At 51.3% G+C, this 68950-nt stretch overlaps 2 protein-coding genes, 1 long non-coding RNA gene and 1 other non-coding gene across 6 annotated transcripts; 3 read left to right on the top strand and 1 right to left on the bottom strand.

Moving 5' to 3' along the window:
* Positions 1–1054: 1054 nt before the first annotated feature.
* Positions 1055–13065, top strand: LOC135993575 (uncharacterized). Its single transcript, XR_010606892.1, has 4 exons — positions 1055–1176; positions 6227–6323; positions 7373–7463; positions 12797–13065. It is a non-coding gene; the product is annotated as an uncharacterized LOC135993575 (long non-coding RNA).
* Positions 13066–32818: 19753 nt separating this feature from the next.
* On the bottom strand, positions 32819–32890 carry TRNAE-UUC (transfer RNA glutamic acid (anticodon UUC)). The gene has a single exon. It is a non-coding gene; the product is annotated as a tRNA-Glu (tRNA).
* Positions 32891–33216: 326 nt separating this feature from the next.
* On the top strand, positions 33217–47731 carry LOC135993592 (ras-related GTP-binding protein A). Its single transcript, XM_065643544.1, has 10 exons — positions 33217–33471; positions 34007–34040; positions 36147–36246; positions 37237–37303; positions 38285–38507; positions 40561–40656; positions 42196–42318; positions 44517–44608; positions 45568–45683; positions 46658–47731. The coding sequence occupies exons 2-10, from the start codon at positions 34014–34016 to the stop codon at positions 46753–46755; spliced, it is 942 nt and encodes a 313-aa protein (XP_065499616.1). The 5' UTR covers positions 33217–33471; positions 34007–34013; the 3' UTR covers positions 46756–47731.
* A 5366-nt stretch (positions 47732–53097) lies between these two features.
* KLF8 (KLF transcription factor 8) lies at positions 53098–59662 on the top strand. 3 transcript variants are annotated; one of them, XM_065643220.1, is made up of 5 exons: positions 53098–53170; positions 56244–56793; positions 57377–57503; positions 57620–57753; positions 58761–59662. In XM_065643220.1, exons 1-5 carry the CDS (start codon positions 53144–53146, stop codon positions 58940–58942), a joined length of 1020 nt encoding a protein of 339 aa, XP_065499292.1. In that variant the 5' UTR covers positions 53098–53143; the 3' UTR covers positions 58943–59662. The 3 variants fall into 3 exon arrangements, with proteins under 3 accessions (XP_065499292.1, XP_065499291.1, XP_065499290.1); XM_065643219.1 differs by lacking the exon at positions 53098–53170 and adding an exon at positions 55615–55778 and having other exon boundaries at positions 57401–57503; XM_065643218.1 differs by lacking the exon at positions 53098–53170 and adding an exon at positions 55615–55778.
* Positions 59663–68950: the final 9288 nt, after the last annotated feature.

The raw sequence follows: 68950 nt of genomic DNA, 5'->3' as shown, positions 1-68950 counted from the left end.
CTGGGCAAAACGTGACACCGCGCGAGGGGACAACAGGAGGAAGGTGGCAGAGCATGGAGGGGAAAAACTGCAGAACAGCAGGAAGAGAGACAGAGGGAGCAGTGGATTTGTAGAGGCGAAGGAAAAGCAGAAGCCAAGTGTCTATGGAAGGAAATGAAATATTGGGTATGATAAAGCCAGAAAAGGCTGGGAGAGCCAGATCGGTACCGGGGGAAGACAGAGTCCACAGCACTTGCTGCAGCACTTACTCTGCTGTTGGTCTCTCGTGTGCCCCCCGTGCCGCTGCTTCGTCCATCTCAGTCTTCAAAATTTGCAGAGAATATTCTAGTTCAGCCTCCAGCGATTTAGTCTGTTGCCCTGTGTCTTGGCTTCTGGCTCTGAATTCTCCAGGGGGACTAGAGGCCGGCAAAGGGCTTAAACAACAACCACTTTTGTTTTGTTTGGTTTTTAAACTCTCCACTGAAATACATGGTCTCTTCCAGCATTAGTCTGAAGCCTCATTTAGTAGAGGAAATTTTGCATTTAATCCAGAGGCCTATTAGGGAAACAGCACAGTGGGAAACTAGTTAAGACTGTTGAGTTGAAAATAGACTTGCTAATAAACCTCTTGTTCTCATTACAGTCCCAAGGTGCTGAACATTTTTTGTTTTAATAAACAGACGGTGATTTTGGATGACTTTTTTTTCCCCCTTAAAGTAATACCTTGCAGTCTGGTTCAAAGGCAACAAAATGGGGTATTTCAGACAATTACACATTTCTTGTATATGACTCATCCCTTTGCTTGACATATATAATCACAAAGAAAACAAAAACTTGGCTTTTTTGTCTCAGTGTAACTTTTTTGTCTAGTATGTCTTGGTATGGCATAAATAAAAGGAGGACAAGGCCCCGGAGGTTCTGTTTCACTCATCGTTTTGTCCTTTCATTTCACCAGTCCTTGTTTTAGTTTATGCCTGTCTAGAGCCAAATTTCAGTTTGTTCTTTATGCCCGTTGTTTTTTGGAGACCTGTGTTTATGAGTGTTTCTGTGACGATTTGTGCTTTCCTTAGGAGCTGAGAAATACCAGCTTGGTGGTGCCTCTTTCAGAGCTGTCACAAAAGGGCTGAAGTGCGGCGAGACATACAGCTAAGAAAATCACATGGAGCTTTTTCTTAGATGCAATATCAAGGCAAAGAGGTAAAAAAAAAAAGATTAAAAAATTGTTATTTCATCTGGGCAGTGTTGTGAACTGGTATCTGTGGGAGCGAAAGGAGCTGGGGATAGAAGCTGTTTGCAGTGTTAGTAAAGCCTGACAAACATCTATTCGTGAAGGTTTGAAATTCCTCCAGTTTTTTTCCTCCCCCAAGGATGTGGCAAAGTCTGTGTCCAGTTTGGGTTTGGAACTTGGATATCCTGATCCCTGGATCTCAGCTTACATCATTTCTTTTCATTCTTCCCCAATACATTTCGGATGTAGCTACAATAAGCGGGAAAATTCTTCACAAACGTTCAAAAATGAGGCTGCTGAATTTAGAAATAATCCCTCAGACCTGTTTTGGGGCACTGGTCACCCAGAGTGGTCTCACCTGGGACCCCCATGTGTGGGGGTTTGTTTTCTCATGCAAACCTGTCTCTGTTGTAGCTGTGTTTTGGGCATCACATCAAAGAACCTGTGAGGGTTATATTTCATTTTAACTAAGAAGAAGGAGCTTGTAAGTTCCCATCAATGTAAAAAAAAGCAATGGATCTGTTTTGGAAGAGGCAGGACAGTTACAGACACACAGAATAATAATATAAATGTTACCAATGCACAGGCATATGGGACAAGGGCACCTGCCATCAGACCAGCACAGGGACAGAAGGCATATGTAGAAATCGCCTGTATTCCCTTAAGTAGTATCTTATGGAAATTCAGTGGTTTCTTTTGACTCTAATCAGTGTTTATTAGTCTTAGTAATAGTAGTACTGATTTTGGTAGTAATCACTGTCATGGTTCTCACATGAACCATTCCAGATTTTTATTAATTTTGTGTCATAAACTGAATACTTCATAAACATGCTATCAAAGGATGTTCTGCTTTCTTCACAGAGACCTTACATTAGGTAACTGAAAGTCAAATCTAGCATAAGGACAAAGACCTCACATGCTTTTATAGCACTTCTGAGGGTAAATCTTGGTTTGGCTGGAATAGATGGGAGCTTCTTTTGATTTCACAGCTCTAAAAAGGAATTTCATATTTTCCTATTCCATTCACAGAATTAAAAGAGGGATAGCACTGGCAAAAATGTAGCCCTTCTGCTGGATAGGAGGTTAATTTGCTGACCAGTTTTGCATGTTCATGTAAAGTGTGGGACTGGCAGGCAGCAGCAGTAGCCACGTATAGAGTGTGAAATCCTACAGTTATGTTTTCTTCGGGCAGTTTTGGCTGTAGGAGGATGGGAACTGCTGCAGGGGTTATAGCAAGAGCCTTATCTCATCCTTTCTCCAGCCTCGAAGAGCAGCCACCTGCCTTTTAAAGAGTCTTGTAGAGAACAATTACAGAGGTACTTGTCTAAAGAGCAAGGGTGAGTGTCTGACACAGACCACATTTATGCATATTTTCTGTTCATATAACTATGGATAATGTCTCTGAGGCAAATTGTCAGTGAGTTGTCATTGCTCCAGTGGCTCTGAATCCCTCCGAGCCTGCTCTGCTCTCTCTGCAGCAGCCTGTTTGTGAAACTCACTCCCCTTTCTAGTTGTGTTCGCTTTTCAGTCCATCAAAGTACAGGGCTCTCATCTCCTGACCTCACATGCCAAGATTCAGACAACTTGTTTTAGGCATCAGAACCATCTTAAGAAGGAATTTCTTCTCCATTCTGTGCTCGGAATCAGCGCCAGCACAAGATCCAGAGACAACTGACTGACTGTAAGGTCTTTCCAGACAGAGGGGTGCACAGAGCATCAGTTTTCTGAATCCTCTGTGGGACCCGACCGCCGCTATGGCGTCAAATGCAAACCTGAGGGATGTTTAGATAGTCTTAATCTCATCCTAAAACAATTAGGAGGAGTTTTTCAGTTTCTCGAAACCCTTACGAGGTAGATCTCATCAAATGCAAACCTGAGGGATATTTAGATAGTCTTAATGTCATCCTAAAACAATTAGGAGGAGTTTTTCAGTTTCTCAAAACCGTTTCAAGGTAGATCTCACCCTGTTTGTAACAGACGATTTTGTTGATATGTTCAGATGAGGTGGCTGCTATTTCCTATGGGGAAAACAGTGTATGAAATTCCCTTATCATCTGATACAAGTAAAGGGTCTGTAACTTCTTTCTCATTAATTTTCAGGCAGTTGATCTGTTTGAGTTGCAACTCGAATAATTTTCTTAGGACTAGGGCTTCTTTAAGGCCCCCTTCTTCTTGCCATCCTTCTGCTAAAAGCTGTTGATTTTCTGGAGAACAGCAATGACACCACTTAATTCATAACTGTTTTCAGAAGCCTTAGCCATTCTATGAGGTTGTTTACTCTGCGTTTATTTTCATTGCCAATTTGATTAGCTCAGTCTTTCATATTTCTCTTTACTGGAAGATACATTTCTGAAGTGCGTATCTCCACAATGCGAGCTCTGAGACAAATAAATCAGTTGGCTTTGCTGTATCTCTGCTTGGATTAGTTGCTCTCCATCCTTTATACAAGGACTTGTAGCATCAGCCCCAGATTAGCTTTACTTGATTGGATCATCTATCTTGTAAAAGACATTTTCTTCTCTTTTTTGCTGCTCTGAGCTGGTGTTCATGGAGATGACTATGAGAGCCTTAGCTTCAATCCTTAGGAGAATTTTATCTTGAACAGTATGAGCAGCCAAAACTTTCTTTTGAAGCCCAAGGATAACGTCTGTTTAGGTTAGAGAATGTGAAACTCTTGAGAGAAAATTAGCACTCTTTTGCGCTATTAAAATTAACTTAATCACGGGTGATCAGTAATAAACTGTGCCATTTGTTGGGCAAGTTCTCTCTTAGAGGGCACTGGAATGAAGACTTTAGCAACAGAAAGACAGAGACAACTACATTTATATAATTTAGGAAAGAGATTTCTCTGAGGACTCATAACCAGAGGCTCTAACTGTCTTCAAGGTAACCCAGTATATTTCCCTTACTTTGTTAATTCCGTTCCTATGGGACAGCGTAATCCATTTCACATGGTGATAGGACAGAGAATGATGACCTGAAGCTAAGGCAGCAAAAATTTAAGTTAAACATCAGTCAAATTATTCAGGAGCTCTGAAAGCACCAAGAAAAGGCACAAATGGTGGAGGGCCTAAGTACCATTTCTTGAGGGAATCGAAACTGGCAACAATTAAGCGTGACACACTAACACAACAAGGTTATTTAGAACACGTTTAGCATATTCAAGAGAACATCAGTGTTCTAGAGAGCCAAAGCACTCTGTACAGTTGTTGGTGTGAAAAAGTATTACCTTCCTTAGCACGGTACATTTTTATCAGTGCAGCAAATGTTGCCAGGATTAGCATTATTTTTTTGTTATTAGGTGGCCAGGGAACATGTTGGATGGGAGCAAAATTCCCAAAAGCATGAGGGAGCACTGATTGGTTTTGTTTCTGGAAACAAATAAAACCAGGAACAGACCAAATTTTACTTTCTGAAGTAAATTAACCTATGAATGAGTTTAGCTAATTACCATCCAACGAAGCAACCTATCAGACTAAAGTTATTTACAGGTCAGTAACAAGGTGGGTGCAAGGAACTGAAAAGAAATGCTAATATTTTAAGGCAAAGAACTCAGAAATTAGGAGACAGTAGAATTACTATTTCTCAGAAATGTTAATTTGTTGAATATGTGTGCTCGGGTCCGAGACTGCCGGCTCAGTTTTGGTCTGTTTCAGTCTTGGTCGATCACATTTAGGATCAGGAGATGGCCAACACTTTTCCTTCTGTACAGTTTTCTTCTTTGGTGTACTTGCTGAGCTGAGCAGAAGCATCTACATAACATTGTTAAGGTTGTGTTTGTGCATATCCTGTGTATCTCCATCTCTCGGATTGAAGGGTTTATTTTCCTTGCTGCTTTTTGCTGCTTCCGTTTCTGAGTTCGGTTTTGCTAATTCAGCCTTCTGGGGTTAAATTTAATTGTTGGCGGTGCTCATGTTTTTAAAAGGCTTCAGAAACCACTGTCTGTGGCATCTTCTGAAACTCTTCTGTAGTGTTAGGTTTATTTTCCAAAGACCTAAATATTCCAGTGTTGCTATTTTAAACGATACAGAATTACATGTATCACTGACAGCAAGAATTAAACCAGGAGAGTTCAGGCTGGTCTGTCTTCATAGTGAAAGAGTGACTACAGGATCCTGGAGCAGCTGAGAGGGCTGTTCCTGTGGGTGACTGCAGACAAACTGGTCTCTAACACCTATTTACGGCTCTATTTACCAATGAGAATTCTGCTGTTGTCAAGATGCAAAGCTAAAAAGAGGTTGGGTCTGTCTGAAGCTACTTTGCACTCAGGAAATCCTGTATCTTACAATCTACCAAACTAAAAACAACCCAATAAATCAAACCAGAGGAAAGGACTTAAGTTTATTCTTCACTTAGGTGGGAGGTTAATGTTGTCCAGGTAAATCTAGCTCTTGTGAAGCTAAGAAAATGTCTTATGAAACAACCTTAAATCAGAAGTTCTGTCCTGAAGGTTGTACTTAACACATGTATCACGTATAATTATTTTTTTTTTCCGCGGGACACAGTTCAACTCCCTGATTAAAGATCATACTGGAAGTGCGCCAGGCTTAAATCTATTTTGGCAGACAAAAATGGGTTGAAAGGGAAGGGAAAGGTTAAAATGTTCCATTATTTATGTGGAAAACATGAACCGAACCAGGTCATACTGGACCAGTGCCTGAAAAGCCAAGAAGTGAGAAAAACTACAAATGCAAAGGGAAACTAAACCAATATATCAGTATGTGACCAAGAGAAACGAAGTGGCTTAGCAAATGATTTCCTGTCAGCTGAGCTGCAGAAACAGTTCATACGCGTGTTTCCAGTGTACGCCAGTGGGGAGATCACATCCGTTTCACACCCGCAGTGGGCTAAGAGCGAACGTGCACTTCGTTGTACAGGTTAGCAGCCTGGTGGCGATTTGCAGTAATGCGTTCATTTTCAGCCTGTGCTTTAAGATGATGAATGACTATAAAATGCAGATAAACCACTATATGTGACAGCGAGAAGAATCATGTAACTGATTTATTTTTTTTCCCTTAGGTTTTACGTGGGTCAGCTTAAGTTGGTCCGGACTCCTGGTTTACCATGCAGCAACAAAAGCAGAGAAGAAGCAGAAATCTTTCTCAGCACGCTCTAGGTACGTACTGTTATTAAAGCGACCGGTGGTACGTGACCATCTTTCCCTGCCAAGATCCCCAAAGCCTGGCTCTGCCTCTGAAGACCTCGACCAGCGGTTTGTCACCAGCTCTTTGCTGTCCTTTGTCACTTGTGCAGATCCATTTCTGACTCAGCTTTACTGTTTTCCACTCGAGCACTGTTAGCAAGTTGAGTCCCACTGGGTGCTTGGGGGTTTTTATTTTTTGCACCCCCACCCTGCATAGTTATGAATTTAATGGCTACATTATAGAAGGTGGCAGCTGTTGTTTTTTATTTTGAATACAGTGTTGATTTCTCTCAAGAAGTCTTAGTCCCCGTATTAGGAAGGAACAGAAAGAATACTGTACTGGAACCATCTCATCATATTTTTACTACATCCTACTCATCTTTTTTTTCCTTAATTATCTTTTGGCAAATTGTTATTTTTTACAGTTTATCATTTCATGTGTTCGAAACTGAAGCTATTTATAGCCTTCACTTTTATTTGCTTCCGTCTAAATATATTTTAGGGTTGCTTGCAAAGGTTAAGAACAAATACAGACGTCCCCTTTTAAGAAAAAGGGGCAAACATATCACAGACTCGTCTTTCTTTCTTTCCTCTCAGACAGAGTCACATGCATTCTACTATTAATTATCTGTTCATTGTGGAGAAACAGATTGAAAATAAGTGAAAAGAGATAAATGTACTCCAAACCCACTTTTTTCTAACTAGGTTACTTACTATGGCCACATGAGGTGGCAGTTGTATGCTAGTAAGGTATAAGATATACAGGGCATCATTGCTGGACAAAAGCAAACCTGCATTCCAGCGTGCTTAGAGCACTTATCTAGGAACCTGCTTCCCACTCTGCTTCAAACCGTTCCCTGGACAATTAAATCTGCAGTTATATTACCTTCCTCAGTTCCTCATTCATGTCTCATTCAGTGATGATTTTTGTCACCCTATGAAACAACTGGAGGCTTTGCTTTCCTGGTGAACAAAGCTAACAGACTATCTGAATTTGTCATGGTTTCTCCATGTTAACCAAGGGAATCTCCATGTCAAGACTGCACGAGAGCGGCTGCGTTTGAGATCCTGGTGCGAGGTGCTGTGGGAGCGAGCTGCAGCACCGTCACCCAGGTGAGTGAACCGCTGAGGGATGGAAGTCTGTTCCCACCCACTTAAATCTATGTTCCCTTCGTCTCCATGCCATGGAAACACCAAAATTGCAGTCATTTCTTTTGGCCAGGCCTCTGAGTCCCTTCGGAGTTCACTCCTGTCAATGAAAGAGTTTTAGAAGAATGCAGAAGATGGTAAATCCATTAGTGTGCAGCATCGGGGAGCAGGAGAGACCTTCATGGTACAAGTTAAAAGTCACTGTATTTGTAGGAGGCGCAGCAGCCCTGGTGAAAGGAGGCACCGCTTTTTGTGCCCCTTCCTCTCCCACCACCTTTATTTCAAACCCAGAATTTTCCTGGAAAGGGCTAAAAGGAGACAGATTCCTTCATTTGGTTACTGCTGGTTGTTTAATAACGCCTTCAGTCATTGTTAGCCAGCCTTCTGGCTCAGAGCTGTTAAAGAAAAACTCTGCAGTACCAGCCGTCAGGTCAGTGCTGTCTGACTTGGGAAGAAGAAAGAGACCTGCAGTTTCTAGAAGTGACACGGCCAGTTTATTTTGTGATGTTCTTGAGACATTTTGTGAGCCAGCTAGCGAGGGCTTGGACGAGTCCCGCTGAATCTCCAAATTAACGATAAAAGAATAACGTAAACGCAAATTCTTCAGCAAAGGCTAACAGCCAGATTCTGCTCCCTGCTTCGTTAGACTAAAACGTAGGGATTTCAGTGTAATTAGCAGGCTCATCCCAGATTTACACTCAGGTAGTAGAATTTGGCCTAAAGAGACTGGAAAGAACTGATGTATCGCTTTTATTTAGTTGAATATAGCTGTCGTGCTCCGTTCAGGAGAATATTTTAATCAGGCCCCATATAATATTGCCTCTATGACTAATTTCAACAGCAATACTAATTTAATTCTGGAGCAATTTATTGACTAAGAAAGAACTAAATTGCTTGGCAGGATAATGGAGAGAAGAAAGAACCTGGCAGGAGGGTTAAGTATGGCAGATTACATTGACTACAAGAGTACTAGCTATAATACAATCAAACAAAGTTCCTGTAAGAACAATAAATAAGGAGCTTAATATATCACTATCAGGTACGAGCTGCACGATTGCTGGAAGACATCGTGCTTTTGCCTGCTTGGAAGCCAAGCTCTCTCTTGCCCGACATCAAAATGGTTTCAGAGCCTCAAGCCATTAGCTCATGAAGAACACAGGAAATAATGTTGTTATTGTAGTACTTCTGCTAATTGCATCTTCATATCATTGCCTTGCAGAAAAAAAAAATGTTAAAAGATGTAAATTGTTCTTAAAATCAAGGGGGAGAGTGTTTGTGTGGTTTTATTGGTGTTTCGTTTTTTTTTTAAATATTGTAGATGATGTTGGTAAACTCAGTATGTGCAAAGTGGTTTTACTTCTTCCCCTGCAGGTTTTACAATTATTAAAATACAGAGGTTACAATGTAATTTATTTAAATCTGTTCTGAGGAATGTAGAACAGAATATTCAAAATGACTTGGACCTGCTGAGTTTTTGAGGATCCTTTCAGAAAGATTTCTAAGATTTCTTTCAGGAAGATTAAGCAGCAGAAATACACTGTTTAAATAATGACCTTGTAATTGCAGCTTTTATGTACTAGGAAGAGGCGTTTTGGTCATTTGCTCTCTTCTCAGCTGGGATGGAACCTGGCTCCCCGTAATTCACTTCTGCTCTCCTGTGGAAGATGGTTTACCCAGAGCACTGAGGCTCCACTTGCCTCAATGGTGAGGCTATAACAGCAAACTGGATCAACAAACATCGTGTTTTTCGTTTGAGTAGCTCTGATTCCAGAGTCCGAATTTGCCAAACCAGAGACCAAGATCAACAGTTATTGCTGGTGTAAGCAGATGGAAATCCATTGGTCTGAAAAGGTTCAAGATCCTTGGAAATTATCCCACTACAATCTTGAAATAACAGAACTCCTGCATCACGCATTTCATTTAAATCCAACCCTCCCTCTCCACCCCCTAAAAAAAAGCAGTGGTTGTGCAGCCCTTCAAATGGACACATTCTCAGAGCTGGGTCAGGAGAGGATTTTGGGATGTTGAAGAAAAATAAGGGGGTTTCCCTCTCTCCACACAGCTGCTCCCTTCGCAGAGCAGAGCCAGCTGCCTTCCAGCCCCTGGGGCCCAGGTGTCGAAGCAGCAAGAGCAGCTCAAAGCAGCTCTGTAAGATGGTGCCACCTCTGCCCGACCTTTTTTCCACACAGGTAGAAGAGTACAGAGCACTGAAAGAGGAGACTTTTGCATGATTAGGTCTATGTGGTGCTACACGGGGTAGATAGGTTAATACACACCCTTTGGCTAATTAGTGGTTGTGCATTTGTGGTGATGGCATGTGCATCTTTCAGCCACAGTTTTGTATCTAAACATTCAAAACATTATGTCTAAGTCTGCTGTTTGAAAAAGCAGCATAGCCATGGCTTTGCTAAAGACAGGCTGTGAGTCCTGCCCCAAAAAGCAACATATCGGACTTAAATCCTGCCTAGTTTTTGAATCTGTACCCAACATGTGATGGTTCTCATGTAATCTATTTATTTTTCCTCCTGCTCCCCTGCCTGTGAACAGGCTGAACCTGTTGCAGTGTAGGAAGGTCCAGCCGCTGGGTGCAGGTCAGTTCTGCGTTACCGAACGCGGCTTCCGTGCAGGGTGAAACCCGTCACCTCCTCGGGAGGCTGGAAATTATTCAAGAGTTGAGTGGTGAGAAATGTATTAATGAGATCCTTTCCAAACCTGAAGGCTTGAATCCAGTTTTGATTAGAAGCTGGTGAGCGAATTTCTTGGAAAGATCAATCTGGGTCCAGTCCTCCCTCCTCAATACCCTTCAGTGGCTGCTGGCCCCAGGTGGCTCCTTAGTCACATCCAGCTGAATGTCACCCAGCGTCTGTCCCTCTCCACCAGAAGCTGAAAACGTGTTTTGATGTAGATTAAAATTGTGTTTCCATTTCATCTGCGGGCTCCAGTCTGGCGTGCCTGTGACTGGAATCGAGAAGAAGGATTTTCAGAGCCACGATTGCTTGCCTGGCTGTTCGAGGGGACAAACAGCTATCAGCTCATTACCTGGCCATAAAAATACATTTCCTGTATAGAATGTGTCAAATCCTTTTCCTGGGATGACTGTAAATGCTAAGAGGATTGTCAGTCTGGGACAGATAAACTTGAAATGGTGCTGGAGTGTAGTGTTCAGCTTATGTTTTTGCCTTTTTTTTTTTTTTTAAAAAAAAGGGGTGGAATATAATGCCGGAAAACTGAACCAGCTTTGCAGTTTTTGGGATATATTAATTCCATTAATCAATGGGGCAGGTTCACCCATAGCTTCAGGAAGTCAAACTTTCTTCTGTGATTTCTTCTCAGTGTAGCTCAGCCGTCAGTTGGGGAGAAATCTGCTCATGCGAAGAATCAGAAAGTGACTTTGAAGCTGTTCCACACCCTCAGTCCTTGACATCCCCAAAAATAATACCAAGAGGCAGTTACGGGGCTGTCTCACGCTGATGTGTGAGTGCTGCCGTAAGAAATACCTGTTCGTTTCCTACTGCCTGAGGAAATATTTGGTTCTCCTGAAGCATTGTAAGAGCTGATAGGAAAGGCTTTGCTTTTCTTTCTTATTTTTAAACATAACTTCCCGAGCCGGAGCTGTCTTCCTCTCACTTCAGGAGTGCACAGATCATGTTGATTCTTTCCAGCTCTTGGCAGCACCAGCACAGTCTGAAGTAGCTGTTTCCCCTTAACTACCCTGGAGTCAAGCATGGAAGAACGGTGGTGCAGTACTCAAATTGGGGAGAGGGATGACAAGGACAGGACATATTAACGTATTAAAAAGCAGCAAGTTCCCGACAGTGAGGAGGCACCTGGGCAGCACGAGCACTGCCCAGGGCTGGGAGAGAGGAGATCCGCTCTGTCCTGGTTTCTGCAGGCAGCGGGGATGCTGCGAGGTGGGGAAGCCAGCCCTGCAGCCCAAGATGGGCTGGTGCTTTGGAGCAGCTGCGTTTAATTGGACTACGGCTCCCTGTACAGTTTCCTTGTTCTTGCACTTCTAACAGGAGTAACCATGGTGTAACTGCGGGAAGGAGGTGACACAGGATTGTGCTGTACCCACCGACTGCTCAGTGCTCTGTCTGCCCCCATTTCAGTAACAAGGGGGTGTTATTTAACTACACATTTTGTGGTTTTGGCTTTGCTGGTTTTGAGGTATGGACGGATGATAGTGGCGGGAATAAGGCACCTTTTCTCAGTCAGAAGGTAGTTATGAGACGTCGTGTCTTCTCCCTCTGCTCTTTTCTCCAGAGTAGCAAGTGATAGGACAAGAGGAATTGCCCTCAAGTTGTGTCAAGGAAGGTTCAGATTGGATCTGGGGAACAATTTCTTCCCAGAAAGGGCTGTTGGGCATTGGAACAGGCTGCCCAGGGCGGTGCTGGAGTCACCATCCCTGGAGGGGCTGAACAGATGTGGAGATGAGGTTTTCGGGGACATGGGTTAGTGCTGGATTTAGGTTATGGTTGGACTCGATGATCTTAAGGGTCTTTTCCAACCAAAATGATTCTATGATTCCATGCTCAGGAAAAAGATCACAAGTTGAGCAGGCAGCTCAACTGAAACAGGTCAAACCTTTGATTCTCTCCTCGGCTTGTGGTCACTTGAGGTGGTTTGTACACTACCCTGTTAAACCACCCCAGATACAGCCCTTAAAGTTTGGCTGTATCTGCCAGGATCCCTCTTCAACAGGTTCCAAGTTCGCCCTTGTTTAAAAAACCGTTAATAAATGGAAGTAGGTGTCTTCCCATCCTGGAAACTCTTCCCTCAGTATCTTCTGGGTCATACATAGGCTGTGCTGTTCCAACCCTAGATTCATATTTCAGTGTAATTAGATTGTCATCTCCTCATCTCTGTCTTAATTAAATAGTAAGCCAAACATGGGCAGATAGGAGACTTAATGCTGCTGGGCTGCCAGCTTTGGAGAGGAGATCCAGGTAATTTGTTTTAACGGGACAGTTTATTACCAACTTTTCGTCCCCTTATACACATGACCCTTATTTTCTCCTGCCTGTTGATGACAACAAAAAAATGTGAATGAAAAACTGTTTTCCTGCAATTTGTTTAAAAATATAGTTTTGAGCACAGCCAGTGTGGGCAGCAGTTGTCTTACTCGACCCGCGCAGTGTCCTTTGTCTTCCAGCTTGACAAGGAGTTTGGGCACTGGGTAATGCAATGACTTCCCTTTTTTTTAATAGCTGAGTCTGGGAGAACGGGGAAGCATCTGCTTTTCCCTGAGTTCACTTCCTGCCATCTCATTGCCTTGTTCTTCCCTTCCATCCCCGCAGATCTCTGGATGTCTCCTGCTTCCCCTTGGCCGGCTGGCAAGCGCGGCTGCGAGAGCCGCTGAACCTGGCTGTGCTCTGGAGCTCCTGGCATTTCCCACTCCTCCGAGACCGCGCGGATCCCTGTGCCAGCACCGCCCCACGCCTGGGATATTGCAGACATCGGACTGAGCCGAAACACCAGGTGGTGAGAGGTCAGGCTGCTCGGGGAGCAGCGGGAGCCCAGCGGGGGCGGCTCGGGGGTCTGACCGGCACTGAGCAGCCGGCGATGGATGATGGATGCATGGAGCGCGACAGCGAGAGGGACGGTGAATCAGGATGGTGCGGGTTAGACCTGGGCAGAGCTGTGGGTCTGGACACAAGTGCACGGCAGAGAGTAACACAGTAATGAAGGTTTAGCACAAGGACAAGAGAAGGGATTTTGACAGCAGAGATTTCTCGCCTTTAGAATGGGGGATGGTTTAACAGGGAGAAATGGGGGGAGGAGGAGTAAGTACAAAAAAGCCAGAAAGAACAGGGACAGGAGGATGGGGTCTTTAAATAGACATTTGGAGCTAAGGAACATCAGTACATACCTGGTTCCTCTGCATCCAGGCAGATTCCCAATGTGCCAGCCACTACAGAGTCTGCTCAGCGCTAGAAGATGTGAGGCTGGGAATCGCTCTAGACCATGTTTACACCCTGAACGGTTTGGATGTGAGACAATTCCACACTCAGACGTGGTGTTCTGGCCCAACTCAAACAACAATGTAAACGTAGCTGTGATTTACCTGGTGGCAGTGCAAGTTATGAAAGTGTTGAAAGGCCTGTACCATACATTAAAATACATAACAGAGCTGTTGAAATACTTGATTTTCTTTTTCCTTAGACCATACATTCCTATAACCAATGACATATTGATGAGTATTTCAGCACATTAAGACACTATTAACTTTTGGCTTTAGCCAACTGAGCTAGGAATTTGAGGGCTGCGGCAGCTCCATAAAAATTCTCTGCTCTCGATTCACTCCTCACATGAACAGTATCCCAAACTCATTTCTCCCTCTGGCCTCAGCTGCAGCGTTTTGGCACAGGGAAGGGGCACCCACTGCTGCTAAAGAACTCGGTGCTTTACAGATGAAAACCAAACGTCTTGAATTCCACCTGGAGCCTGCTGGCAGCGAATGCAGGGCTGGAGCAGTTACATGATGTTTTCTCACGGCGACGCGTGACTTGGTAAGCAGCATCTCGTGTTACCTTTTGCTCCCCAGTAGTTTCAAGGTGCAATCCCACAAAGAATGCAGTGTACAAATCTAATCTTGAGGTGACAAAAACAGATGGTTGCAGCAAGATCCCTGCATAGGCAGGGGGTCCCAAGGCTTGTCTGCAGGACACTGCAGCTTGCGAAGCTTTTTGTGGTTGCTCCAGGAGGAGTTCTGGGGTGTATATTATATCACACTGCAGGTGGGTTTTGCTATGTGGGTTCCATCCTGCTGTCCCACCTGAGCAGCCTTTCTAGGACAAAAGTCTGGGCTAGTGCCCTGCACTTAGGACAGTGTGTGTATTTAGTAATTACAATTAATAATTTAGTAAACGTGTGCCTGCTTTTCCCAAGTTTCAAATGGCTCAGCATGTTTATACTTCCTGTTTTCTCATAATGAGCTGTCTACAAAAGCTGTATCTTAAATTTCATTCCAGACCTTTAACAACCTGAGCTCAGTGAGAGAAATAAACTGCCAGAGGAAGCAATTAGCTTAAATTTACCTGAAACCAAAATCTTACCCAGTGGCGTGAACGAATCCCGAGTGGTTCATGCCTGGGAAGGAGTTTCAGCAAGTGGAGATCAAGTTGCTTTTCAGCTTGGATGCTCTCAGGCTTTTACATCCCTTGTCAGACACCAGCTGTCACACTCTTTTCCTCAAGAAAGGCTCCATCAGCCTAAACTTGGCCCAAGGCCCTCCCTGCGTTAAGAACAGGGTCTGTGGATATAGAACTGGATTTGGCCGATAGAGCAGACATTTCGGGTGATGCTTTGGATTATCCTTTGGTAACTTCACAACGCTGAAAGCTTGACTTGTTTACTGGCCTGGGCCTGATGGCCAGTGACAGACTGGAGGCATCCCAGGGATCTTGCCCAGCAAATTCCCTAGACAAGCTTTGCACCAGACGGGAGAGCCGGTCTGCGTGACCGGACAAGTGTTCTGGACGTCAGGATTTGATTGAGCTGATGGTCCAGGTAGTGAGATGCGAGTCCTGAGCGACTGGGACTTTCCTTTGGAGTCTATTTAACTGTGTTTGTGCGGAGGCAGAGATTACATAAATGAGTGGGAGATGGGGTAGCGTTATTTATGTTACAGGCTCATCCTGTATGTGTGAAGTGCTGGATGCAAATAGTGTGATTTAGAACCCGGGTGCTGGTGGTGCATATGCTGCAGCACGCTGAAAGCCCAGCGAGCCGGCCGGGCGCAGAGTCTGTCACTGTCCTGAGTGTCCTGCGACACTTCAGATCCAGACAGCACACCCTGGGCGGGGGGATTCATCAAGGGATGGTAGAAAAAAGACAACAGTGCTAGGAGAGCTGATACTAAAAACCCAACCTGATTCTGGAAAATTATTTCCCACCATTATGATGAGCCTGGGATTTGAAAACTGCGGCACGCTAAAGCGTGCAGATCACAACCCTGAAGAGATCACGCGTGCTGCCACCATGTGCTAAGGAATATGGATGTTGTGTGTCCTTCCTGCCTGTTTTAACACTGCCACCCTGTAAGCCTGTGTACAACCATACAATCTACGCAGAAATGGCATGGGTTTGGTTAATAACGCTTGGCAAGCAGCACAGCCTGGGTATCAACGTCATGGTCTGATCTCTAGGCAACAGCTTCTCCTCCGCCTCGTCCTGTTGCTCTTTCTGAAATGGGAGGGATAAAGAGTATTAATAAGAACCCAGGCGGGCTGTGAAGGCAGCACACCACTCAGGAAGAGGGTGCTGCTGTATCTTCACTAATAAATCAGGATTGTTATCACACCAGGGGAGAGAAAGAGAACCCAGAGTAAAGGCATCTGCTGTGAATTATGTCTCTGGGCCCGCTGGAGCTCTCCATCTTCCCCGAGCACTTGTTCAGCGCAGCCTTGCAGCCTGCCAGCAGCCATTAATCCCTCCGCTCCTGCCGGAAAGCTGATATGGGGCCGAGGCAAATATTTCTTGTGTCTGATGGTTTGGGTTGTTTTTTTCTTTTTAATACTTGCTGTAATGAGCAAGGGCCCGGAAGTGCTCACAGTGCTTTCTGCGTGGTCTTTCTGCAGGGTCTACAGATGTGTGTGCCAGCGGAAATACAGAAGCCAGAGAAGCTATTTCTTTGTTCAGGTTCAGTCGCCCCTTTTGGCTCCAAATCCATGTGCATATATAAAGAGAGGGGTGATGGCTGCCAAGCACAGGGACTTCACAACAGCACTCTGTCTCTGCAGAATCCATTTCCAACACAGTATGCTTCCTTCAGGGGAATTTTGGGGGAAATGCCACTAGCAAAACTTCTGATTTCATAAGTTGCTGATTTCACCCAGACTTGTGCTTTTCTAAGAGTAATTCTGACTTATGCAACTAATCTTTTTTTTTTTTTTGTAATGGGAAGGGAAACACCGAAGGGGCTTTTTAGCTTGAAAGCTTGCTCGGGCAAAGCTGTCTCCGTACACTGTGATGCTAGAACACGGCCTGAAGACCTGCTTCAGGTGATGTGTGGTACCATAACACAGCATGTCAGAGAATATTTTACAGGTATTTGCTCAGTATTTATGCCAGGTTTTCCCAGGGTTTACCATGGTACAGTACTAGCACTTATGTAAGAACTTGCATTTTTCAGCTAGTAAAACCTTACGGATTTGTCTGATAGTCTTTTCTTCCTCAGCAAAGAAGGTGGAACCTGAACCCTCGATAACCAAGTCTGTGTGTTTTCGAAACAAAGGTGAGTCACAAGAATAGATTTGATGTACTTCTATAAAATGACCCAAGTAATGCCAGCAAGCCCTTGGTGAGGGGTGTCTCAGGGACACCCGAGGATGTCTGTAGGAAGCTGCGTTGTTTGGGTGTGTTCGGTGCCGCTGCCCTCTAACAGAACTAATGCAGGACTATTTCATGTCCTGCACGTTTTCAGCATCCTCACTCTTCCACCACTTCCCTCTGCTGCTCGTCTGGAACCCAAATCCTGGATTCCCGACACTCATCATGAGGCTGTAACACAGGGGCTGGGTCTCCCCCAGTTGTTTGTTTGTTTGGAGTTGGATCACTTGGTGTGGCAGCACAGGACAGGGGTAGATCTCAGCTGCTTTTCTCCTCCATGGACACTGACCATGACATGTTGGGGAGGTGGGCTTGTGCCAACCTGATGAAGTTCAACAAGGCCAAGTGCAAGGTCCTGGGCAATCCCAAGCACAGACACAGGCTGGGTGGAGAGTGGACTGAGAGCAGTCCTGAGGAGAAGGACTTGGGGGTTTTGGTTAATGAGAAGCTCGACACGACCTGGCAACATGCACTTACAGCCCAGAAACCACCCACATCCCGGGCTGTGTCACCAGCAGCATGGGCAGCAGGTGGAGGGAGGGGATTCTGCCCCTCTGCTCCGCTCTGGTGAGACCCCCCTGCAGTGCTGGTCCAGCTCTGGGTCCTCAGCACAGGACACACATGGACCTGCTGGAGAGGGGCCAGAGGAGCCACAGAAATGATCCGAGGCTGGAACAGCTCTGCTGGGAGGACAGGCTGAGAGAGTTGGGATGTTCAGCTGGAGAAGAGAAGCTCCGGGGAGACCTTAGTGCGGCCTTTCCGTACTTAAAAGGGCCGATAAGAAAGATGGGGACAGACTTTCTAGCAGGGCCTGTTACGACAGGACAAGGGGTGATGGTTTTAAACTAAAGGAGGGAGACTCAGGCCAGATGTGAGGAAGAAATTTTTGACACTGAGGGTGGTGAGAGCCTGGCCCAGGTTGGCCAGAAAGGTGGTGGATGAACCATCCCTGGAGACATCCCAGGCCAGGCTGGACGGGGCTCTGAGCAACCTGAGCTGGTGCAGATGTCCCTGCTCATGGCAGGGGTGGCACTGGGGGAGTTTAAGGTCACTTCCAACCCAAACTATTCCATGATTTAGAGTAATTGTTTCCAAATGAACGTACCCAGCAGCTGGGCAGGGTCTTGAAGCTCTGGCTGTCACTGCTCTGCCTTGTGTTAAACATGTTTTGATGACTAGGAGCAGGCAAAATGAATGAAATTCTCATCCCCAGACTGTTGATGTGCAGTGCCTCGTGCCAGTGCCCTTGAGAAGCTCAAAAAGAGCCGTGTGCTGGATGTTTACCAAGTGCTGAGTGATGCACAGTAGTGAATCACACACAGATTTCCTGTTCTTCCTATCAGAGTTATGGCAAGCAATAATAAGATGGACCCAGAACAAAAATAACTCCAACAGACTATGGTATAGTGAGGTATTAGGGGACTCCCTATCTAATAACCAAAGCTTAAACTGAATTTGCTCTTTAAAAAAATTTTTAGCAGCGATGCATTACAGGAAGTGGTGTACTAAATGCAAAGTTTATATTTGCTCTAGAGATGGAACTAACAATAACGAATGGTGACAGGTAACATGAGAGGGGATGGGTGAATGGGTTTTTCTGAATAACGCCTAATGAACTGGATAAAATAACAGCAGGAATATGGTCTTAGATGTCACCAGAAACTCTTCCCAAAGAATGTGTCCCAGCCTTGGTAACAGTCGTTGGTTATTTCTCTCTCCTTAGGCTGGCACAGAGGACTAAACAAGCCATTCCAGCCATGGGGATATTGTTAATTGCTCCTGTTAATTTCACTGTTTGTTTTGTTATCAGATTGCCTGTGTGAAAAGAGTATTTATAAATTCAAGAGACGACAAAGAGGTGAACTGTCTGAAGGAGTAAAATCAAATGGATCCAACTTACAGCTGCCTCGGTCTCTCCAGACAAGAAAAACCCTGTTTCTGGTGGAGGAGGAGGAGCAGGAGCAGGGTGCTACTCGCACTGCCACTACTAGTGACCAGGTAACACATCACCGAGACGCCTTTTCCTGCAGCACCTTTTCTCTTCTGGTCCCTCCAAAAAGTTTCTGCTCCCAGTATTAATAATTTTGGGCTGTAAGTCATCCCAGTCAGCAGGTTCCAATATTATTTGTACCCTCGGGACAAAGGACCGTGACAATTGATGTGTTCTGTGGTTTTACACTCTGGATTTTGTTCTCGTGAGTTCGACAGAATTCGCTGTGCCATAGCAGAGACGTGGGGTTACAGCCCCGGCAGCACCAGCGTGGCAGCACACAGCAACACCGCAGTCTGCGGTAACTGGACACAACCAGCCCTACAACACCCTGCGTGGTACTGAAAGATGGTTGTTTTCATTAAAAATCACTAAATGCTGCTGTTATGTGCCTGAGTCCAGTTCTGACCGGCTGTGCAGAACAAGCAGCTCGTTTTTGTCGAGCAGGGATTTCAGCTTCAAAGCTGTTCCTGTCTGTACAGCTGCTGCCCGCGCTTTTTCCTCACTTAGGAAAAAATCTTTCCCAGATTAACCGACTTCCTCACAAGGACTGACAGTTGCTGCTGTTTTCCGCAAGACAGGAACATCGTAGTTGCACATTTTTGTCATTTACTCTTCATCCCCTCGGAAACAAAAAATCTCTTTGTCATGAACTGGATGATGAGGACATCCCGCACACACCCAGCACTGTGCAAGGCCTGGAAGGGAGGGACCTCTGGCTGCCGCTCAGTGCAATGCTCTGCTCTTCCCAGATTCTGATTTTCTGTTACATACAGAGATGCTGGTGATCTGTTAACCACCGTAGACAACAATAAGCCAAAGGACATTGATCCCTAGTGAGAGAAACAGGATTTCTCCCCTTTGGAGGTGGAGGTGAAATGAAGAAATAAACTTAACAGCAGAGCCGATTATACTGTTAAGCGGCATTCTTTATTTCATCAGCACTGGGGAGCTCTGGGGATCATCTTCCATAAGTGCTCCAAAGACTGGATGCTCTTGCGTTGCTTATATTCACATAATTACTACATATGCATTACAATTTTTGAAAATTTTGACATACATCTATACTAAGAAATAATTTATGATATTAGTTATAATTGTTTCATTTCTTACTTACAATACTTCTATTAATTATTAGTTAAATATAAACTCTGCTTCTAAACAATGTATCACTTAATCTTCTGTCTCCCTCTTGTCATGCAGAAGGATCTAAAACTTGAAAAATATCCCCTCGTTTTGCAGGTGGTCAGAAAACATTTATCTCATGTCAATTGGTTAATGATGGGTACGTCTTTTGTAACTTAATCACAGTATACACGAATTTGGCAGGTTCTCTTCAATGGCAGCTTTTGAGTTAAATCCATGTCTTGCTGCTTCTCCCTTTGGTCGTTCACAACTTGCTCTTTAACTTCAGCCACTGTAGTTCATCTTTAAATGTGTGTTATTATTATCCCAGAGTTCTCTCAACCCTTCACTACCTCGAAGAGGGACAGTGCTTCATCTTCCCTCTGTTTCCAACCTGTTGCTTTTTGATCTCTCTTAGATTCCTTCTGTACTCGGGCGCTTGCTTCAGAGAAAACTACTAAAATGAACCCAACTGTACCGTTGTGTTGTCATCTCGTAAAAGAATGAATCCTGTCTGCAACTGCTAACCTAAAGCTACGTAAACCCTTTCAGTTTTAGGTCAGTCTGACAAAGGTAAGAGTGACTTGCAAAACACCCAATCGCAGACCGACCTTGCAGCTTTAGAAATTTTGAAGCCCACATAATTTTAGTCTTGTTTTAACACAGATCTCCAGACCGTTGGATAAAGTGTCCATTAGCTCAATGTTGCTCATTATACGCTAAAAGGATTATGTAATGCAATATGCAAATGTATAACCAAGTGGCTCTTCAGGGTGTGAATGCAGGGATAAGATTTTGTATATAATGGCTGTTACTCTTCTTTCTGATGCGCTGGCTTTATTCCAGCATCCAGGCTTGCGCAACTCATCAAGTCCAACCATTAACCACTAACCCGTGTCCCTAAGAGCCTCATCTCCGTCTGTCCAACCCCTCAGGGATGGTGACTCCAGCACTGCCCTGGGCAGCCTGTTCCAATGCCCCACAGCCCTTTGGGGAAGAAATTGTTCCCCAGATCCAACCTCAGCTTCCCCTGGCGCAACTTGAGGCCGTTTCCTCTGGTCCTGGCGCTTGTTCCTGGGGAGCAGAGCCCGAACCCCCTGGTTCCAAGCTCCTTTCAGGCAGTTCAGAGGTCTCCGCTCCCTTTCTTCACCAAAAGATGCTGAAAATGTCCCTTTTCTGTAACAAGAACATCTCGCGTTTCCTGGCGGGTGGTTCGCGATGGGGCAGCGGCCGGCAGGGGGCGCCACGGAGCCGCGCGGCTCACGCATGCGCAGTGCGTGCCCCGGCCTGGCGGCCGCGCTCCGCTGTCCGCGGGCCCTCACGGCCCCGGCGAGACCTCCCAGGCCGGCTCAGCCGCCCCGCGGCAGGCGGAGGCTGCGCTACCGGGCCCTACGCAACGGGAGCGGGGTTGCCGGCAGGGCCCGGACGAAGGAGCAGCCGGTGGCGGTGGGTCGCGCATGCGCCCTGCGGCGGGCGGCGCGCTGGTGACGGCACCGGAAGCGCTGCGCCGCACTTCCGGCTGGAGTCGCTTCCGCCCGTCAGTGGGGTCGCGGCCGGAGCGGCGGGGAGAGAGCGCAGAGTGAGCGGGGAGAGACAGCGGGGGGCGGCGGGGCCCGGGCCGTGGGGGCTCCGGCCTGCTGGGCCGGTTCAGTGCGGCCCGAGGGGCGGCGGGGCCTGACCGGCGGCAGCTCAGCCCGGCCGCGGCTTCGCGGGGCGTGTTTGGGGCGGGAGGACGGGCCCGGGGCCCCGCTGCGGGGTGTCAGCTCGGCCGGGGGGGTGCGAAACGCCCACAAATATTTATTTTCCTCCTAAAGAGCCGTGTGAACTTCTGTTTTACCTTCAGAATTCCTGTGCTTTCGTATTGTCAAGTATAGCGGGCAGTTCTGGGCTGGTTCGCGAGACGCAGGGCGATGCTCACACAATCACAGACTGTCAGGGATTGGAAGGGACCTCGAAAGCTCACCCAGCCCAATCCCCCCGCCGGAGCAGGAACACCCAGATGAGGTTACACAGGAAGGTGTCCAGGCGGGTTGGAATGTCTGCAGAGAAGGAGACTCCACAACCTCCCTGGGCAGCCTGCTCCAGCCTCAGGCACCCTCACTGGGAAGAAGTTTCTTCTCAAATTTAAGTGGAACCTCCTGTGTTCCAGTTTGCACCCATTGCCCCTTGTCCTATCACTGGTTGTCACCAAGAAGAGCCTGGCTCCATCCTCCTGACACTCCCCCTTTCCATATTGATCCTCATGAATGAGGTCAGCCCTCAGTCTCCTCTTCTCCAGCTCCAGAGCCCCAGCTCCTCAGCCTTTCCTCACACAGGAGATGCTCCGCTCCCTTCAGCATCTTGGTGGCTGCGCTGGACTCTCTCCAGCAGTTCCCTGTCCTTCTGGAACTGAGGGGCCCAGAACTGGACACAATATTCCAGATGTGGTCTCACCAGGGCAGAGTAGAGGGGCAGGAGAACTTCTCTGACCTACTGACCACCCCCCTTCTAACCCACCCCAGGTCCCATTGGCCTTCCTGGCCACAAGGGCCCAGTGCTGGCTCATGCTCATCCTGTGTCCTCCAGGACCCCCAGGTCCCTTTCCCCTACACTGCTCTCCAACAGGTCATTCCCCAGCTTATACTGGAACCTGGGGTTGCTTCATGCTTAGGCGAAGATGATGTTTCTGCTTAAAAATCAGTTTTTCCCAAAGCTCAGATAGTTGCTGACCAGTTTCTACAAGACAAACACACTGATAAGAACCGGCTGGGTGAACGTCTGTCAGTGCTGAGGCTGTGACAGGTTCCCTGGTCCAGACCTGAAGCTTTACCTGTGGCAGCACTCACCCATCCCGGGCACAGGGACAAGTGAGAGGATGGATTTTCTCCTCACACATTCCAGTTTTGCATCCAACTTGTCCCCACAGGTGCGCGTCCTCGTGTCACTGTGGATTGTCCCTGTCCCTGGCCACAGAGAGGGGCCTGCGTGTCATTGATGTCACCTCGGGCTCCGACTGCAGCTTCTTACATTTTATTTTGTCCTGGTAGCAGCAGCCTGTTCCCTGGCATCAACATGGTGAGTTTAAAGAGTTGCAGTCACTTCCCCTCTCTGTAGCTTACATGTTCTTTTTGCAGAAATATTCTGTATATTTATTCTCATCCTTCCCCTTCCCACCCCAACCACAATTTTTTTCTAATTTTGCAACCTCTAATGGCAACAAATCACCGAATAGAGTGGTGATTAAAGTCAAACTAAGTATCTCGTCATGTGGCCACGACCGTCGGGAAGAGACACAAACACCCTTGGGTGGTTTGTAATCTTTCTGGAATGACACTGGGGAAATCCTAATGAAATCTTGCATTGTTCACATTGTTCCTACAGATTAATTACTTTGAAAGCTCAGCTTCAAATTAAGAAAAGTGTTCTCTCGCTTCTAACGAGAGCAAGCTGACAGTGGATTCAGTGGAAAATCTATGTACGGTTTCACATCTGTAATTTTGTTAGTTTTTCTCATAATTCTTAAAATGCTTTCCCTTGGTCATATTTCATGTAGAAATGTATATGTATTTACAACAATGTACAGTACATATGTGAGCCATTATGTGGTAAACAAGTAAGATTCTTATTCAAGTAATTTTATTTTCTTTTTTTTTCTGCTGTCACTGTTCCTAGCCAAAATTTTTGCATCAGGTTATGAACAACTGAAGAAAAGGTCCATGTGGTCACAGCTGCTGCCGAAACATGAAACAGAATTTGTGGTAAGTGGAGTTTTTGGAGGCTGGGGATGGGCAGAGGGGTTACATCTCATGAAAGAAGTTGGCACAGAGACAAAATGTGCTGTTTAGTTGGTCAGAGTTGTGGAGTTTGGATGTATTTTTGCAAGGAGTGCACTGCCCAGTGAATTACTCCGGTAAAGATTTGAGTGCTAGAAAAACTACAGGTATTTCTGTGGTTGTTCTTGCACATTTTAGAGTTGAATCCCGCTGGTACCACAGTCACGACAGTCTTGTCCCCATCTTTGTTTTCCCCGTATTTCCCCGGAGCTTGACACTGCCACGTTTCTTCAGCCCACATTTCCTGCCCCTCCAGTGGTTTCAAGATATTTAGGACAGAATAAAATTATTTCTTATTTGAGGTGCATCTTCATCTTGTTTTGTCTAATATTTAACATACTTTCTTCTCCTTTCCTGTGGATTTTTTGGCAGAGTGGAGATAGAGGATATGCTGGTAGGCTCGGGATCTAACACAGGAGGTGTCTGGTGAGCACAGCGAGCTCAGGTGTTGCATTTTATTAGGTCCCTTGCTCACCGCCCAGTTTTTATTTTTTGGAACACAAGGCTTGTGTGTTGCCTTGCTTCACTGAAGAGTTCTTAAAGGCCAGAGCCCTCCTGGCATGGCAGGCTGGGAATAAAACAATTCTAACAGCGAAGTAAAACCATAAGCAACAGCAAGTGGAAATGGGGAGCGATGAGTTCCCCCAGTCACAGTGATGGCTTGATGAAATTCTTTAGAGCAGTGGTCCTGGAGAACCATGAACCAGAAGGCTCTGCTGTATGAATTCCTACTAAAGAATAAAAATATTATATTTAGCTTATCTTTTGGAAGGTGTAAATGCTTTAAGATGTTTGGTCTCCTGAGGTGAGATTGTTAGAGCGCGCGATGCTTTCTGTTTCGCTTGAAAGAAGAGCTAAAATAAGCTGAAGTGAATTTGTCTTCACCAGTTTAGCTACGAGGCTGTCTGAGGGGGAATTGTACAGTCGCTTTCTTGGCCTTTAAGTGAAAGTGTCATCACTTCTGGGTTAAAAATCTCAGCAGAGGGAAAGCACAGAAAAGAGGCTCAAGTTGTGCCAATGCCAGTTGTGCCTTTAGCAGAGCAGATCTAATCGAGGGATGTGAGAGAGGCGGCTGCTCAGGTGTTTCGCACTGTGATTCCTTTTGTGTTCCAGAGCTCAGAGGCGGCAGCAGGAGAAGGGCAGTGACTAGCGTGGCCATGGTGGAATCCTGGCCAAAATCTGGCCAAAATCACCTTCCGTGTGCAGAAGCTGGTGTTGGTCTGACCTACCGGACTGTAATAATCCTGGAAAAAGTCCCTCACTGGAGAAGCTTCCCTGACTTAGCTGGGTGAACGCAAGGAGCTGCTTCAAGTTGTGGTTTATCTGTGGGGTTTCGCATCAGATGAGCTTCCTTAAATCGCTGCCGTTTGTGCTCGTGCTGCTTTTTCCCTGCTGCGTGGCATGTGTTATTAGACCCATCAGATTTCCCAGGACAGTTACGTTGTGAGGGGAGGAACAGCTCCTGTTCCTGCCCGTGAGTTAGAGTGTGAATGTTGCATCGATTTAAAGATAAATGCATGTCTGTGAGCTAGAGCAGAGACGCTCAGTGTCCCAGTTTGCGTTCAGAGCTCATTAACAGTTTGGCTGCTTGCTCTGTGTAATCCTGACAGGTTTTAGAAAGGATTTTGTAATTGTTGTCTTCAAAGTGGAAGATAAGAAAGGAACATTGCAGAAAACAGAAATGTGATTATAGCTGAGAATCAGAGAAGAGCAAAGCCTTAGCATGGAGACTGACTGCACAATTTGAAAAGCAAAGACAGTGTCTAGCTTGCAAAATAAAGCTAATAATAGAAGGGGAAATCTCAGCATGAAGCTGGAGAGTACATCTTAGAAGACTCTTGTGCAAATAAGCATTCATTGATTTTTCTCTTTTTTTCCTTCCACATACTGCATGATCATTTTAGGTGATAACAGACGACAGATAAAACAACAAAGCTGAAAAGTGGATTACACAGAGACTACAAAGCTGTTTGATACAAACAGCTTTTGACAAAAAGCGACAGAGGAGTTCTCAAGAAAGAGCCTTTTCTGTCAGCTTGAATTTTATGCAGTTTTATGACATCCAGATACTCTTAGAAAATACAGAACTAAGCAGTTTGGCGGGGCATTTGCTGTGCTCTCCAGGCTGACGGGTGATCAGTCCCGAATCCAGACGAAAACTGACCCTAATGGAGTTGGATTTCAGGAATTAGCTGAGCACAGCCTTGCACTCAGGCAGAGGGACAGAGTTCAGGTGCAGATGAGCCAGCTTCACACGCTGTTGAAAGTCTTCAGGACCTTTCCAAAGTATTTTGCTTCTCCTTTTTGGTTTATCATAGTGTTCATATGGTGAATCCCTTTGAGATTGTTGAACTTCAGTGTTTTAATTTCATTCCAATTTAACAAGCACTGTTATCAGCCTCTTGAGACTGCATGTGGTCACAGAACTAAAAGTATTTAGAGACATGAGCTTCAAAAAGCAGTGGGGGAGAGGCCACTGAAACTCTGCGAGACTCAAATCTATTGATCTCAAGTTTTGTACTTTTGCTTTATTCACTTTCTCGTAGGGTGTCTGTCACCTGCCCAATGAAGAAGCTGGAACAGCCTGTCCACAGCCAACCTGACGAGCACACGAGATCTCTGCTACACCCCGAGCCTTTGGTTGGAGATGCGCATTCGAGTGTCTCTTCCCACACGCAGAACATGGTATTTAATCGTTGCCCAGCTCCTGTGTTGCGGGGAAGCCACTGTACAGCTGTACAGCCGCCCGTCTCTGCAGCAGGCTGCTAGCGGGAACGCTGTATCTCAGCTTACAAACCAGCTGCCTTATTTCCGCCCCCAGAGGCAGGAGCTGCTCTGTCGCGCTGCCCCGATGCTTTAGCGGTGGCTCTGGGCAGACGTGCAGGCACCACGGCCGCTGCTTGAACGCCAGTAATTCACAGGCCAAGGCAGTTGTGTGGGGCTTTCTGTTGATGTGTGTTGCAGCCTAGCCTCAGGCTTCTGGGGAAATAAATGTACAGAGTTCTGAGTCTGTGCACTTCACGGGCAGTAAATCGAGAAGAATGGCTGAGTGGCTGAATTCCAAATGGCTTCTGTTCATATTTGTCTTCCATGTGTTATTTGTTTTTTTCTTGCTCTCTTATTCCAGGCTCACCCCTTGGAGAAAACCATTACTGCAGTGCACTGTATTCTGCAAGTGGTGATGTATTCAACAAGAACATAAGAATTCACGCTGTGGAAACCAGCTTCAACGTCAACATGCCCCTGAGCCACCCCATGGGCATGACATGTCAGTTCATGCCTTTCCGCTGGGTATTTTTCCTAGTTGCATCCTGCGATCCTCTGCTTAAATTGCTCTCTCAGTGTCTTGGAAACGCTTCTGGTAATGCTGTAGTTCAGTGAAACGTTGCCTTGTCTCCTGGCTGACAGCGGGTGCCACTGCAGGAAGGGGAGGCAGCACTGGCACAAAGAAGTCACCTCTTCACCCCACTTCACCCACTTTGGAGAGTTCTACTGTTAACATGCAGCTGGGGTGTTTGTAAAGATGCAGCGCTACACACAGCGCACTGTGCTCCCATTCTGTTAAACAGGATTTATTGATGTCCTTCAGGCTGGGGTAGGGGGAGAAGGGAGGGCTGGCTGGATATTTCTCTTGCAGTTAAATTCTCAGTGTCAGCTCTTAAAAGTGTTAAGTAACGAGGGGAAAAAAACAAAGCTTAAAGCTTAAAAGTGTAAAATCCTCTGGGGCAATCACTTCCATTCCAACACCATTAAATAGTTAAGGGTCATTTTGCCAGAGTGAAAATGTTGAACTATTTTGACTGTACAATTCATGCTTTTTAAATTAAACTAATAGTAATTCAGCTTACTTGCCTAAGGGAAGGGAATCTTCTAGCAGTCTACCGGCCTATTACATATTGTGTATCATTTGGGTTTGTGAATTAAAATAACCCCACGCACCAGCACCTGCTGTGGCTGAGCAGCTGGAAAGCGGTTTTGCAGGGGACCTGGGGGTCCCTGTAGCCACCAACCGTGGGCCAGGAACATGTCCTTGCAGCAAAAGTGGCCAAGAGGCTGCATGAAGTGGCACCAGAACATCCAGCGAGGTGACTGGCACCGGTGAGATCCCTGGAGTGCTGTGTCCGGGTCCAGGCTCCCCAGTGTGGGACAGATGGAAACATTAGGCTGTTCAGTTTGGGGAAGCGAGAGCTCAGGGAGCAATCCCTGTGTTATCAATACCTGCTGTTCAGGCTAAAGATGGCTCCAGACTCTTCAGAGTGATGCCAAGGAAAAGTAGTGGACACAAATTGAAATATGGGAATTACCACTTAAAAAAACCCCAAAACATAGTAAGCATGATCAAGCAGTGCAGCAGGATCACAGAATCACAGAATGTCAGAGATTGGAAGGGATCTCGAAAGCTCATCCAGTCCAAATATCCCGCCGGAGCAGGAACACCCAGATGAGGTTACACAGGAAGGTGTCCAGGCGGGTTGGAATGTCTGCAGAGAAGGAGACTCCACAGCCTCCCTGGGCAGCCTGCTCCAGCCTCTGGCACCCTCACCGGGAAGAAGTTTCTTCTCATATTTAAGTGGAACCTCCTGTGTTTCAGTTTGTACCCATTGCCCCTTGTCCTGTCACTGGTTGTCACCCAGAAGAGCCTGGCTCCATCCTCCTGACACTCCCCCTTTCCATATTGATCCCCATGAATGAGGTCACCCCTCAGTCTCCTCTTCTCCAGCTCCAGAGCCCCAGCTCCTCAGCCTTTCCTCACACGGGAGATGCTCCACTCCCTTCAGCATCTTGGTGGCTGCGCTGGACTCTCTCCAGCAGTTCCCTGTCCTTCTGGAACTGAGGGGCCCAGAACTGGGCACAATATTCCAGATGTGGCTTCACCAGAAAGTTTGTGGAACATCCTTGGAGATACTCAAAATGCAACTGGCCACAGCCCTGGACAACCCGCTCGAGGTGGCCTTGCTGGGAGCAGGTGGTTGGACCAGGCAGCCCCAAGGTCCCTTGTCAGCCTCAACAATTCTGCAATAAGCACAGGGTAGTTGGGTGTCATCTCGCTTAGAAACTGCTCTTTTCAGTTGCCATTTACCCTCTTTGGAAAATGTTTTCATTCAAGAAACTTGTTTACTGGTTAAAGTTATATTATTTTGCATGTGTTTCCTGTAGGTGGAAACACTCCTTAATTGAAGAGAGATTCTTTTCTGCCTCAACTGCCCTGGCTGCTGAGTTCACTGATTTAGAAGCAGTGTGCTTTTCTTCCCAATAATATATGTGTTCGTCTTCCCTACAGAGTTCATCCAGCTGAAACTGGCTGCAACAACTGCTCTGCCTGTTGAAGCTTTTAAAACCGTACAAACGCCCTTAGCCCCTGCAGATTGTCCTGCAGACAATCAGTTAGCCCTGACTTTGCACCCTCGCCTTCTTTGTAGCTGCATATTCTTTTCTAAAACATTCTTAAGCATCCGTTTCCACAAGTAGTTGAGCAAATGCCTGCACTTTGTCCAGGAACCTGTTGAAGTAATGGCTCTGTGAGGAATGTAGATAAAAGCCTATAGCTGTTGGGTGCTCCTTTATTTACAAAAAGAAAAAAAGGAAACACCTTCCCAAGTCAGTAGGGAACAGCACTGTGAACGTACTGCTGTGGCTCATGTGAGAGCAGTAAATAGCCAAAGCTTTGCAGATATATTGGGAAGAGGATGAGCACTGACCTTCCCCAGAGACTACAGAGAGATTGTACACTCAATAGTTTTGACACTGATTGTCCTGGTAGACTGAAATACTTTCTTCCTCTTAAGATGTATCGTACATTCCCCCTTTGAGATGTTACCTTTACTGTTTTGAGATCTTAAAAGAATTATCTTGATTCTGGGATTCGGTTGTTCGTCCTGTGTTTGAGCCGTCCTTTTCCATGGTCTGTCCTTCGGCTGGGGCGGCTGCTCCTGCCTGGCTGCTCGTTCCCGGTGCGAAAGGAGCAGGAGAGCTGCAGTGTCACACTGGTGGAGGGATTCACGTGGATGTGCCTGTTTGGAGAAAATTAACCTTTCTGTACCTAGAGAGAAAAACAACCTGTTCCAGGCCTCCCCCTTCTGGTGCTCACAAATATCCACAGATTCACTCCTGCGTAAATTTTAAAGACAGAAAAGTCAATACTTGGCAAACATCACGGATTCTATTTTTGATGTAAGACTTTTTTCCCTTCCTGTTTTTTGTGTGTTTGTTTTTTAGGACATCAAGCCTTGACCTAAAAGCTTCTGCTAATGAGGAATAAGCTAGGTAACTCTTATAAATTCTTTTTTAAAAAAAACACTTGATTTAACAATACAGAATTGTCTAATGTGGGCTTTTAAACAGACAATTATTTAATCTAGCAGCAAGAATCCTGCCGCTGAAAACGTCCAAGACTGGAGAGTGCAACAGACTGCACCTCTTCTCTTGGTTAACCAGTCTTCTGGTTACGAGATCAATCTTTGGAGCTGCTGCAGGCATTCTTCCCTCTCAGAACTGCAGACTGTTCTGCTCGCTGTCTCCTCTGGTCAGTTTTTAGTTCTCTGTATCCTGTTTGATGTACAGACACCAAATGAGACACTTGCCACGGGTGCTGTCCCGAGTTACCCAAGGTAAATTCCCGTTATCTTCACCTCCCCTGTGAGAGGATGACTCCTGCAGTGCGGGAGCTCTGGCCAAGCTGGTTTCCCCTCTTCTAAGCCCTTTCAGCCTGGCAACACGCTGTGACCCTCTCCTGTTGCACGACCCACACTCTGCCCCACATACGCTGCAGTACTGCCACATGCAGAGCTGCAAGTTGTGCTCGGCTCGTGGTACCTGAAGCCCAGCCTGATTAACTCGCCCATCTCCGCCATTCCTAGAGCCAGCTTCCCTCTTCATCCGAAAACCTGACAGCTCTGATTGTAAAGCTTCTTTTAAATCACTTCAAAACGCAATGAACATTTTGGAGTTGAGAGCAGATCCCTTTACTGCATTAGTGATTAAGTCTGGGACAGCAATTCTGTTGCCTCACTTCTGATGAAAGCTCCCAACTAGCTGATTTTAATTCAGTTCTTACACAGCATCGGCATGGCGTGTGTTGCTATTTGAATAGCTTGTGGGAGTAAGACAAATGTGTTACAGAAATGGCAAGCTTGACAAGGAAACTCAAATATTGACTGTGATTGTGGGACTGTTGTGTGGTTTGTTAACAGTCAGGCTCCCTGTCAGCCTTTATGGGGCACAGAGGGGTTCGCAGTTACTGTGATCGGGCTATTCCACCTGCATTGCTTTAAATAAAAATTGACACAGAATTGATTTTCATTTTCCATCCTGAGCCTACAGAACTACCACATTTGCATTTGTTCTTATATAACCAAGATTGATTGTTATTAGTAATACAGGCTACATAGTGATACTGTTAATTTCTTGGTTCTATGTTGCTTAGCAATACTGACTGTCAGTGTTGCACGTCCATAGACAGAGGTGCATCACGCAGTGGTTCGTAACATGATCAAATTTACTTGGTAGTGCCTGAAGCCTTTAGTCCTTCATAGTTAAGGCGTTTAGCTGCTGTTTTTAGTGTTGCCTACTGCTTGTTATTGAACACAAAGAACTCCATCATGTATCTCTAACCCTATACAATTCTCAACTATTTAAGTAGTATCAAAAACAACAGCAGGGACTTAGCACATTCACAGGCATTCCCTGGTCACCCACTATTCACAACCCTCAGAGCAGCCACAGAAACCACCTCACCGGGGGCTCCAGGCAGCTGCGCTGGGACCCCACAACGCCCCCTGCCCTGTTCATCCCATGGGCCACGACCGAACCGCCCTAGGAAGAAGCCCGGCCCTGCTGAGAGGAGCCGGGCGAGACCCCGGGGAAAAGACCCCAGCACAAACCGCCCCACTTATCACCTCCGACGCAGGCTGGGAGCTCCTTAGAGCCGGAATGTGCAGCGTGCCCAGGCTCGGGAGCGGGGGGAGGCGCTTTAAGTGAGGTGCTGAGGCTCTGAGCGGGGTGATACGTGAGGTGCTGAGGCTCTGAGGGTGATACGTGGGGTGCCAAGGCTGTGAGGGATGGATACGTGAGGTGCTGAGAGTCTGGGGGGGAAATACAGAATCCCAGAATGTCAGGGGTTGGAAGGGACCTTGAAAGCTCATCCAGTGCAATCCCCCCGCCGGAGCAGGAACACCCAGATGAGGTTACACAGGAAGGTGTCCAGGCGGGTTGGAATGTCTGCAGAGAAGGAGACTCCACAACCTCCCTGGGCAGCCTGGGCCAGGCTCTGGCACCCTCACCAGGAAGAAGTTTCTTCTCATATTCAAGTGAAACCTCCTGTGTTCCAGTTTGCACCCATTGCCCCTTGTCCTATCACTGGCTGTCACCCAGAAGAGCCTGGCTCCATCCTCCTGACACTCACTCTTTACATAATTATAACCCCTCAGTCTCCTCCAAGCTACATGCGGTGATGTGGCTCCGAGGGGAGATCCGTGAGGTACCGAGGCTCCGGCTGTGCAGCAGCAGCAGCTCAGGGGCTGCCCAAAGACCTGCAGACGCCAACTTCTCCATCACCCCACACAGCTGGTGATGGGCCCTGGAGGATGCTACAGCTTCGGGGGGTCCCAGGAGCCTCTCCACACAGCCCAGCGGTTGCCCGGCCCTCCCTGGGTGAGCTGGGGCCGTTTTTGGTGGTGAAACCCATGCGTATGTCTGCCATGCGCACCCTGGGTGCCTTCTGTCAGAGTGTATACACGTTAATGAAAAACTTGTTGGACGTACCTGGCTTTGCTATGGGATTTCCCTTCATAAATGACTAGCCCTACGCATTTATTCATATATATAATGCATGTATGTACATACTTTTATGTACGTACATCTTTTGCAGATTTTTGCCGCTAGGCTTGCAGTATGATAGTATTTGTCTTGGACAATAGTCGGGGGGGGTGGGGCTACAGTTTCAGGAGAGTCGGGGTGGAAAAAATTTGCCACAAAAGTATAAAAATATGATCTAAAAGTCTGGAGGGGACGCCGCGGAAAAACAGGGCGAAAGGCACTTCTGCGGGGCAGAAAAAGAACGTAGCTTCCCATACCGGGAGTCGAACCCGGGCCGCCTGGGTGAAAACCAGGAATCCTAACCGCTAGACCATATGGGAGGCGTTGATAACCTTCTCCTCCGCCCGCCCTATAGCGCTGTCTGCCGCACCCTCGTGCTGCTCAGGACGTTCTGAAGCTCCGGTGGGCCCTGTCCTGCCGCCCCGCCGGGAGCCCCCGCCCGCCCGCCCGCTCCCGCCTCCATAAAGCCCCTCCTGCCAGAAAGAGGCTGCCCGCACTTAAGATGGCGTCCGACGCTTCGCTGCCGTCCCGCCCTGCCTTCTTCTCTCTCGGCCCGCCCGCCTCGCCATTGGCGGCGCCGCGTCACGTGCCGGGAGGGGACCCGGGCGCGCTGGAGAGGGCGGGGTGAGCGCTCACGTGACCGGCGGCTGCTGAGCGTTGGGTCTCGTGAGCGCCGCTGGGGGGGGCGGGGCGGGGGGTCCCGGGCGCCGCGACGGGAGCGGGCGAGACCCCCGGCGGCCGGCGGGCCCACGCGAGGCCGCGGCTTTGAGGCCTACCCCGGAGCGGGAGCTGCTCTGCCCCGCTGAGCTCCGCCGCCTCCGGACGGCAGGCCGGCAGGCACCCCCGCCGCCGCCCGTGGGCACTGCCGAGCCGGCCGGGGAGGCGCCAGTCGCGGCCAGAGGTAGCGGGGGGCGGCGGGGCCTGGCGGGGGCCGAGCCGCGGGGAGGAGCCGCCGCCGGGCCCGGTGGGGCTGGGGGGCAGCGGGGACTGTGTGGGCGGCCGGAGGCGGCGGCCCGGGGATGGCGGGGCCGGTGCCGGGCGGGGAGCGGGTGTGGGGACGTGTGGCCGCGGGGCGCTCGGTGCGGGCTCCGGAGCATCGCGGGACGGGGCGGCGGCTGCGGCGAGCCCGGCCCCGGCTGCCGGCTGCGGGGTGCCTCCCAGCGCTGGCCGCGTTCTCCCGCTCGGGCCTGGTTGGGCTGAGCAGTCACGGGAACGTTGTTCATTGTGGGGCGCTTGGAGGCTCTTGCTCAAGTTTCCCCACGCTGTGCGGAGCAGAAGTGGTCAAGTTCCTGGTGGGGCACAGGTTGGGGGAATTATGTGGTTACGGGAGCGCTTCCCCTTTTTACCGTGCTTCTGTGGGTGGGATCTGGATGTTGGAGTGAAGCCTGTGACTGAGGAATGTGGAGCGATGTAAGAAGATGATCTTCTCTCTGTAGGTGGGTGATGCCAAGCACAGCCATGAAGAAAAAGGTAAGAACTGGAAGGCGGATCCTTTGCAGTTGGGTTTTCCTTCCCCGGTGCGTTTGCTAATGTCATTCTGTGTTTGCATCTGTGCCTCGGTGTGTTCTTTGGCTGTTGGGGGCCTCTTGAGACAGAGTCAGCAGATGTATCCTTTGCTTGAAGTGCGAGAAATCAAAATCGAGTTGGAGTTTATGCGCTGGCAGGCAGGCTGCAGAGCCATCCACGATAACTGCCGTGGGAGCGTGTCCGCTGTGTGTCGCAAAACCCTGCCCTGGCTGCGTACCTGCTGCAGCGTGTGCTCTAACCTGCCTCCTTGGTCTGCCGGGAGACCCTCCGGATGCGTTACAGGAACTTGTGTGGGGAGCCTGTAATTCACTGAGGGCTCCTGGGAGGGCGAAACTTAGCACACGGGGAAGGAGTGGCGCTTTTACGGAGAACCTGGAGGGGTTATTCTAGCAGTAAGCATATTCAAAGCCGTTAAAGCGGCTGCGTAGAGAATGCACGGCTGTGTTTCTGTGATGTGCTTGGATTGGGTTTCCTGCCTCCCCCTACATCTGACCCCTCTGAAAGGCCTCTGCAGTCTAAAACTTGGGAATTGGGCTGGCCTGTAGGCTGATTTGGGCTGTGCCTTGGGGCTGTATTGGGTTTCTGCATGTGGCTTTTCTGCAGGTGGTATGAAATAAGAGATGTTGATGTTCTCTCTTCTGTGTGTAGCTCAGGGCAGAAGACAGCGTAGCTTTCTAGCCAGAAAGGCTGGTAGGTGTGACCTGACCAGCTGCCTTTCTGAGGAAAAATCCTTGTTACCAAACCATCGAGGCACATGGGCAGCTTCTTTTTGGAAAGGGTGCTCGCCAGCCTGTCAGATGTCGCGGTTGCTCTCAGAAGGATAACTTGTGCAAACAGGGTGGTGCGATTCTGCATCTTCTGCTTTGCACTGAGATTCTGGCAGCTGTTGCTGTGCAGTCGCAGAGCGAGGCTGGGAGTCGAGCAAGTGCCTTCCCAGCTGGCGTTTGGCCCCGGTGTGTGCTGGGCAGGCAGACTCGGGCCGGTTACACTCTCGTTAAACCTATCCTTGGTGATAGATTTTCAGAGCTGTTGCCAAAGGCTGAATTTGACTTTGTAACTGAACTTGTTTAGCAGCTGTTTTTGTGAGCAAGTCTGCGTTGGCTGTCGCTGTTGGGGGTTTTTCAGTTTTTATTTTTAGATCACAATGTTGAGTCTTGCCTTGTGTGACACTCTTCCCTCTTCACCTCCCACAATCATCCCCTAGGTTTTGGCTACCAAAGATGCTGTCTCTCCGATGATCTACAAACAGGACTCTGCAGTCAAGTGCATTCTACACAATAGCCTGGTGCACTTGAACTGGGCTGTCCCATCTGCTTTTAGCTTTTCGCTGGTCTTCTGACACGCAAAACTTGAAATGTAACTTGTATTTCACTTCTGTTGGGGAAGAGAAAATGAGTCACGTTACAAAAAGGAAAATATTGTGATTAGGAGAGAAGTAATGGGTAGAGAATACCAGTTGTGAGTGGGCAAGGGATTGTTTCCAGCCTGGTCTTAAAGGCTTGAGATGAAGCTGTTCTTTTGCCTTGGCAAAGTCCTTAGCTGTCATCAAAAACATCAGGTGTCCACCTATGGTGCCCGTGTGTTTGGAAAACAAGCAGGTGCCAGGGCATGGGGATGGGAGAGGCTGCAGCAGCTTCAGGAGCAGCTCCTGCTCTTCCCCGAGCGCTGGTGACGAGTCCTGTGCCAGCAGGCGCTGGGAGCAGGGGGCTGGGGGGGCTGCCCTTCCTCTGGGTGCTCGGCAAAGGAACAGGACTGTGGGCAGAGATTCCTGAGAGGGTGAGGGCATCGTTCAAGAGTGCAAACAGGAGGGAGAGGTTTTCAGTCTGACCCCAATTCAGTGACTGTGGATAGCAAGGAGACGTCTGTCTCCTGCTTTCCCAGGTGTGGGACTCCTTTTTCCCCTCCCTCCTCTCTCTTCTGATATATTTGCATCTGAAATATATTGGTCCTGTGCTTTGGTGGATATGGCAGTAACACGTTAACCCTGCGGGAGCTGTGAAGGACTCAGTGTTCTGTGGTAGCTAATTTTTATTTTTTTTTTCTTCCCAGGTGCTGCTGATGGGTAAAAGTGGGTCTGGGAAGACCAGCATGAGGTCCATTATCTTCGCAAACTACATCGCCAGGGACACACGGCGCCTGGGTGCCACAAGTAAGACTTCTCTTGTTTGAACTGCAGGTTCTCAGGGCTCAAACCCCCTTCATTAAAGGGGCAAGGCTGTTCCCTCCAGCAATCCCTGCCTCTCCTCTGGAGCAGGGGAATGTCTGCTGGTCCTCCCGGCTGCCACACCTCACAGGGAACCTCACTATGAGTTCAGCTGAGGGCAGGCAGGAAGCTGGAGTGAATGGGAAGGCAGCGCTGGGCTCAGTTTTGCTGCTTTATCGTTGAACTTTTATCCTTAACTCTTTACTTTTTGATTAGGAAGCAGCCTTCGCTGCGCTACATGCATTATTGGAGGAGTGTTCAGAGCCTCCTCTGGTTTTTCGTGAAGCTTTCCTGTCCTTTGCCAGATGATCACTAGCGCAGCTGGAGGTGTGGATCTTGCCAGGCACCTGTGGCTTTGGCAGGATGATACACTAGGCTTAATTAGCGTTTTCTGCCTTATTTTTTTCTCTCCGAAGCCACTGATCTGAAAAAGCAATAAGTGATTCTGCTGAAACAGGGGTGTGAGTTGTCATGATCTAACTGTACTTCCCGGAAAGCACCTGTGAGGACTTAATGTCATGGATTGGTGTACATTTCCCCTTTGCTGTAAATTTGGCCTGTTCATAAAGCTTACATTCTTTGTGTTACCGATTTATTTTTTTTTAAGGCCTGCTTAAGGCCTTGCAGACTGTGCTGGAACTAATGTCATTCTTAAAATATCACACAGATCGGAGAACATGTTGTTAGAGGGGAACCACCTGCTGTGCATTTCAGGAGAATAGTGTCCTGGGTAGAGAGTAGGGAGGCTTCAATTACCCTGGGAACTGTCTTTTTCCCTAGTGCCTTCAGCTACAGATTTACATCCAACAACTTCGTTTAGTGGGATTTTACAAACTGTGGGCTGTGTTGTGAAGAATGGCATTTTTGGCTGCCCCGGGAGGCAGCTCTGATCTGGGGGTGTGGTACAGTCAATAAAGTCCTGTTGTCTCTTTCCAGTTGACGTGGAGCACTCCCATGTTAGATTTCTAGGAAACCTGGTGTTAAACCTCTGGGACTGCGGAGGGTAGGTACTGCTTATTCTTTTGCTTTTAAAACTGTTGGGGGTTAGCTCTGGGGAGTAAGGCTGGGATGTAACAAAACGGAGTTCCTCCTGCCCCAGAGAGACGAGTATGCTGCTCATGTGTGAAGGGACTAGAACAAGCTTCACGAGCGCGCTGTAAAACTGGTGAGACAACTCTGGAAAGAATGGATGCCACATCTTAGGCTTGTGGGTGGAAGAGGTCAGCACGGTTACGCCGTCTCTTGAGTTATCCCTACATAAAAGGCGCAGCACGTAGGTTCTCCCTTCCTTTGCTACCTGCTTTCTTTTGCTGGCAAAAAGCCTGAGCCCTTCACCTGGCCTTTCTCCTGAGGTGGTGGGAGGCGACGCTGGTTTGATCCAAACGGATGCGTGCTGAGATGCGATGCTGAGGGTAGACAGTGATCCTGTGGCTCCTGGAAGCAGCTTTTTGAAGAGTGCTCTCCCACCGACAGAGCCTCAGCAGAGCTGTCCAGCTTTGCCACGTTTCGTCAGCTCTCACGTCCTCGCGCATTCTCTGGGCCATATTCAGCAAAAGCTACTGATGGTTTTGGTTATATGTTAGCTTCTACTGCTGTGTCTTTTTTTTTTTTTTTGACATGTGACTCTCTAAAAGCCAGTCTGGGTCCAGAATTAACACAGCCCTGTTTGCATGGGACCCTGAGCAGCCAGCTCTGACACAAGGGAAGGTTCAGCTTCCTGTGAGACGGGTGAGCAGATGCTCTTCAGGAGCATCCAGCTCTGCTGGGTTGGAAATGCCTGGGGAGCCCCCAGGAAATGCGTGGGGAATTTAGCCACCTGTGGGGCTCTCGTCTAGACTCCTGTGATGGGGTCTCTGGCTCAAACTGCAAACTTTGCCTTTCTAGCAGGAGATATTTCACATGTAGCACCTTTCCTGACAATGCTGAGCAAGACCTGGTTGCCCTCATGGGAATCTCCTTGCTTTGTTGCTCTGCTCCTTCTCAGACAGGACACCTTTATGGAGAACTACTTCACCAGTCAGCGGGATAACATCTTCCGCAACGTAGAAGTCCTCATCTACGTCTTTGATGTAGAGAGCCGTGAACTGGAGAAGGACATGCACTACTACCAGTCATGCTTGGAGGCGATTCTTCAGAACTCTCCTGATGCCAAGATCTTTTGTTTAGTGCACAAGATGGACTTGGTGCAGGAGGATCAGCGGGATTTGGTGAGAAGCTGGTAGTTGCCATAGAAATGCTTTCACATTGAGCATCTTTTGGCTGTGCTCATGTGTTGTGATTTCATACTTCAAATACAGCCCCATCAGTGCTGTTCCTAGAAGAGTTTCTCAGATGTTAAAAATGGTCAAAGCCCTCTAAACTTTTTCTGCCTCTTCTAAATTGTATGTCGTCACTATCTGTTGCATATAATCTAGTGGAGAACACAGCTCATGATTTTTAGTGACAACTACTCTAAGGCTTTTCTTTTATAGCGCTGACTCTAGTATTTTCGCCAACCCTTGGCTCCAGAAAGGAGGTAGAACTGAAAGTAATCAATGACCTTAAACTTGCTGCTCACCATTTGGATGGCTTTAAGGATGGTGGCAGTGACAGTTGGTTTCTCTTTAGCTGTCGCTTTCAGTTTGGCATAGGCTCTGTTCTAAAGCATAAATAAAATTAAAAAAAATAATTTAAAAAAAGAAGTTGAAACTTTCCCAGTTAACGAGAAAGTGGTTTCTGTCGGTTGATTTTGCTCTGGCAGTTTGGCCTGCCTGTCCAGACATCACCTCTTAAGCACTCCTCTGCTCCAAGAGGCATCCTGCAAAGGCTGGCGATCAGCCTTTCAGAGACATTTGGTGTTTTTCTGTTCTTCTCGGAGCTTTTGAAATGTTGCAGGGAGATCGGAAGATGTTGAGTTCCTACCAACCTTTTTTCAGCTTGGGCTGAAAAGCAACCAACTCCCGATACCAAAAGAAAAATGAGCTTTGTGGGTTAGAGAAGTACATCCGCGGCTGCTTGACCACTCCCAGGCTTGCAGCAAGTTTGGAGGCCCCTTTAGGCTGTTGGGTTTTGACTCCAGTAAGAAGTCTTATTAAATTTTCTTCTGGTTCCTGGTGAGTATGTGCCTGGGCAGCTGCGAAGGAGGCCACGTGAGGTCCTGTGGCTGAAACCACAGCCTGACCTCCCTGCGCAGACAGATTTCTTCAGCGTAGCAGGTTGGCTTCAGATCACTGATGGTGATCCTCCTCTTCCAGCTTTAGTTCTGCCCTCCAGCCCAGGGCAGAAGTAGCTCCAAGAAGCTTCTTCATAGGGTTGATTCGAGGAGCTTTTCCTCCCTTCTGTCTGCATTAGCTCCAGACTGAAGGATGAGTCTAAAATCTTCTTGGTGCTGTCCTGTCCAGTTTTGGTTTGGGACTAGCAGACAAATCCTGGTTTTCTATAGTTGTGCAGATTCTAGCGAGGCCCTGAAGTGAGGGGTGGACAGAGGAGGGGCCTCACTTCAGGTATGTTTTCAATGTGTATCATTGCACACCCATCAAGATCTGTTTTAAGGTATCTGCTACTCAGAAAAACCTGTAAATACTGGGCAAAATCACTCTGTAAATCTTACTGAAGCCTTTGGCGTCCCAGGACCCCAATGCAAGTGTTGTCCTATGCAGGATTTCATGGGGATGGGTTAATGTTCTGGCATGTTTCTAAAAACAGTACGCTGAGGTGAAGGTGGTGATCGTGTTTTCCCCCGCAGAGGCACATTGCTGGATGTCTTGCTGGTTTTTAGCAGTTCTGTAGGAAGCTGGCACAAGGCTATCTGGTCTTTGCTGTTCCTACCGCTCCCCTTTTTTTGTAACCGTAACTTCTAAGGGCAGAGCGTGATGGGAGAAGAGACTAAGTACATGCCTCAGAGCTGCTCATATTGATGAACCGCGAGTCCGTTCTTCCCATCTTGTTTGCAGTGATGGAGCCTTTTGCTTGTGAGCAGAGACTTATCAAAATTTAGATCCTCAGAGACACTTGTACGTGCCTGCTTCCATTGCCACTCCACAGCATCCATCGTTATTTCAGTCCCCGTCAGACCCGTGTGAGACTGCTTGTCCCTGCTGCTCCAGTGGAAGGGCTTTCTGCCAGCCCGTCCTGGCCACTGTGCTCTGCTGTTGTCTTTTTTCCAGTGCTGTAGGTTCTCGAGATTTGTTTGAAATGCATTGTAAATGCATTACAGCAACCACACCAAAGGCATAAATACTTACACTCGACTGCTGATCTCTTGCTTTTTTTATTTCCCAGATTTTTAAAGAGCGTGAGGAAGACTTGAAGCGCCTTTCCCGTCCCTTGGAATGTGTTTGTTTTAGAACTTCCATCTGGGATGAAACACTTTACAAGGTTTGTACAGCTTCCTCTCCATATCTGGCTTCTCCCCTCCCACTTGAAAACAAGGGCATGAGGAAGGCGAGTAGTTAGTTGCTACTGGTTTATTAGTGACGCCCTTTGTAGTTCTACAGCAACTACTTTTGGAGGTTACCTGTTGTAAACAGCATCTGAGCATCCTGGTTTTAATTAGAAAAAGTAAATCCCCTCCACATGTTGGAGTCATGGTGTCAATATGTTAATACTGCTTAAACACTTTGCCTGGCTACTTTAGAAATATTTAGAAATACTACATAAGCACTTTGCCTGGCTACTTTCTGCGTCTTTTAGTCATGTTTATGCAGCATGGAATTGTTTCCTGGCTTTTTCTGCAGCACTGTGAAAACAAGAGCATTTACCCTTTTGGGAATTTGCTTTGCTTTTAGGAGTGGGTGGGTTTTTTTTGGTGTCAGTCAGGCTTGACTGCAGTGTCAGAGGTTATGCAGGTGTGGGCGTGGTGAGTGCTACCTGGGCTGGAGCAAATGATTGATGTAATTGCCAGCTAATGCTAATAAGCAGTTGTAGTGTTGTGGCTGGGCTGCTTGGCTGAAGGTGAGGACCATTTGGCTCTTTGTCTTGACTTCAGTGGGACTTCACATGGCAGATTTCCCTGTTCTGGCAAATCCACCCAAAGCCGTAGCAAATTGCCCTGCTTCAGTGTATGACGACTTTGGCTGAGGCTGATTTGGTGCCGTACGCCAGACATCACTCTTCACAAAGCTCCCTCTAGAAATCAGCCTTCCTGAGCAGTCCTGCAAGCGTCCCTGACGTTCAGCAGTTAGGCCGGTTGCTCTGAGCAGCTTATACAGAAGCAGCCGTGTCTGCTGACGCTCTTCAGAGCTCGTGCCCCTGGGTTGAGCTTTTAACTTGGCGTTCGGCAAGTGGGCTGGCAGGAGCGTTTGGTAAATATCAGGTACTCGGTAAACAGGAGACACAGATATCCACCCTGATTCCTGGAGAGAAGCGTGTGGTCAAGCACGGGCACAAACCCGGGTTGGTAGGCGGTGAGATGAAGCTGAGGTTGGAGGACCTGAGTCTGAAAGAGGACAGATGCTTATTACACCATCCCCAGTCCTTTCTGGGTTTGGTCCTGACTCATTGGGTTAAATTAGAGCTGTTTGGATCAGTGATGAGCTGCCGAGTATCCATCTGCATATTGACCTTGCTCAAGATTAAAAAAACTGATAACTGGAGCAGGTTTACCCGGGAGCAGTAGATAGAAGCATTGCCAGTTTAAAATTAGAGTCATTTAGTCTGTTTTATTAAACAGTTTCTCTGTGGCTGATGTGGAGAGAATCTTGACTTAGTGAAGAGTTTACTCAGGTCTGGGGTACCACTGGTAGTCTCCATTGTACCAGAGATGCCTGGACACGGAGGTGGGAGAAGCTTCTTGGTCTTGCTTAGGTTGTCACCAGCCAGCTCTGCAAATAATCAGTTTTTGAGCACCTCGCATAATGAGACGATGAGGCAGAGAAGTGCTAATGCAGCTTGTGTTGTGTCCTCCTTTATTGACAGGCTTGGTCCAGTATAGTCTATCAGCTGATCCCCAACGTGCAGCAGCTGGAAATGAACCTGAGGAACTTTGCTCAGATCATCGAGGCAGACGAAGTGCTTCTGTTTGAGAGAGCCACGTTCCTGGTGAATACAGCAGTTCCGCCCCTCGTGTTGCTCTGCCCAGCCTAGGACGGAGCTCCCCGGATGGAAAGCGCTGTTGTGGCAGTAGCCCAAAGAGCGGTGCCGGTGCCAAATGGCAGGACACGTTGATCCAGACCTTGTGATATTGAAAGTAGCTGTTGTGACTCCATGGTTCATGGCATCTGCCCAAAATTTCCACTTCCAGCAGTTGCACTGAGGGCTTGATGGGTATTTCTCTCTTCCAAGCTGTGAGAAGGTTTCATATCCCCATTCTCTTGTCGGGTGTGGGATGTTTTTGAGAATTCCTTTCTGCCTAGGGCAAGAACCTTCTTTAGCTTGGTCTTTTCAGTTCCTCCTGACCTGGCGTTTTAACTGGTCTTGATTCCTTTTTTTTTTTTTTTGTCTGATGCTTTACAAACCCAGAGTATGGACAGAGGATGACAAGCGGTTGGCTTGCAATGGTTTTTGAAGTTACCAGCTGCGTGGTAACTGTGCTTCCAATCTGTTGTCTCTGCAAGCTGAAATGTGTTGGGTAAAACCACCATTGCTCTTTGTCTGTCTGTTCTCACACCAGAACTCTTGCTGACCTGAAGGAATGGCTTTGAATTTTTTTGAGTGCTTTCCGTGATGGCCAAATGTCTGATTTTCGAAGTGACAGAGGGAATGTGGAGAAGGAGTCATTACTTTTCTCACTTGTTAAACTATCAGAAGTAAAAACTTGCAATTTCTGGCAAGTTCTGCTTCTTAACCTTTTGTAGAGAATAAGTAGTTCCACGCCGGTGGTATGTGACAGAACTTCCATTATAAGTACATTTCTTACTGAAAAAGAGGAATCCTTGCTACAAAAATTCTATATTTATATTCAGTGTGATGGTGACTTTCTTCTCACTTTTTTCATACATTTAAACTTCTCCCAGGACTCCTTTCTCCCGAAGTGAAATCTTGCTCTGAAATTGTATTCAAATCACAGTAACAGAAAAACCTATCTGAAAAGTTAAGGAATTAACTTGCCTACAAGGAAGGCTTCGGTATGAATGTCGTCCTTGAATCTGGCTAAACCTGTACTTGTATGAATAATTGGGCAGGTTTAAAAAGCAGGAAGTATATGATGATCTTTTTAAAGTGCTCCAGGAAGAAAAAGCAAACAAAATAATAATAAAAAAAACCTCAACACAACACAAAAACCAAAAACTTTGTTCTCACAAGCCTGTTAAATATGACTCCATGGGTAGAAACACAAGAGTTTTAACATCCTTGTGCAAGGGTGTCTGACACCTCCTGTTGCAATTGGTTTCATGATTCTTAGGAGCTTAAGGCACTCAGCATAAGGTTTTGAAAATATTCCTTTTTGGGTTGCTGTGGGAACAAAGATGATGTAACTGTTTGATTGTGTGCCATTCCCCTCACGTAGTAACTGCAGTTCTGGGCCCATTAGCTGATTTGGGTGAAGAGTAAAGGTCTGTAAATGGTCGGGGAGAGGTAGCTGTGGGTCACACTGCAAGGATTCCAGAAGACTTTTGATTGTCTGAATCTTTGCAGCCAGGCACCAAGGTTGGTGCTGGCTCGCTGTGTGGGAGGAAGAGGAGGAGAACTGATGTGAACGCAGGCAGTTCAGCACAGCCTTGGTCTGACTCTGTTACCTGATGGAGAGAGAACTCCCTGGGAAGCCTTTGTTCTGCTGTTCTTCGGGAGGAACAGCTTGCTCGGGCTTTGAGAGCGGTGCTTGTGCATCCTCTGTGGTGCAGAATGGGAAATTTCTCAGGTCCAGTCCTTGAAAATCTGCAGTGCAATAGACTTGGGAAAGAAAAGCTATTCCAGCATTTGTCAAGTGTCTCTTTCACCTGCCTGAGGTGATGGTCTCGCATTTTTTTTTTTCCTCTCCTTGCACTTCCTTTTTCTTCAAATCATGATTTAAATTGCTGTTAAGTTGGAGTATTCAGACCTCAATGGACAATAGTGTCTCTTGTGTATCTTAATACTTGTATCTGCGCTTGGGAAAGGTTTCTTGGTGACTGTATTACTGAGTCTTGTTTTACGGTGAAACACAAGTATTGTGGCAAATAGTTTCCAAGATTAAATCGGCAAAAGGTAAAGGGAATCCCTGTCTTGGTCACCACCCGTTTCCCATAATTGCTGTTGAGCCTGAGAAACCTTTGCTGAAATAAACTATGAACTCTTACACTCTGTCTTTTGCCTTCCAGGTCATTTCTCACTATCAATGCAAAGAACAGCGGGATGTCCACAGGTTTGAGAAAATCAGCAACATTATTAAACAATTCAAGCTAAGTTGCAGGTGAGCCGGTTGAATCATTAGGTGGGGAAGATGCCTCCAGCAGGTGTTTCAGCTTCATGCAGAAGCACAAAAGTTCTCCAAATTAACACTAGTTCTGTGACTCCTCAGCAAGCTGAGGTGCTGTAATTAAATAGCACCATGCTTAGACACAACTGAGTTAATTGTTATATTTTTTTAACTTCTTCCTTTGCTGATGGTCGAATGAGGTTTATGTTGAAACAATCATTTTCTCATAGACCTTGTTCTCCTGGACAAGGTATGGAAGTTCCAGGACTGAACTGATAAATTATTGACAGTCAACAGTGCTGCAGAGGGTCGGGTGGAGAGTTTCGCTTCAGACCCTCTGCCACAGCGCTGGTTTGGAAGGAAGAGGCTTGCAGACACTATTTGTTGGTATTTCAAATGGAGAAGTGCAAAGTTTGCTTTGGAGCAGCTTGGCTTTTGAGCAGCTTCCAAGTCCCATGGTCTGCCAGTAATACCTGCAAGTGTTTGGAGCTTGAATAGGGTAGTGAAGTGGTGGTTTACAGAGCTGCCTCCAGATATTTCAGTTTTATACTGATTTCTGCTCAGTTGCCCACAGTGTTCAACTGCCCTTCTGAATGACTGAGCTGTTCTATCCTGGCACAAATGACACTGACTGCTTGGGCACAGCGACTCAGTCTTGAGTTATCACCATTCAACGTGCAGATCATTTTGTGGTGCTCTCATTTAGCCCAAAAGCTAAGAAATATTTTATTTAAAAATAAAAACATACAGACAAAACCAAAAAGAAAAAAACAAAACAAAAAAGCTTGTAGTCACACCTGGTGGTGTTTGCCAAATGAGGACTCAAATGCTTCTTTGTTAGCCAACGTCCCATTTTTGAGTTGTTGGTATGTGGGTTATGTGGGTGCAAAAGCAGTTTGAGCAATGTTGCAATAATAGTTCATTTACTTTTTGGTTTTTTTCTCCCCTCTTAGTAAGCTGGCAGCTTCTTTCCAGAGCATGGAGGTCAGGAACTCTAACTTTGCTGCTTTCATTGACATCTTTACATCAAATACATATGTGATGGTGGTTATGTCAGACCCTTCAATACGTAAGTTGAAGCAATGATAAACTGGTTTTGTTTGCAGGGACAAAAAGCCAAATGAGTCTAGTTTCAACTGTGTTTCTCTTGAAAAATGCCAAATGCCAGGCAAAGCAATAAGAATGATTGTAATTAAAAGGTGGAAAGGGATTGACAGTTTTGCTGTGAGCAGAGGGTGGGGGAAGGCGGTTAAAAAGTGACTTACCTTGCAGAAGGCGAGTGATGTGCCTTTGACAGCTGAGCTGCTTGTTGCTGTCGAGCAGAGGATCGTAGCAGCGGTGGGGAATCACTATAACAGATGTGACCTCATTTAGTAGGTCATGTCTAATAACCTATTTTGGGCTGTTCTGATCTGGCAGCCTCAGTGGTATTTTTTTGGAGAGAAAGCAGAGATGGGTCATATTGGAGTTTTTGCTCTTGCTGCCTGAACTGTCTTGGTGGGCAAGGACTCTAATTATAGGAGCATCTATTTAGTTTAAAAAAGAAGCTGCAGCGGCAGTGCCAGCCCTTACAGGCACCGTGTGACTGTTTAACTGTTTACACGACTCCAGCTGAAACTGCTCCTGTTAGGACTCGAAGTGCTGAAGAGACACTGTCCAGGACAGCCCTGTGGTGGTGCCTCCTGCCCTCCTCGCATGGTTTACTGAATTAGGGAAAACCGGTGTGAACCTTGTGATGGAATGACCAGCTGTGGTATTACTGTGCTTGAGGAGCAGCAGATGAGGAGCTGGGCTGACTTGCGCGAGTATCCTACCTTGCTCAGAGTTTACTCCGACTCTTCCTCAGTGTTGCGCTGGGATCAGCAAACAGCACAGACCTCCCAGCGTTAAATTTTGCCCAGCAGGGAGCAACGGGGTTGAAATAAGAGAGCTTGCTGATGGGGATGTTGTGTTTAGGCAGCGCTTAACTTCTGAGGACTTGGCTACTCGCATCCCTTTAAACTTTTTTTTTTTTTATCTCCCCTGTCCCTTTTTCCGTCCTAGCTTCTGCGGCTACGCTGATCAACATCCGCAATGCCAGAAAACACTTTGAGAAGCTGGAGAGAGTGGATGGACCAAAGCACAGCCTGCTCATGCGCTGAACATTGGCCAAAGCACCTGGTCTTTGGGGGCAGAAGAAAATGAGTTGGAACTAGTTATTTTTAGGAGAATCTAACAATGTCGATGTCTTTGGGCTTTGAAATGAGTGTGCTGCTTTATTTTTTCTCCTTTTGATGTTGGACACTAGTCACTCAGAGGATGTCTGCATACACTGTGGGCCTTCCAAAGAGACTTGCCTGGCGTGCGTGGGCTTGGGAAGAAGTGAGGATGGGTGATGTGCACATGGTCTCATACTCCTCGTTGTCATAGTGGCACACGGCAAAGCCATTCCGGATGTTTTCCTCCTGGGTGATCGTATAAATCACAGGAATGGAATATTTACGGTTTTATTGGTGGGTTGTTAGAATATGTTTATAAATTTTTCCTTGTCTTCAGTCATGAAAATAAATTTTTGCTACCAGGGATTTCGGATCCTAGAGCTTCAGAAAATGGATTATCTTTCTTCTAAAACTTGGGGCAGCTTTGGCAAGCAGATACGTAATAGCTGCATTTCTCCTTTCACATTATTGGGGGTTGTTGACTGAAGACCATTCCAGAGTTTCATTTAAGATAATTTTCTTTTTCTTTTTTTCCCCTCACGTGGAGGCAAAATTCCCTCAGCTGGTGAAGCGGTTGGGCTGGCTTTGGCCTCTTCACACTCGTCAAAGCGATAGAAAGACCACGGTAAATAAAAGGGGCCAAAGACCCTCGTTGACCAAACAGTGAGATGGTCCTGGTGCACCTGGTGTTGGTCCTGGTGAGCCAGGAGGGGCTGGCGCGGGCACGGCGGAGCTGCGGAGCGTGTTGTGGGTGGTGTGTGCATGAGCTATATTAGCTATGTTTGCGATGAGCCTGTTGGACAGTGTTTGGCACCAATGTTACTTGACTTGTCTATTTTTTAATGGATTTTTTGTGTGCATTTCCATTAAACATAGGAACAACAAAAGCACTGTGAGTTGGAGGGATCTCTGGCTTGCTGGGTGGGAGCTGATGCTTGTCAAGGTCTCTTTTCCTTTTTTTTTTTTCATCTCTTGCTGCATCAAATTACTACATGAAAAAGGGTGTGGTGACTCTGAGCCTGGCTCTCTGCTCTGTATTCTCCAAATCAAGCTTTCCCCCTGTGTCCCTGCGCACACACGTGCTGGGGGCGTGGAAACCTGAGAGAGTGAGTCTTACATGAGATTGGGGAGCTAAAGGGCACATGTTGGCTGGAGAGCTGAGGAACCTTCCATTGGTTCTCTGTCTTTACAGCATTAAGCACCTGCGTCTTGCACCACCTACTCAGCAGATGTGTTGGTGCTGTGTCAGGCTGGGTGTGTTTTCAATTAGAATCATCAAGTCTGCATCCCTGTGGGAGAGGAACTCTTAATGATTCAGGTGCTCAAGTTTCTGGGGGACGTGCGAATGGGCTGGAGATGCAGCAGGAGGTTTCTGTCTTTGGCGCCTGCAGGTGTGGAATACTGCGCCTGTCCTGGCATGGGGACGGCAAATCTTGGCTTTTGTCTGACATCAGGGTGGAGGAAGCTGAAAGGCGACTACAGTTCCTGCTTGGACAAGGTCACTCTCTACTTTTGCTCTGGTTGCTGGAGAAACTTCACAGCTTCCTGCACGCAAACCCTGCCCTCAGCGCCGGTGAGCAGAGCAAGAGGACGAGTTGCTGCTGATCTGGATGTTGTCGGAGCCTTGGGACTATCACCTCCAAAGAATTATTGGGAGTGGTTCTGCTTGCAGCTGTCACAGCTCAGGAGAGCAGAAGATGGCTCGTGGCCGCAGTTCCAGCGCAGACTGACGCACCTTCTGCTGCCAGGACGTTTCCACGGCAGGCAGCTGTTCCTGCAAGAGACGGGGGGATGGACGGTGGGAAATGCCGCCTTATTTCTGTGGTTACAAGGAGTTCCCTCAGGGTTTTTTTGGGGAGGATAAACTGCTCAGCATGTGTAACTGGGATAATGTTAAGGGGGGGGAAATGTGGGGTGGAGGAGCAGGTACCAAACCACTGTGAAGGACGAGTGGTGCGATAGCTGATGGGGACCCAAACCCTGTGTGCAGGTAGCCTGGCTTGCTGAAGCCTCTCTGGGGCCAGCGGTATGATGGTCGTAGTTAAAGTCCTGCTGTTCTCTGTCACTGCAAATCTGTTTTCCTAAAGAACGTGTATTTTGGGGGCTATTTTGAAATCAACACTTCCCTTTTGCTCCCTGGCAAGCAATCACCAGCAGCGTGGATGCAAATATGCAGGTGGCTTCAAGACAACCGCCTTACCATTTTTAAGAGTACGGTGTCGTGTTTTGGTTGTCTCCAAAAAGCAAATCTCGGGGGCTTTTTTGGGGTTGGCCGCTGCCAGCAGAGATGAGTGTCCAGCTGTGCTGGGCAGGTCCTTCCAGTGGTCGCTGTGAGCTGGGACTGAGCTCCTTGGATGTGTCCAGTGGGTGACGGGGGTTCTGCAGGATGGTTTCCAGTTCCCTGTCAATAGCCTTGCTCAGCGTAATTGTGGCTTGTGGGTGCCCCCAAGTAGCACCTGCACCATCCCTAAGGGCCCGGAGTTCAGAAGATCTTGCGTCCAGGTCACATAGGGCCTCTGGGAAGTGGCTTTTGACCAGATGCAGGATCTTCCCCATACGTGAGATGAGGAAGGGATAATTTGGGGTGTTAAAGAAAATATGGTGCTGCATCTCAAAATTGTGGGCAAGGCCCCATCTCTTTGTCCATTGTCCTGCTCCAGGCAGGTGCTGGGAATTAGCTCTGACTGGCCTGAGAATTTGGCATCTCCCAGAATTTGGTTTCCTACCCAAGAGCCCTGTTCCACTTTGTGATCACCCTCAAGGTTTTTAAATGAATAATAAAAATCCACATATCGGAGCTTCCCATGCTGCAGCTCGGGCCCTTGCCTCTTCTGTCACCACCCGCCTGCAGGAACAGTCTGGCTCTTCCCTGTGCCCTCCTGATAAGGACTTGCAGGCAGCAGCGAGAGCCCCCGAGCTGCCCTGGCACGCTCGGCCTCTCCTCACACCTCCTGACTGAGCTCTGGTATCTCCATGCCTGCTTCGCTTGTACTAGGGAGCCCCAAACTGGGCACTGGCTCCAGCTGTGGTCTCAAAAGTGCCAAGCAGAGAGGAATAGTCACCTCCTCCATAACCAGTGCCCACTGGGACTTCCCAATGCTCATGCCAACCCTTGGAATCCAATAATTCCTTCAGTTTTTCCACCTCGTCATCCATTTTTTCCATACATTTCTCAAGAAGACCATGTCTATGTCAGTGCTCAGCACATCAAGAACAAAGTGCGGTGCATAAAGTTGGGCTGGAAGGAGACCCGCACTTGGAGCGATGCAGCTGAGCCCACCCAAAGCACTGGATGAAGCCACAGCTCCAAGAAGCAGGTGCTGTGGTGGGGATGGATCATCTCCCTGCAGAGCCAAAGCGCGTTGTGTGAGCAGCTCCATACGGCTGGACCTCGAGACGCCAGCGGTGGTGGATCGGGTTCATCGGGGAGGAGAGAGGCAGGATGGTGCGTTGCCAGGATCCCGTGGGTTTTATTTTGTGGAATCACTGAATGGCATCTGTAGTCAACCTTGAAAGCGGAGACGTGGAGCTACCGACCTTGGTTTAATGATTGAATTGAGGAGGGATCTGGTCTTCAACGCAGAGCTCCTTGCCTCAGGGTGCTGGGTGAACAGCAAAACGCACCCATTTCTGGAGCAAAGCGTGGCGTCGAAGCACCAAGACGAGCTCGGCGGCAGAGGGGACATCCCTCACCTGCAGCCTGGTGGTTGGTGGGTGTCCCCACGGACCTGGATTCCGTCTTAATGCTGAAACCAACAGTGCTGCTCTTGGAGCCGAAAGGCCGGTGGTGTGGGAGTAAAAACGCTTGGGGCTTCACGTGCCCATTGCTGCAGCAAAGCTCAAGGGACCACTCGGCACATAGACACGTGTGGCCCCTTTCCCGGGGGGCTGTCCCCATCCTTCCCTCCTCCGCTCTGTGTGTGCACCCCCCGCGCCCCCGGCCCGGGACACCCTGCCCAAGGGGGGTGAGCACGGGCGAAGGCTTTGGCTCTTCTCAAGGTAAATAATTTTGGGATCCAACGCCCTTCCTCTTCGATGAAGAAAAGGATGAGCCAATGCCCCATGTCTTGTGGGTGCAGCGAAAGCACAAGTTAATTTTTCTGCCTGTGGAAACTCAGCAGGAGGCTCAGGAAAGGGGGTGACTCAGTAAATAAACATGGGGTGACCCCCAGCCCCTCCAGCTCCAGCCTGGGGGTGGAGCAGCTGGAGATGCTGTGGGGCTGGGACCCCCTGGAGCTGCAGAGCCCCCCAGCACCAGCATGACCCCCTGCCCGGGGCTCCTTGTCCGACCCTTCCTGCCCAAAGTCGTCCTAGAAGATGTGCAGCTGCCGGGGAGAGTGGGAGGGGGTGCAGCCCAGCCCCCCCAAACGCTGGCAGGCAGCTGCAGGCACTACATCCCGCTTGGGCTGGTGTTTTTTCCCAGGGCTGAGTTTCAGTAGTGGGAGCTCTGGGGACAGGGACCCGCTGCCTCCCTCCCCCTTTTTCCTGTCTCTTTTGGGAGGGTTACTTGGCATTTCAGGACTTGCAGCTGGTCCTTCAACTCGGTGGGGGTCAGGGTGGGGGTCCCTTGGGCGCAGCACCTGCTCTCGCTGCCTGGCTCTGTCCCCAAAAAGCTTTTCTGGTCCCTAAAATCTTTCTAGCTCTGGGGAAGGCGAGAGGCAGAGCTTGGCCAAGGGGTGCCCGTGCCCATGGAGGTGAGGGGGCGCCCCATGCGGGCTCAGCCCTGTGCCTTCCCCATACACATTTTCTAGGGGAGATTTTGCTTTTTTTTTGAAAAAAAAAAAAGGGGGGGTGAGGGGGGGTAGATTTAGTCCCGCTCCTGGCTGAGCCGCGGCAGCCGGGTGAAGGCAGAGTGTCACCGGGGGTCCCCGTCCTCCCCTCCCGGTTGACGTGTGGCAGCTCCGCGTTGGCGTGGAGCAGCTGCAGCTTCAGCCAAGGTCACCGCCAAGGTGGCCGTGACCCGCTCCTCCGAGTCGTGCCTGGAGGGGACAGCGCCGGTGGGGGTCACCCGGCCCCGCGCTCGCTGTCCCCCCGCCCTGCCCCATGGGGCCGCTGGTGGCAGCGCCCCCCACACGGGGTGGATCTGCAGGCGGGTTTCAGCTCCGAGGGGTTCGCTGGAGAAATGGGGACCCCAAGTGAGGGGGGACAGGACACCCTGAGGATGGGGGGCGCCCTGCTGGGAGCTGCAAGGTCAAACGGCAGCGCTGAGGGCGGGGGGGCAGCGGTGCCTGTCACTGTCCCTGCGCCGGTGTGGTCACTGCTGGGGGCTCAGGGAGCGTTGGGTGGGGGTCAGGCTGAGGGGTGGCCCAGCGGCAGGTCCGGGGGGGCTCCTTCCATGTGAGGTCCCTGCATCTGAGGGGGGGGCGGCCAGGAGCGGCCCCTGGAGCAGGTCTGGCCCCACTGTCGCCACCCCGGCCAGGGAGGGTCCCCATCCCTGGTCCTGCCCCCGTCCCCATCAGCCTTTTCCCACCCAACACCTCAGCCCCGGGCCCCCCGGAGACCCCCAGAAGGAGCTGGGGGACTCGCTGCCCCCCCCCCTCCCCCGTGTGAACCCCTTGGGGAGGCGTCCCCAGGGCCCCAACCCCTTAGGACTCAACCTGCCCCCCCCGGCAGAGCCGCTGGAGCAGAGGGGGTGCCGAGGGGGTGCTCGGAGCAGGACAGGTATTTGAGGGGGTTACACGGGCGGTGGGGGCGCGTGGGCAGGCGGGCAGGGCTGCAGGCAGCAGCCGCCCCACCGCCCGCCGTGGGAACGTCCCCCCGGGGGCCGCATCGTGACCCTGGCCCCCCCAGGGCACCCATGGGTGCTCGGCCTGGGGTTTTGGGGTCCTCCGTGCCCCTATGGGGTGTGGGGTGCAGTGCAGGGGGATGTTCCCCCTCCCATCACCCGCGGGCGGGGGGACCCCGCCCCAAATGGGGGTCTCTGCCCCCCCTCCACTGCTGAACACGAGTTCGCCAGGTCTCAGCCCCTCCAGCAACACGTCCCTCTCTCCCACCCCGAATTAAGGGGGGCCCCGCGTGGGGTGCGTGGGGGGACGGGAGCAGGTGGGGGAGCCCCCCTCCCCAAAGCCTGTATCTGTTTCCATGGCAACGCCGGATGCGAGGGGAGCCGCCCATTGGCTGCTGCTGATGTCACCGCAGGGCGGGGCACCCCTTGATTATTTTTTCTTTTTTTTTTTTTTTTGGGGGGGGGGGGGGGAGGTGTGGTGCCCCCACCCAAAAATGGGTGGGGGAGGGGAGCTCCGCCCCGCGCGGCCCCGCCCCTCCCCGCCCGTGGGGCCCCACCCGCCCCACCCGGCACCGCCCCGGGGCAGCGGCGACGGCGGCAGCGGGGATGCGCTCGGAGGAGACGCGGGGGAAAGTGAGTGAGTGGGGCCTGGAGCGGGACCGACCAGGGCCGGGGAGAACCCGCGGGCGCGACCGCTCCCATCTCGCGTGGGCTCTTAAAGGGGCAGCGCCCGGGGGTGGGATCGGACCTGCTGGGGGGGACATTGTGGCAGCGCGGGGCCCGGCGGGGGGGGGGGGGAGGGGGAGGGAAGGGCGGGGGGGGCGGTTCCGCCCCCCCCGCCCTTCCCTCCCCCTCCCCCCCCCCCCGCCGGGCCCCGCGTGGGCCCCCCCGCCCGTGGCCTCTTCCGGGGCGGGCGCCACCGCGCGCTTGGGAGGTCACGGTGCGGGGGGGCCGCGGGGGGGGGGGGAGGCGAGGGGCGACGTCGCGGCGCGCGCCCCGCCCCGCCCTTCCCTCCCCCCCCCCCTCCCTCCCACGCCCTTTGCTCTTAAAGGGCCCGACCCACTTCATGCGTTTCGTGCGTCCCCCCCCGCCCCGGGCTGCTTGTGGAACGGGTCTGCGTGGGGCTGAGCCCCCCCCCACTCGCCTATGGTCCTGCGTGGGGGGGTGGGTGTGGATCCTCGGTCCCCCCCTCCCCGAGCATCCCGGGTGGCCGCTGCCAGAGGGTGGAGCGGGGAGGAAATTCCTCGGGGGGGTGTGACGGCGGCGGGGTGTGCCCCCCCCCCACGCCCACGGGTGGAGGACACAGACCCGGGGGGGGGACACACACACAGGACACAGGGACCTGCCCGCGTTTTCCTGTGCCTGCCCTCCCCCAAGGTCACTCCGTGGTTTGGGGACACCCCACATCTCTCCCGGAGCTGTTTTAGGGCAAAAAGGGGGGGCACTATTTATTCCCAAATGGGGGGGGGGGGTGCACAGCGGCTCCCCGACATCGGGACTTGCGCGGGGGCTGGGGGGGTCCCGTCAGCCCCCCCCGCCTGGCTGGGTTTCGGGTGTTCCTGGGCTGAGCACGGAGAAACTCAGCTCAGTGATGAAAGACCAGGGGGGTGCGGGGGGGGCAGCGAGGCTGGATTTGGGGGGGCAGACCCCACTGCCACATGTCTCACCCCTCAGCCCCGTGAGGCTTTGGGTTCAAGGCCCCCCCCCTGTAAAGTGGGGCGGGGGGGGTTGCCCCTTTCTTCCCCCCTCCTCTCCCCCTAATAAGTTGGTTTGTGGGGACCCCCCAGGTGTGAGGGGGTGAGTGTGGGTCTGGGGGGGTGCGCTGGGGTTGGGGATCCCCAGCCAGGGGGGAGGGGGCGGCTGCGTGGTCCTCTGGGGGTTGTCCCCGGGGGGAGGGTGCCTGGATGTGGGTGTGTTTGGGGGTGCCCTGGCCGGGGGGGGCGTTTTGGGGGTCCTGGTGATGTGTGTGTGTTGGGGGGTCCTTGGCTGAGTGTGGAGTGTTTGGGGGGGGGGTCCCTGTGTGTGGGGGAGTGTTTTGGGGGTCCTGATGATTTGTGAGCGTGCCTGTGTTTTGGGGCTCCCTGGCTTTGTGTGGGGGTATTGGAGGGGGTCCTGGCTGGGAGTGGGGGTGTTTTGGGGGGGTCACTGGCTGAGTATGTGTTGGGGGTGTCCCCGGCTGAATATGAGGGTACTGGGGGGACTCTGGCTCTGTGTGGGGTGTTTGGGGGGGTCCCTGGCAGTGTGTGAGGGGGTTTGGGGGGGTCCCTGGTGACTTGTGTGGGTTTGGAGGGTCCCTGGCTGTGTGGGGGGTAGTTTGGGGGGGTGCCTGGCTGAGCGTGTATTGGGGGGTCTCCAGCTGAATATGTGGGTACTGGGGGGTCCCTGGCTCTGTGTGTGGAGGTGTTTGGGGGGGGGTCTGTGGCGGGGGTGTTTTGGGGGTCCTGGCAGAATGTGGGTCTGTTTGAGGTTTGGGGGGGGTGCCTCTGGCCGTGGGTGTGTGTTTTAGGGCCCCCCCCATCTGCGTGCGAGGGCTGGGAGGCTCCGGGCCGTGTGTGTGTGTGCAGGGTGTGTGCGCTGGGTGTGGCCGGGGCGGGGCCGGGCCGCGCGTGTCCGCGTGTGTGTGTGAGTGTGCGTGGGGGGCTCGGTGTGCCAGTCCCGGGGGGGGAAGGTCTCTGCTTGCAGGCAGGTATGTGCAGGGGGGGCCCCGGCCGGGGCGGGGGGCGCTGGCGGGGGTGTCAGTGCTGGGGTGATGAAGTGCTACTTTACGGGGGTGTCCCCCGCGGCGTCCGCGTGCTGGGCACCCCCACGCGTGGACGGAGGGACCCCCGCGGGGGGGGTGGGGGGGCGGTGGTGCCGGGGCTCCCTGTCGTCGCGTGCGTGTTTGCGGGGGGGCCCCCTTGGTTCCGCGCGTACTGGGGCACGGCGTGTGTGCAGCGTTTTGGGGGGATGGGACGGGTGGAGGTGTCCCGGGTGGGGCCCTCCCCGGGTGCCTCCCGCGGGGGCCGGGCCGGGCCGGGCCCGCAGCCCCTCCCTGCCGCGGCGGGGCCCTTTTAAAGAGCTCCACCCCGGGCCGAGCCAGGGTGGAGCCGCGGGGCCGTTCACACCTCTCGCTCGGCTCGGCCCGGAGCGGCTCGGCTCGGCTCGGCTCGGCCGGTGAAGCGCGGCGGGGAGCATGATCCTGCCCGCGGAGGGGATGAGCGCCGCGCACCCGCGGAGGAGCCCCCCCCGCGCCGCCGGGGCGGTGAGTGACCCGCTGCCGCGCCCGCTCCACCCCGCCCGGGGGAGGGGGAGGGTTCGCGCGGCGGCGGCGGCGGCGGCGCGGCCCCTTTAAGGCGCGGGGGAGGGGAGGGCGGTGCGGCGCGCCACCGCCCCGCGGGGGCCCCGCCCCCTGCCCGCCCCGCCCGGAGGGGCGCGGGGGGGGCGCGCGCCGCGGGGCGGGGCCGGCCAACGGCACAAAGGCGTGCGGGGGCGGGGCCTGCTTCCCGCCTTCGGCTCGCGCCCGGCCAAACCGTCGTGACGGCCGGTCCGCCCCGCCCCGCCCCGCCCCGCCCCGCCGGGGGCTCTCGGCGTCCCGCACCCCGCTGGCACCGTGGCGCCCGCCGCGCCCCTGCCGCTGGTTGGGGTGAGGCCGCCGAAAGCCCTTGCCCCCCTCCCCGCCCCGTGCCTCAGTTTCCCCGCCCGCTCACGGCCCGCGGGTGTTTTGCAGGGCCCGGGGAAGGCGACGCCCGCCATGAGTTCGTCGGCGCTGCTGGCTGAGGGCCCCCTCGACCCCCCGGTGCTGCTGGCCGACATCAAGACGGAGCCCCCCGAGGAGCTGCTGGCCAGCGACTGCGGCCAGCCCCAGGCCGAGCCCGTCGACCTCTCCCTGAACAAGTCCAAGGTGGCGGCAGCAGCCTCGGCCCCGCCGCCGCCCGCCCCCGCCTCGGTCCAGTCCTCCCCTTTGCTGGTGGCTCCCCCCCTGCCCGCTCCCACCACCGTCTCCATCTCGCCCTCGGGCCTCAGCTCCACCTCGGCCATCCCCGCCGTGCTGTCGCCCGGCTCCATCCTGGCGTCCACGCAGGGCAGCGGCGGGCAGCAGATCCTCCACGTCATCCACACCATCCCCTCCGTCAACCTGCCCAGCAAGATGGGCAACCTGCAGACCATCCCCGTGGTGGTCCAGTCCCTCCCCGTCGTCTACACCACCATGCCCACCGACGGCGTCACCGCCATCACCGTACCCCTCATTGGGGGGGACGGCAAGAACGCTGGGTCTGGTAAGGGCGCGTGGCCGGGAAACCCTGAAATTTCGGAGAGGAGGGTCCTGGAGCAGCACCCCTGAAGGATATCCAATTTGGCCACCCTGGAGTGTCCCCCCACCCACCATCTGCCTCCACAAATCTGCCACCTTCACCCAAAGCCCCCCCCAGGCCGTGCCCCCAGGAGGACACAGGTGGGGCAGGGGACATGCCGGCTGTCGCCCGTCCCGCTGCTGGCAGCCTGCCTGCCCTTCCCGCTGCCCGCGGCTCTGGTTTCAGTTCAGATGCACCGCCCCTCCGTCTCCTTCCCCAGGACATTCCCACCTTACCCAGAGTGGGGGAACTTGGATCTCCCCTCTGCTGGGCAGGCAGCCCAAAGGGGTGCGCCCCGGAGTTATGCCTCCTCCCCCGTATCTCTGTGCCCCATGGCGCAGGGACCTTCTCCATCTCCCCGGTCTTATTTTATTTTTTTGGGGAGGGAGCAACATTTGGGGCTCTGTGGGAGCAGTTGTCGCTCTGGTGTGGGGGTGGGTTTTTTGGGGGGAGGTGTCTCTGTTCTCTGCTCACAAGCCTCACCCCCTCCCTCCTTGTTTCTCAATAGCTTTTCTTTCCCGCCCCCCACCAGTGAAAATTGACCCGGGCTCCATGTACCCCATGACCATGAGCAGCGACAGCGAGGACAGCACCTCTGAGAGCGGCCCAGCCCCTTTCCAGGACCTCCAGAGAGAGTGAGTCTCACCAGATGTGTGTCCCCCTCCTTGTCCCCCCCCGGCTGCGTCCCCAGGTGCTCTGTGGGGTCCGTGGGTGCAGGGCCATGCTCTCCATCTCTCCGTCCTCCTGGCAGGCCAGTGGCGAGGGGGCAGCGAGCCGATTCCCCCGACTTGAAGAAGCGGCGCATCCACCAGTGTGACTTTGATGGCTGCAATAAGGTCTACACCAAAAGCTCCCACCTCAAAGCTCACCGGCGGATACACACGGGTAGGGGCCAAGGCTGCACACTGCCCTGCCCAGGAGGGTCGTCAGGATCGGCACCCTGGTGGTCTGGGGACACCCAGGGATGGGCTGTGGGGACAATGGTCATCCGTCCCTGCGCTCAGGGAAGGTGTTTGGGGGTGCTGGCACCCTGTGCCGGGATTGGGCTGCCTCTTTGGGGGTGCTGCCAAGGGCTGACGGGGTGGCCTTTGAGGGCTTGGGAGTCTTTAGGGGTGCTGGCAGCCTGTGTTGGGTTGGAGAGGCTTTTGGGGGCTCAGGGGGACCCTTTGGGGTTGCTGGCACCCTGTGCTAGATACTGGAGGTGCCCCTTGGAGTCTCAGGGTAGCCCTTTAGGGGTGCTGGCACCCTTTTCCAGGAGCTGGGGTGTCCTTTTGGTGTTTGAGGAGGCCCTTTGGGGATGCTGGCACTCTTTGTCAGGGACTTGGCAGCTCAGGGTGGCCCTTTGGGGGTGCTGGCACCCTCTCCCAGGGTTTGTGGAGGTCCCTGGGGGCTGGGGGGAACTTTGGGAGCAGTGCAGGCCTTAGGGGACACTTGGGCTCTGTGCCGGCCGTTGGGGATGCTGGTACTCAAGGCCATGCCCTTGGGACTTTCCTGCCCCCCGCCCCAGGTCTGGTTAGGGGGTGCTCCCTTGGGTGGCCCTGCTGGGGCCCCCCCGCCGCCCCCCAGTGCCTTGGGGTCCCTTTGCCAGGGGGGCACCCCCTGGGCTGGCACCCTGGGACACTGTGGGGTGCCGCTGCGCCAGGCCCTGGGGAGGACAGGGGTGCTGCTGCTACGGTCACATGCAGGGTGCAGGGCACCCCCTCCCACCCACGCTTCTGGTGACGCCCACGGGCTGTGCTGGGTACGTGCCGGGGTAGGCGAGGGCTGGTGCAGAGATGCTGAGGCGTTCGCATGGCCGTGGCCACCCCGCTGTGGCCGAGAAACCTGCTGTTGTCTGTAAGCGGGTGCTGGTGATTCTGGCGGTGCTGACCCCTCTCTGCTCCCCGGTGCAGGTGAGAAGCCCTACAAATGCACCTGGGAAGGCTGCACCTGGAAGTTCGCCCGCTCCGATGAGCTGACCCGGCACTTCCGCAAGCACACGGGCATCAAGCCCTTCCGCTGCTCGGACTGCGACCGCAGCTTCTCCCGCTCCGACCACCTGGCCCTTCACCGCCGGCGGCACATCATGATGTGAGCCCCGGTGCACCTGGCTGGGATGGGGAGGGGACAGCAGAAGATGGGGGTGCGTCCACCCCTGCTCCTCCGCGTGCGGTGGATGGACTGCAGGAGTGGAGAAGCTGAGCTCTGCCTGGCAGCAAGTGAACTGTGGCCGCTCCAGGAGCCCCACCGATGCAAGATGTAAAAAGCTGGTTTCCGGACTGGTCCTCCTTCTCCCTTGCTCCCATTTCTTGTTTTTCCTGGGCTTCTCCTTCCCCTTCGCAACGGCTGGAGGCTCCTCCTTGACTCCTCACCTGGGATTCACCCAGCAGTGGCCTCCAAACCTGCGCATCTGCCTCTTCAGCCTCTTACCCATCTCCATCCTGTGTGCTCGCTGTCCCCTGCCCCACTCCCAGTCCCCGGGGACAGAATCTGGGAGCCACAGCAAGGACAGAAGCCAGGGGGAGGCTCTGTCATCGCCGTCATGCAATAGCTGTTGGCCTCTTTCCTCCTTGGAAGCCGCTGCCTCTCCATCCCCAGCCACTGTGTGTCCCTGTCCCCACAGGACAAGGCACCCTGGCGCATCACCTCCCTCCGCATCCTTTGGCACGTGCTGGGCTTCACCAGAGGTGCTGGGAACACGCAGGAGGGCCGGGAAGGAAAGAAAAAGCAAGAAGCGGGGGGGGAAAGCCACCCACCCATCAGCAAACCACAAACAAGATCACCACCACCAAAAAAAAGGGAAACTTTTGCGGAACATGGAACTGTGATTTTTTGGAGTTTTAAGGGGGGGTGGGGGGATGTGGGCCACCAGGTCTTGGTTTTTTTTGAAGACTCTGGGACAGTTGAACCATTTCTAAGTTAAAAAGGCATACTGTGGCCGCACGCTTTTCTTTTTAATTGTAATGATTATTTTGTGGGGTCCCCCCCAGCTACTGTGGGGGCAGCCCCGCTCTTGTGCTGGGAGGGTGGCAGGATTTGGGGTTGGAGCTTTGGGACTGCTGGGTGGTGGGAAGGGTGATGGGGGGGCTGTGACACCCCCCACCCCAACCAGTACCTGTGGGGCTAGTTGGATGTGGGGGGAGATAACCAAAAGCTCTCTTTCAACCCATGCCTTTGGCTGGGAGTTGCTAGGCTGCTTGGGGAGGGGGGAACCGGTGTGTGGAGGGTCTGGGTGGGGGGCAGAGACCCCCCGGTCCCTGAAAACGACTGACAGATATTTGGGAAATTACTTTTCCTTTCTGTTTCTATCCACTGTCCGAGGTGTTTCATGGGACAGAGCTTGTCCCTGGCCCCGTGGTGTCTCCCGACCTTCTTGGTGCTGGGCATGGCTGAGGACGGGTCTTCGTGGTGGCCGGTCACCAGTGGTGTTCCCCAGGGCTCGGTACCGGGGCAGTTCTGTTTAATCTCCTTGTCAATGATCTGGACAAGGAGATCAAGTGCACCCTCAGTCATTTTGCAGATGACACCACGTTTGGGGAGTGTTGATCTGCTGGAGGGTGGGAAGGCCGTATAGAGGGATCTGGACCAGCTGGATCGCTGGGCTGAGGCCAGTTGTCTGAGGTTCAACAAGGCCAAGTGCCGGGTCCTGCACTTGGGTCACAACAACCCCATGAACGCTACAGGCTGGGGAAGAGCAGCTGGAAAGTGCCTGGGGGAAAAGGATCTGGGGGTGTTGGTGACAGCAGCTGAACATGAGCCAGCATGTGCCCAGGTGGCCAAAAAGGCCACCAGCATCCTGGCTTGTACCAGCACTGGTGTGGCCAGCAGGCCCAGGGCAGTGACTGTCCCCTGGAGGTGAGGCCAAACCTCAAATCCTCGGGTCAGTTTTAGGCCCCTCACGCCAAGAAAGCCCTTGAGGTGCTGGAGCGAGTTGAGAGAAGGGAACGGAGCTGGTGAGGGGTCTGGAGCAGAAGTGTGATGGGAGCGGCTGAGGGAGCTGGGGGTTCAGCTGGAGAACAGGAGCTGAGGGGAGACCTTCTGATCTCTGACCTGCCTGAAAGGAGCTTGGAGCCAGGGGGGGTCGGGCTCTGCTCCCCAGGAACAAGCGCCAGGACCAGAGGAAACGGCCTCAAGTTGCGCCAGGGGAGGCTGAGGTTGGATCTGGGGAACAATTTCTTCCCCAAAGGGCTGTGGGGCATTGGAACAGGCTGCCCAGGGCAGTGCTGGAGTCACCATCCCTGGAGGAGCTGAACAGATGTGGAGATTTGGTGCTTGGGGACATGGTTTAGTGGTGGACTTGGCAATGTTGGGTTAGCGGTTGGACTTGATGATCTTAATGGTAATTTCCAACCTAAACGACTTTATAATTTTGGCCAGGTCTGTGTGTCCCTGTCCCGCCGCGTGTCCCCTCCCACAGCCGTGCTCTCCAGCTGATTTGGCTTCTCCTGGGGCTGCACCCCTGTGTCCTTCACCCAGCACAGCCTCAGATCCTCCCAGGAACCACCGGCCTAAAGAAGGCGAGAAACCCCAAAGAGGGAGGCTGTGAACACCCCTGAGATTTGGGGGCTGTTCTGTTCCTCCGAGGCTTAGGGGTCAGCACTGCTGGTGGCCCCACAGGACCCCCAGAGCCGGGGACTCATTTTGTCCCCCCCGCTGTTTTCCAAGCCCCGGGGCAGGGGTTGTGTTTCTGTTTTCCTTTTTGTTGTTAAAAAAACCCCAAACAAACCAACAACAAAAAACCAAGACACCACAACATGCAATTTTAAACTCTCGAGCTGTGATATTTATACGAAAAGTGTTTGAAGTTTTTTCTACGCAGGAATAATATTGAAAGTGGATGAGTTTCCTCTGTGTGTGTCTTGCTTGGCCGCAACGGTGGGGCAGGGAGAGGGACCGGGGCACGGCTCCACTGTGCCAGGAGCAGAGGGGTGAACTTGGCAAAACGATTTTTTTTTTTTTTTTCTTTTGGTTTAATAATCTCCCCTTTCCCAGGAACTGAAGACATTTCAAAGCTGCGGGAAAATGTGGCTTTTCCTTCCTCTTAAACATCTCCGGGGGATGCTCCCCGGCACCTTGGCCTGCCTTTGGCTTCCGTGCGATGGAGGGGGCTCCCCTCGCCGTGACCCCCTCATCCACTGCTGCGGCACCCCCAAACTGCCTCCCTGACCCCCTGGGGCAGAGCACGGGGATGAAGAACCCTGCGAGGTGGCAGGGAAGGGGGCTGGTGTCGTCCCCCAACATCCTCCCCTCCTGCCGTAGCTCCTGCTGTGATCTGTTGGCTATGTGGTTTGTTAAAAATGACTTTTTAAAGGAAAAAATGACTTTTAAAGCAGCTTGGGCGAATACTCCCCAGACACCTGGTAGCAGGTGATGGTTTTCCAGGGAGACACATTGCTCTGGAGCCACCATGGAAGCGGCTGGGGCAGACGAGCTGCTTTTCTGCTTGGGTTTGCCATTGGAGGAGCAAACTGCAAACGGGAACAGGGTGAGGTGTTTTCTCGGCCAAGCAAAAAGCCAAGGTGATGGCGTTGCATGAAGTTTTGCCTTTAGAATGTCAAACCCTGAGCTGTTTGTGCCCAAGTTTGAACCGGGCCCCGGGAGGAGGCTGCGCTGGCGCCCCGCGGCGCAGGGCTGTGCGAGGGGAGGATGCTGGCAGGGCCGAGGCGCTGTTTCCCCAGGGAAAAACATCCTCGTGTGCACCCAAACTCACTGCTGAAGGCCTGGAAGCGCTCGGCTTCAGCTCCACAGCGTCCTGTACAGCGAGACCTGCGGCTGCTGGGGGTGACACGGGGCTGAGAGCGGCCCCTGGCACCGCAGGGCTCAGCCTCAGTGTCCCCCGAACCCATCTGCAAACAGGGTTGTTTTCTCTCCCAAATTAATGCAGAAAACTCAGCGAAACCGCGGGGTCCCATGCAGGGGTGCTGGTGGTGACAGTGGCTGGGACAGAAGTGGGGCTGCTCCCAGAAGGGGGGCTGAGACCTGCTCGGGGAGCAACTCGCTGCACCGATGACAGACACACCTCCGGCTGACACCGGGCGTCACCGCGTCCCCCCTCCCAGCTGCCGACCACAGCTTTGTGGTTCACCTGGAGAGGAAAACTCTGCCGGCTGCTTTTCTCAGGTGCCTGGGCTGAGCCCATGCAGGTGGGAACGCAGTTTCGAGGCAAAGTGCCTTTTTCCCTGTTTTTCCCCCACCTAGGCCTGTTCCCCAATGTTTTCCTGGCAGCGGGTGTGATGGGGCCCCGCAGGGTGATGGATGCACGCTGGGAGGAGGTGGCTGATGAGGGGAGCCCAGACCTGCCACAGCTCCGTGTGAACGTTCTCTGGGTTTTGCGATGTCCCCGTGCCAAGGAGCTGCCACCGGGCCCTGGCAGCTGTAAATATTTACCCTGGCGACGACGGGAGGGACGGGACCGAGGATGCCCGACGTGTCTCTGCAGGCAGCGCCCTCTGCCACCCCCCAATTTGTGCCGAGCTGCTTCCCCCAGCCCATCATGGCCTGGAGCCACCCCGCAATATCTGGGGTGATGCTCTTGGACCCCACTGAACGAGCTGCCAGCTGCCCATCCCTCTATCCTTCTGTCTGTCCATCCACCCATGCATCCATCTGTCCACCCCACTTTGCCTGTCCCACCTGTGCCCAGGGATGGACATTTGTCTGTAGTGTGACAACCCGAGTGTCATTATGGAGTTGAGGCAAACACCCCCCTGCTCTGCCAATGCTGGTGGGGGAGCTCGGGGAGCCCTTGGATCAGCCCTGCACCCTGACACCCTTGAGAAGACCCCTGTCCTCTGTCTGGCTCTGATTTTGCTCCTTTCACCCTTTCTGTTCCCTCTAGGAGACCTTTTGTACTGCTGAACCTCCGCACCCCCCAGTCCCTCAGCAGGGCACAGGGCGGATGAGCTCCTGGCGTAGGCTGGGACGGGTGGTGGGAAGGTGGGGTGAAGCCCCCAGGTCTTGGGAGTTGTGGGGTCATGTGTGGGGGGGTCACACAGGGTGGTGTGGCAAAGGGACATCAGTCCTTTCTGCAGCCCTGCAGCTGAATGTCCTGCCAAAAAGGCAGCAGAGTGCTAACCCCTCCCCAGGGCTTGATATTATCCTCTCGTGAAGTCCTCCCACCCTGCTCTGCTCTGTAAAGCCCTGAGGGTGCTAATTGGTCTTAATTCCTCCAAGCAGCCTCACCTGAGACCTCCACCCCTGCACCCGTGAGCCCATTTAAGCTCAGCTTGAGGCCTCCAGCTTCTCCCTGAGCTGTGTTGTAGCTGTCTGAGCCCTCTGCAGCCGTGAGCCCTACTGGCTCCCCGGCTTGGCCTTGGACCTGCTGTCTGGGTTGTCGCTCCCGTGGGAGCTGCTGGCCCCCACTGTGTCCCACGCGTGGGGATGTGCACCTCGGGGCGTCCACAGTGAGGCAGCAGTTGGCAAAGCTTCTTGACCCTGAAGTCATCCAGCACCTATTTTGGAGACAGCACAGCTGAATCTTGACCCCATGACACCCACAGGTGACTTTCCCACGTGTCTGTGAGCCTCCAGTAGCTTCTTGGTGTCCAACCAAACACCATCGAGAAGTCCCCTTCAGGTGGCCGGGTGGGGTTGTGCTCGTGGCTTGGCTGTTCCCTCGGTGGGTGTTGGGGGGTTTCCCTGTGCTCTTGGGGGAGGTCTGGGCTTTGCTGCAGCTCTTGCCATTGCCTTTATTTTTTGGGCATCGCTGCTCCAAGTGGGGCTCGGGGAGGGCAGATGGTTAACCCCCCCTATATATCATGCCTCCTGTGTTCGGGGTTTATTCATGCTTTGTGTGGGGCTGGTGAGATGGAGCCTGTTGCGGGACCCCCAGGTCCATCTTTGCAGCCCAGGTGGGAGCACAGGGACCCCCCCACCCGGTTGTTTTCTGGGTGTAGCAAAGGTCAAAGGCTGGGTTTTTGCGGGAGGAAGGCAGATATCGTCCCCTTCCTTCCACCTTGCCATTTGTCCTGGAAATGTGCCTCAGGCCCTTCTGCTTCCTCGCCCTCCTCTGCTGCCAGGAAACCGTGGGGTCGCTGCTGAATTTCCCTGTCCAGGGCTGTGATGCCTCCCAGTGCTCCAGCACCGCCTGACTGGGGACACGGGGCCTCCTCAGGACTCTTTCCCCATCACCTACCTGCCCTTTTCTCTGCCCCTCCTTACGTCATGGCCTAAAATTGCTTCACCCCTGTGGATGGGCAATGGCTGCCAGGGAGGGGTGCAGCCTGCTGGGGTCCCAGCTTGGCTGGTGGCATCTCCACCTCCATGGGGTGACCTTTGTCCTGTGGGGTGTGATGCCCATCTGTCTCCTTGCTCCGGGGTCACCTGAGGTCCCTCCGGCCGGTTTCTCAGCCCTTTCCCAGTCCCGGTTTGGCGGGGGGGTGCTGGGGGCCTCTCCCGCCTGCCAACCTGGCACTGCTCAGACCGGTTCAGCAAGTGGATGGGGCGGTTGCTTCCCCTTTGAAGGGCTCCCAAGAAGGATTTAATGACTGGAAACCTCCAGAGGAGGAGAAAGGAAAAGACAAAAATAGGTGGTTTTGGGTTTCGGTGGGGAAGCGGGGGGCTGAGGCGGCAGGTTGCTCTGGCAGCTTTGCAGACCTTTGACTCTTGGCGGTGGTGAAAGGCAAGATGAGGGAGGGTGTCCCCTTTCCCTGGCCAGCTTGCGTCTCCAACAAGGCTCCCAACCAGCACCGAGGCTGAACTAGGAGCTCCGGGCCCAAACGTGGCACGGCCTCACCCCGGGGAGGTAGATGCAGAGAGGACTTGGGGATGTCCACCACGGTGCAGCGAGAGGTGGGTGCTCCAGCCACCACTTCGGGGGTGGATGGATGAGTTTGGGGGCTGCAGCAGGGTGAAGAGGAGGAAAGCAAGGCTCAGCGACCCCTAGCTGGGGTCTGGCCCCCCTTCTCCTGCCCCACATGCCAGCCACCACCTCCTTGGTGGGATGTGCCGTGGGACCCTGCCCAGGGAGGTGAGTGGGGCTGTGAAGCTGGGCTGTCACCTACCTGGGGCTTCCTTGTGACCAAAGCCAGTGGCGGCTGGTCCCCAGCAGCTGGTGAGGTCTGAGGATGGGTGTGAGCCCCCCTGGAGCTCAGCCAGCGATGCTGGGGACTGGCTAGGGGGTCTCTCTGGCTGCCAAGCAGTGCCTGAGGTGGTTTGGGAGGTGGGAGCTCAGATTTATTTCTCAGATTGATCCAGATTACCTCAAAGTTCAGAGCCTTTTTTACCTTTTACCCCAAGTCTCCATGACTCAGCCCAGGGCTTCACCTCCTGGCTCCTGCACCTTCTGCTCTCCATTGAGAGGAGGACCTGGGTGTCCTTCCTCGCTGTTTCCATGAACCCTGAGTGCTCGATCCCCACACAGTGCTGGGTGAAGACACCTGTGTCTGGCTCCCCAGCCACCAGAAAGCCCCATTCCTTCCTTTGCGTTGCAAAGAGGAGACATCAGCTGTGGCCCTTGGTTTGAGAGCCCCTTTCAGCTCCACCCTGGACCCTCCTTCACCAGGTCCCCCTTCCCCAAACCCCCTTCAGCATCTCGGCGTCAGCTTTCCCCTCTGGAAGGGGATTCCGTACCTGAGGAACAATGGGAGGAAAGCAGGTTGTGTAGCTGCTGTTATCTCTGTGCCTTGTCAAGCAAGACATTCTGTCCTTGGTGTGTGACATGGGGACAGAACGGGACCTTAGACCATCACCCGGCTCTGCGGGTGCAGCGTGGCGGGAGCTCCTCGGGGGCTGCGGTGGGGGCGTATGGAGCAAAGTGCTGGGTGGTGCTGATAGACTCGATGCCGTTTCCCTCCCTGTGGGGCTGTTGGCAGATAAGGGCACTGCGGGTGGCTTCGGTCCATCCCTGAACTGAAAAGCTGCTCCTCCTTGGGAAATCATCACCCGGTTGATCTGCGCCAGGCAAGCGTAGCCCCGTGTGCGCCCCACTTCAGGAGTGGGGTTCGTCAACCCTGCGCTGCAAGGCCACGCTCTGGTGATGGGGTGGAGAGAAAAGTAGCGCTCTGATTTATAAATTTTATCATCTGTAGGTAAAATTCCAAAACTTCCCAATTGGTAACCATGCAAATAGAAATATTTTCCAGAAAACTTTCTTTTATCTTTATTTACACTTACTCCCAGTGACAATGAATGAACAATATGATGGACCTGCATGAAGATGAATGGGGCTTTTACACGCCACCACCAAATCATCCATGTGAGCAAGAATAAAAATACAGTTGAATTGTTTCCTGTAATATTGAACAAGTAATGTAGCTAGTAAAGACATAAGAAATGGACTAAAGCACATCCTCAGAGGAATCTTCCTGAAGCCCATGGTTGTGGGGTGCAACGACAACATGGGGTGGTCCCGTTTACAGCTTTGTAACAGCATTAAGGTTTGCTGTTTGTGCGATTCTGGGTTGTCTCGCAGCACTGACCTGAGATGCATTTGTCTGGACAACACGCATCTAGTAGAGAGGGACATCCAAGTACATAACCCTTGTAATCCAGGTACACCAACAGTAATAAAATGACTGGCACTAGGATTAAGACGAATATGATAGAAAGCTGCAGAGGCACCTGACGATGCCCAGGGCAAAGCTCAGGGCAATAACTGGGACAATTCCCTGAGGTTTGGGCAAGCAAAGTCAGGCCAGGACACTTTAGGGGGTTTCCTTGAAAACTGACAGAAGTCCACCACCAATATGGCTTCTCTAGTATTTCTAGGATTTTTTTTTTTTTTCCCCACCAGAAAGCAGCCCCTGGTAACCCTGTAAACAATTCGACCAGGCATGGGGACATTTCTGATCTTACTGTGACAGGTGTATGTTCTATATGTGCAGACCCTCTCTCCTGTTGTGATTCTGCTAAGGATGTCCCTGAAGTACCATGGGATGCTGTTCCAGAGTAAGGATAAGCCATTCCTGGATGTTACAACAGCCCTTACAAATTTGTTCAGTGACTGGAAACTCCTTGGGGGTGTCTGTTTTACCTTTTGCCCATGCCACATTTGCTCTGCTGATCACCGCTTGTAATTCTTCATCTCGTGCATCTCCCATTTCTTGCTTCAGTTTCTGGAATGCTGCCAGATCCAGCACCTGTAAAGAGTCTTGAGACCCCAACCCCATTTCTTGCGCCAGAGCATCCTGGTGGGTTTGCACTGGCACATCCACCCCGTTTCCAGGGAATTCCCAGCTGGATAGGCATGGTTGCCCCCAAGGTACTTGTGGCTGCCACGATGCTGGAGGAGTTTCCTTCTTATTTAGTCCACTGAGGACCTTTGTTGCATCTTGTATCAGTTGGGTCCTTGCCCCAGTCTTGAGATTTATCATGTACCCAGGATCCCTGAGCCACCATCTGGCTTGTTCCCATTCCTGAGCTGGAATCGTGGTCCTCGGTATCCTTGTTGGTGCTGATACAATTTTATTGTTGTTTGAAACTGAGGGGCTAATGGCCCTATGACACCTCCCATCCCTCGGCGGTAAGCTATGCTCCCAAGTGCAGAGCTTTCCCAAACGCTCCCAGGACTTACTACCGCCCTTAAACAATAACAGACTCAAAAATATTATACGGGTAGTCAGCACACATGATCAGATGAAATAATGATGCCTCATTTTTAATTTTGATGGTACAAAATAATGCCAAATAAGTTACACTTGGTACATGTAAGCATGCAGGTAGCACTAAGGACCACCTTCTGTCTGGTATGGCTAGTTTACAATTTTCTTCTAGAAGACAAGGAAGAAATTGAGGAATTTTCCGGTCCTTATTAGATTTTGATTCAGGATAGTGATATAGTACTCCAAAGTCCTTAAGGATGTGTAAGGTGGGCAGATCACTTTTTGGGAGATGGAGATCTTCTGCATGGCGACTTTGAACGACTGCTTCTTCTAGGAGAGCTAGATGGAGTTCTTGATCATCTTCTCCTTTGTCTGTGACAGTGCTCAGGTAAGGATGACAGAGTGGGTGCATTTGGTGGTCTGTATTCAGCAGGAGTTCTTATCCGGGTTCCATAGGTTATTGTAAATTCAATAACACGATTTTCCCCAAATTCTAAGCGAGATAAATGGAAAAAAAATTGTCTCCTGAGCCTAATACCTAAATTTGCATCTGAATATCTAAT

The sequence above is a fragment of the Caloenas nicobarica genome, chromosome 12 (assembly GCF_036013445.1).
Source record: "Caloenas nicobarica isolate bCalNic1 chromosome 12, bCalNic1.hap1, whole genome shotgun sequence".
Taxonomy (NCBI): domain Eukaryota; kingdom Metazoa; phylum Chordata; class Aves; order Columbiformes; family Columbidae; genus Caloenas; species Caloenas nicobarica.
The sequence above is the reverse complement of the archived record's forward strand: the minus strand, read 5'-3'. Positions and strand labels throughout refer to the sequence as shown.

What these genes read in the sequence shown, in the direction of transcription:
- KLF8 (XM_065643218.1), top strand. Translation starts at nt 55,710, where the DNA reads ATGATCCTGCCCGCGGAGGGGATGAGCGCCGCGCACCCGCGGAGGAGC. An exon ending in TTCCAGGACCTCCAGAGAGA is followed by an intron (nt 57,504 to 57,619) that starts GTGAGTCTCACC and finishes TCCTCCTGGCAG; the next exon opens with GCCAGTGGCGAGGGGGCAGC. An exon ending in TCACCGGCGGATACACACGG is followed by an intron (nt 57,754 to 58,760) that starts GTAGGGGCCAAG and finishes TCCCCGGTGCAG; the next exon opens with GTGAGAAGCCCTACAAATGC.
- LOC135993592 (XM_065643544.1), top strand. Translation starts at nt 34,014, where the DNA reads ATGCCAAGCACAGCCATGAAGAAAAAG. An exon ending in GCACAGCCATGAAGAAAAAG is followed by an intron (nt 34,041 to 36,146) that starts GTAAGAACTGGA and finishes TTTTCTTCCCAG; the next exon opens with GTGCTGCTGATGGGTAAAAG. An exon ending in AGGAGGATCAGCGGGATTTG is followed by an intron (nt 38,508 to 40,560) that starts GTGAGAAGCTGG and finishes TTTATTTCCCAG; the next exon opens with ATTTTTAAAGAGCGTGAGGA.